The 57,485-nt window shown below is 33.1% G+C and overlaps 5 protein-coding genes and 1 long non-coding RNA gene across 10 annotated transcripts; 1 reads left to right on the forward strand and 5 right to left on the reverse strand.

Annotated features, from left to right (window-relative positions):
• Positions 1-1,126: 1,126 nt before the first annotated feature.
• Positions 1,127-4,999, reverse strand: LOC130645765 (uncharacterized). The gene is made up of 4 exons (XM_057451855.1): positions 4,121-4,999; positions 3,674-3,933; positions 1,741-1,828; positions 1,127-1,369 (listed from the first exon to the last, which is right to left on the reverse strand). The coding sequence occupies exons 1-4, from the start codon at positions 4,188-4,190 to the stop codon at positions 1,137-1,139; spliced, it is 651 nt and encodes a 216-aa protein (XP_057307838.1). The 5' UTR covers positions 4,191-4,999; the 3' UTR covers positions 1,127-1,136.
• Positions 5,000-5,733: 734 nt separating this feature from the next.
• Positions 5,734-8,884, reverse strand: LOC130645778 (uncharacterized). The gene is made up of 2 exons (XR_008982736.1): positions 7,862-8,884; positions 5,734-6,170 (listed from the first exon to the last, which is right to left on the reverse strand). It is a non-coding gene; the product is annotated as an uncharacterized LOC130645778 (long non-coding RNA).
• Positions 8,885-11,964: 3,080 nt separating this feature from the next.
• On the reverse strand, positions 11,965-31,754 carry LOC130645771 (uncharacterized). Its single transcript, XM_057451865.1, has 6 exons — positions 31,577-31,754; positions 30,993-31,400; positions 22,980-23,298; positions 22,873-22,911; positions 14,996-15,064; positions 11,965-14,811 (listed from the first exon to the last, which is right to left on the reverse strand). Exons 1-6 carry the CDS (start codon positions 31,634-31,636, stop codon positions 14,543-14,545), a joined length of 1,164 nt encoding a protein of 387 aa, XP_057307848.1. The 5' UTR covers positions 31,637-31,754; the 3' UTR covers positions 11,965-14,542.
• Positions 15,078-19,069, reverse strand: LOC130645772 (uncharacterized). Of its 2 annotated transcripts, XM_057451867.1 has the most exons (3): positions 17,830-19,069; positions 17,220-17,595; positions 15,078-17,051 (listed from the first exon to the last, which is right to left on the reverse strand). In XM_057451867.1, exons 1-3 carry the CDS (start codon positions 17,872-17,874, stop codon positions 16,651-16,653), a joined length of 822 nt encoding a protein of 273 aa, XP_057307850.1. In that variant the 5' UTR covers positions 17,875-19,069; the 3' UTR covers positions 15,078-16,650. The 2 variants fall into 2 exon arrangements, with proteins under 2 accessions (XP_057307850.1, XP_057307849.1); XM_057451866.1 differs by having other exon boundaries at positions 15,081-17,595.
• Positions 31,755-31,966: 212 nt separating the features above from the next.
• LOC130645768 (uncharacterized) lies at positions 31,967-38,592 on the forward strand. Of its 4 annotated transcripts, none has more exons than XM_057451859.1 (3): positions 31,967-35,746; positions 36,123-36,468; positions 37,908-38,592. In XM_057451859.1, exon 1 carries the CDS (start codon positions 32,158-32,160, stop codon positions 35,227-35,229), a length of 3,072 nt encoding a protein of 1,023 aa, XP_057307842.1. In that variant the 5' UTR covers positions 31,967-32,157; the 3' UTR covers positions 35,230-35,746; positions 36,123-36,468; positions 37,908-38,592. The 4 variants fall into 4 exon arrangements, with proteins under 4 accessions (XP_057307842.1, XP_057307844.1, XP_057307843.1 ...); XM_057451861.1 differs by having other exon boundaries at positions 36,271-36,468; XM_057451860.1 differs by having other exon boundaries at positions 31,967-35,454.
• A 708-nt stretch (positions 38,593-39,300) lies between these two features.
• Positions 39,301-41,969, reverse strand: LOC130645775 (uncharacterized). The gene is made up of 2 exons (XM_057451869.1): positions 41,709-41,969; positions 39,301-41,556 (listed from the first exon to the last, which is right to left on the reverse strand). Exon 2 carries the CDS (start codon positions 41,085-41,087, stop codon positions 40,509-40,511), a length of 579 nt encoding a protein of 192 aa, XP_057307852.1. The 5' UTR covers positions 41,088-41,556; positions 41,709-41,969; the 3' UTR covers positions 39,301-40,508.
• Between the last annotated feature and the right edge of the window lie 15,516 nt (positions 41,970-57,485).

The following is a 57,485-nucleotide window of genomic DNA, read 5'->3' on the forward strand; positions in this document are numbered from 1 at the left end:
TATTTAAAATTGAGTATTTTTACGCATTTGTCAAACGGGTGGCTAAATTAAAAAACAATGGGACATATTTCTCTCTTTATTATGATGGTCACGGGGTCAATGTACACAAAGTGATTTAATAAGAAAAAGTTGAAGATCAAAATGGCAAAAATGTTGAACAACATGTATATTATTTTGTACTATTAACTTGCCAATAAAATAGCGATTAAAGATAAAGAAAGTAAAAAAACAAGGAAGAAAGAGCCATCATATTCCACGTTCGATTTGTTATTGAAGGTTTCCGGTCTGTATATTTATTCAAATTTGGCGCCATCCCATGATAACTAACTTTATCGTTCGAAGTTGGTAGTATGTTGTTGAAAAGGGACTCAAAACATGAAAAATTATTGTTGTTGGTTATGACAGATATTTCTTTAGTTCAAAGAAGTTTAAACAAAGGTTATAAAATGCTGTTACTACTATAGTACGTAAAATATTCTTGGTTATCTCAAGTGAAAGATGAAATAATACCACAAATAAAACGTAATTTCTCTGAAACCTAAATGACGCCTTAGGTATTTCTGACATCATATTACGTACCCAGGGGACAAACAAAGAATCTTTCTTTATGACACTGTTGGAGGTGTATTATTGCGCTGAAGTATTCCGACAAAACTGTTCTAGAAGAATTGATCGTCGAATTGCGCACGGGCATATCATCCTCTTACATGATGTTATGAGAACTCGCAGTTTCCAAACATTACACAAAAATGTACAGTAGAAAATAACCGTAATAACATGTGTAGCAACAGAAAAGGTAAAACTTCAGAAAATAATTTGCGGATACAATAGTAGCTAGCTGATAAAAAAAATCTAGGTGTATATAAAAATCTAATTTCTAGAAAAACTCTTTGCAAGTCTAAGAAATTATCTGTTTGGTGCATGATAACTGCAAAAACATTAAGTAATTCTTTTACATTAGCGCAATAATACGAAAAAACACTCTACCAATATTTCTTATAACTTCTTAAATCTAACGGCAAACGTCAATCTTCACTTATAACTGTGTAATATACTAACTTTGGATTGTCGTGCATTTTTCTGGAAGGAAGGAAATAAAAAAGACATTGAAATTTCCCGCCATTGCTGTTATCGAATTAACTTTGCTGTGTGATAATTTGAGACTGCGGTGGCATCTGCACCTCTCCAGAAACATAAAAAACAGTGCTAGTATCCTCAGTTATGGGTGCTGGCTGTTGAACATTGTTCGAAGAACGCGACCGATGGCAGCAACAACAAAAGACAATCGAAGCAACCCAAACAACGAAACTTCCAACGAGAACAAATATTTTCTCCAACAAACTCATTGAATTCCACCATGCTTCAAGATCTAAAAAAAAGAAGATAAAATATATAAAAAGTAGTATCTTTCTTATCACGAGTGATCACGATATTTTTTGCGTGATAAAATTTGGTTTAGAAGGTAACACGGATTTCCCTTATACTAAATAGGTGTCAAATGTGTAGCATAATCTGTTCCTATTGTTCACAAATTATTGAAGAAATTAGTTTGGTTGATGATAAGCATCACATAGGTAAGTATGGGACGAATGTAATAAATATTTAAAAATGCTATTTAAATTATCTTTTCTCTATATTTTATAATAGTAGTCAAACATTAGACACACCTCTGCTATGCGAGATACATGTGTTTTTTATAACAGAATATATTTTTAATAGAGTTTGAAATTAACTATTTACCGTTGCAGTCAACAGGTACGCTCCTCTGTAGAATCTTAACAGAAGTCGGAACAAAAAAAAGTCCAAGTCCTTTTAGCTTCAATGTTATCTAAAACACAAAAATAAGTATTTCACGCAAATCATAGGCTGTTTTAGACTCTTTATATTTGGTATAGATAATGCTTTGTTAAAAAGGTGTGACATTTCGAAAACTTGCTTGACTGCATCTTATCTGAAAATGTAAACAAAACATTTAAAGTCATTTTTTTTAAATTGTTATTTAGAAGACACCAAAGTAGAGAAATACATGAACGATTTTGGTACGTTTGAGTTCTTTACGGATTTTAACAGTGTAACTCAGCAGTTAGCACAAAAGGCGTAATAAAAAGCTCAACAGTTGTGGCCATTTTGTTTAAGCCTTTCATGCCATATTTATATCTGCCAAGTTAGTTACCTGACCTTCAGTGGTCAGACACGTAATAATTTGGACTACGTGGATAGTACTTTCACCCTTAAAATATATCAACAAGTGTGTTGACAAGATGTGCAACATTATGAGTAATATATTTAATTTCTAGCAACACGATTCTCTACTTGTAGCTAACTATAAGTTTTTTAAGCCGGATAAATGAATTCACAAAGCTAATTATTTTGGATTTTAAGCCTAATCGCCCAAATAACATGATGGCATATTTATATATTTTACAAAGATACTAACAGCATACTTGAGCTTTCAATCGCAGTATCACATGGTATGTAAAATGTGTAAAACTTCTATCTTAGAGGAAACCATCTATTATCATTGACGTCGTCATTTTACTGACTGGCAATCTTGGTAAAAATTATCCAATAAATTTCTAGTAACACCAAATTGTATTGATTGTGACGGTAATTATTGAAAATAGACCACAAAAGGTATTCTGTCTTGTTGTCCTTTTTTCCTATATTTCATGTCTTTAAATTCTGGGTGTTTCTATTGTATTAAAATTTTTATAATGGCACGATTTTGTTCTTAGTTTAAAATGGGTCTGAGTGATTGTTGTTTATTAAAAAAAATTTGAATATTTTAAAGTTTATAAGCATTACTGGCGATTCGATTTATTAGGTTTGTGGTTAACAAGGAAATAAGTATAAATTTCAATGTATTGGTTTGAGGCCGATACTGGCTTAAACTGTTATCTTAAGATACTATTTCCAGATATAACACAGTCCTAAAGAAATCAAGAAAGTGCAATCTGTAATTTTAAGAACGACTGTTAAAACATTGTTGGTGTCAACGAAACCGGTTTTCAAAGATTTACATCATTTTTAAAACTTGGTTTACACTTGTGGCATGAGCAACATACGCATACGTCGTACGTAAGTACGTGAAATGAGAAGCATAGACATAATGCATTCCTACTTATGGTATAAACATAAAATTTAGCAAAAGATAGTGAGAGAGCTTTTGCTGCCTATGTTATCATGGCCACAAATTAAATTAATTAATAACCATTTTTAAGTCTTCAAACTTGTCTTTTCTTGATCAGCCACATATTGCAAATCTAAGATAAGCTGTAAGACCTCTGCATTGCAAAAAAAATATCTTTGTCTTCTTTTTGCGTGTTACATCTGTATTAAGGCGCTATTCGCATAAATTGTCATAATAAACTTGTCATCATCCAGTGAAAAAATTGCACCTACACATTTTGGTTTACACACAGAAAGTGGGTTTTATAATATAGATATAAAAACATAAATTATACTATTTGCGCGTTGAATGTAAAAATGTGAAACTCATAGATAGAGGTCGGTTTTTATGGAAGTTTTATACTTAATCCTATTAATTTCTATTTTTTTAATTCGCACTTATTGCACCAATAATTGTTCGTTAATTTGTTCCATTTTAAGAAAGTTAAAACAACACTGTATATATCAATTTCTATTAAAGCAAAAATTATGTAAGAATTCATACCGAAAGTTTTAGGTAATCGTTATCCTTAGTCATGTCTATCACAATGTACCATCCTGCATTAAATATGGTTAAGTTAGGCACTGGGATGGATACAGAAGCATCAAAATCTCCTTTAAATGTCACCCCAGCCACTTTCATCTCCAAAGCAATGGTGGGCTTATCTTTACATGGTTCTACTTCTACTTTCAAACTTACATCCTTTCCAGAAATTTCATCAGAGCATTGAATAGTCAAACCACCTTCACTTGTGGTGCAAGATGCTGAAACATGTAGCATAAAAACAGTCATATTTGTTAGAATATCCTGGAAAATGTTATGTTCAATAGAACACGAACATAATTCCCTTTATTCAAGAACTATGAAAAAAACATATCTTTAAAAAGCAAATTAACAAGAAGGTAATTTTGTGCAGGCTAAAAAAAATCACAGGCTAAAAAAATCATCTACCTGCAATTTCACGTACAATAACAGCAAGAAGAAAAAAGGAGAAAAAACGTTCCCTTAAATTACCAGACATTTTTTAAAGCTTAAATCCATTTCAGAGGCGTCGGAATATAATCATCATAATATTTTTCTAAGGTTTCTTAAATTATTAAAAAGAAGTTATTCATTATAAAAAAAAAAATATTAAATAAAACATGACAACAATAATATTAACAATGTAAAATTTATGTTCATAAAACATAGATTAGTTCTAAGAAATCAATTATCAAATACCTTATTCCAGCTATCATTGTCATGTAGCTATTTTCGTCGAACCTCATTCCAAGGACATGGAAAATAGAACATGATATGTGAAATAGCATTAGTGTTAATTTGTTAAAATGAATTAAAGGAAACCAACCGTGACACACTCATCATGCACTCAACATTAACTTTTGAGCTAACTAAATATCTAAAAAACACAGCCATTATATTCTCATTTATATTACTCTTTGAGTAAATAACGCGTGTGAATTTGAATATTTCGTATATTATCTCCAGGTCACAATTTTGGTCAAAGGAGATAGTAAAAACAAGAACCCAGTCAAATGAATTACATATATTGGCAAAAAAGGTCAAGGCTAGAATACATGTCCTTTGAAATGCTGCTTCCTCATTCAATACTTACATGACAGGAACATTCAAATTTACGCGATTTAAAACAGTTTAACCCCCTTAGGCTAGACTTTTGGTGGCTTCTGGTAAAGTGGGCTAAGGAAGGGGGAAGGGGGTTGCTCACAGATTGAAACAGACGGACATTCAGTCTACACACGGGCGAACTTTATTTACGTTTTAGCAAGGTTTTAAAAAAAATTAAATAAATATAGCATATTATATTGACATGTTACTGCATCTTTTTTCAAAATAGACACCCTAGGCTAACCTTGTTATTAGGGTAGGTAAAAAATGTACTTTTTCAGAGAAAGAAGGCTCCAACTTCCTGCACTTAGTATCAACCATACATTATTCGGTAATAAACAGATTCCTCTTTGAAATGGAAAACTTATTATTAATGCTAAACCTTGAATGAATGAAAAATAAGTTTAAAATGGTCAATCAATGCATCTATAACAAATTAAAATGACATTCGTGTATCTACCATTTTCAGTTAAGCAGGATTGTGATCGTTTGGTTTTGAGAGACAATTTCGACCTTGACTCAACTTTTAACATAAAGTAGTAACTTTTAACATCTTTCATGTCAAACAACTACACGAAAAATGATGGGAATATGACGAGATCCAGCGATGCTTAAATATTAAAGATCAAAATACACCAAAAAGCATTCTGAGCAAAAAATTTGGAAGGATTTGTATATTACGAAAAATTTGGTCACATTTTGTCTTTACAAAAAGAAACAAGGAGCCTCAAGGCTTGAAGTTTTCCGCCTTGTCAAGAGAAACTTTCCACAGAGCAAAACGTATAATGGTCGACCCAAGGCTGAGATTTCCAATTTAAAAACAGGATAAATGATTGAATAATTGCGCAAAACTATGTGACTTAACCGCTTTTTGAGGCTTTTTGACTATTCCATTTCTTGAGTAGTTTTAGTTGTAAGAACAATGATTTGAGTCTGGGATTCATGTCAAGGTTCATGTTCTTATAACATTGTTCTTATATAAAAAAGGGGTTAAAGTAACCTGGTCTGAAAAGTATTAAATATGGGCGACAAATAACGCAATTTAGATATACTTCAATTTAATTACACCTGAATAAATAACAAAAATATGCAGATTTACACACAGTTATAAAAAGTATAAAAACTTGGGATCTACCTAGAAAGTTCTAAAAATTTTCATGATACAAATTCTGTAAAATCATAGAAGAACCATAGACGTCTAGTTTCCCTTAAAAATAATGTGAAGTAAATACTATTAACCAAAATAAGACTATAATAAATTATATAAATATATATTAGTTTTAGTGATTCATTTTTCACAAATTAATGTTTGCAGTATACTCTGTCAACATTTTTTTGGAAATGCTGATAATGGCTGTGTTAGATTATGGCTGACCTAAAAAAGAAAGAAAAATACTAAAAAAACATATATGAAGAACTCAAAATAATCTTAGCACATTATTGTGATATTGTTCTGTGCCCTATATATTTAAAGATGACAGGTATAAATGCAAGATAAAATAAAATATTTCACTATTTTATGAAGTTTTGATAAAAAAATCAGGTGATACTGTGAAACGCCAAGTATTTGTGATGTCTGTCTTTCCAAAAAGAATACCTGCGTGTTCAAAGACAAATTTTGGAAGTTTTATAAATATTTAATTTTTTTGAAAGTTCAGAAACGTGCCTAAAAGCATCCCTAAAATGTTATATTCAACAGTGACCAAGAATACCATATTTACTCTAGTCTATTATTACTTCACCACTGGATTAGTGTTTTAACCTACAAATAAGGTGGGTTTAGCAGGAATCCTATATTGCAGGATATATAGGCCGGATATGTTGAATTATTTTTGGGTAAAAAACCTGAGTGTAGTATTATTTTTGTGCAATGTGCAATATTAATTTTTGGGTGCCTAAAGTTCAATTATTTCAGCAGAGGCAAAATCAGTATTTTGTCTAACATAGTATTCAGAAGTTAGGGCATTTACAAATGAGCAACATAGAACCCAATAACTTTGATCCTAAAGAAATCAAAGTATGAAGAAATAAAAAAAATTTTAATTGTTGCGGCTAGCTGAAATGGAAAATTTTGCGGAATAATTTTTCAGAACCGATGTTTGACTGGTTTCTAAAATTTCTGTGGAACATTTTTACAGATTTGGCCCAAAGTTCTGCAAAAAAAAGTTCCACAAAAATTTCTTCCACAGATAGTGTATGCTAATTTTGAAAATATTTTTTACAATCCATGGCAAAAAAAGGCAGGATTACTTGAAAAACAGGGAAACTGGATAATAGAGTAAATATGTACAGTATACTTGATGCTTTTTTAAAGCTACATTCACATGTTTTTGTGCACGTCAGGGAGAATTTTTATTCATAACCTCATTTATGTAAGTTACGACACAATTACATACAACTTAAGCTCGTATGTCAGGTTTTTTATGGAGCAAATTGTTTTGCTTGTTACACAATGTAACACAATGTAGTCCATAGGCCAAAATATATAAGAAAAAATGTTCGATTTAGGATTCAAATTTATAAAAATGTTTTTTGAATATTTGTGTACAAAACAAAATAGCAATTAATAAAGGACTTGTTATCTTAGTACAAAAGTATACAGCCCTTTTCATAAAGTTCATAAAGAATATTATCAGAAAAATTCACTGTAGATTTGCCTGTCAAAGTTTGTAATTCTGATCTGCTACTGATGCTGCATTTTAACGATAGTCGTGTTAAATATAAGACAACACTTATTTTGCGTTTTTTATGTGAAACTTTATATGCAATACAGTCTGTAGCTAGCTAGCTACATGACATGCAAATGTAGCTTAAATCGGTCAAACTTTCCTGAAAACTACTGCACCTTTTAGGCTATTAATCATCAGTTTTGGTTCCCAAACTGTTAAGTCAGGTAATGGGTTTGATCCCTAACTACGTATAAGGAAGGTCATTTTATAGTTGGACAGAAATGCTAGGGAAATGCGTAGCTTAAATAAGAGCTTTATGCACTCTGAAGAATCGCAAATGTAAATCACTTTAACATAGCTAAGTAACAAACTAGCTAGAACATACAGCATTTTTTACCTGAGAAGTCTCATCGACCAAACATCCTGTTTTGCAAAACATTGATTTGGAGTTTCAAACATATCAAGAGGAACGGTAACCGATTGTTTTGGGCAAGAAACTTTGGCCTGTGGGACCTGAAACTCGAAGAACTTCGAGACAAAGCATCACAGGAAGCCACGATATCAGGTTCTGACAATCTGAGACCCTATTGGCTAAAAAATCAAATAACGCATTTCTATTGGCTTTTAAGAAATTAAACAACTTTCAGGCCCAGGGTAAAATACTTTAATCTGGACACCGCGCGTTCAGGCTATAGGTGGTCCCTATCTCTCTATCTTCCAAGGCGATTTTAAAGATTCCGCCTTACGCGGCGGAAATCAATTATATTTATCAAATAGTTAACAGTGAACTCAGAACAACATTCTAATATCAAACTGTAACAGGAAGGAAAATATACGAAAATATACGGAAATAGTGCTTTGTTTCGTGTTCTTGGATTGATCACAAAGTTGACTTACATTCTAAACAACCATGTTACTGGAGAAACATTGAATAGCTGGCTTAAAGGTAATTCATTTACATATCCTCCTTCTCATAATGTAAATGTATGTTCAACTAGGAATCTTGATAAAGCAAAGGAGGACTATTTTGCTGCATTCAATTTAAATGATACTACAGAAGAAATATTCACTAGCACAAAATTAACCCCATCTCATCAAAAAAGTGTTTTTCAAGTTATATCCACAGCACAGTTGAATCTACACAAACCAGAAACTCAATTGGTTAGTTTATTTTTTTATGGTGACCCTAACCCTAACGAAATTTTGAGTCATTTTTTCAACTGTCTTAAAAGCGCTGTACATCGCTCTACATCTTTGTCAAGTGGAGACTGTCACTGTGTACGCAGACCTTACAAGGTTTTTGAACCCAACGCTGTTTGAACCTGTCAGACCACACATTTGTGAAGGACAATGCATTTCAACTTATTAAGTTACTTAAAGGAATGGTTCACTAGAAAATTCAACTCATTAAAAATGTGATATTTTGAAAGAGCATATCAGATTTAGTCATGCGTGTATATTTTTTTATGAAATTCTTATTATTCATCAAGTTACTTCCCTTTAAAAATGTTTCGTAGTGAAAGTAGATTCGTAGTAGTTTTGTTTGTGTATGTGTGGAACTATCAAAGTTCTTTCTAAAATATCTACATTCTTTTCAAAATTGTGCTACTGTGAACTGTGGAAATTCATCTTTTAAAAAAGAAAAAAGTACAGTGAGCTTCTTTCGATTACACAAGAATAAGGAGGTTAGAAAGAATAGCTGATATACTTGAAAAGGGAAAACCTCCCCAAAGATGTACAAGTGTGTCATACACATTTTAAGGAACACTGTTCAAACGTGATCTGGAAGTAATTTTAAATTATTATTTTTCTTCCTGTTCTGCACTGAGGCTAATTATTCAAATCATTCATATTTATCTGTTTGTACAAATTATTTCTTTTTTTTTTACATCGAACTTCTAAACAAACAACTTCGTAGAATAACATTGTTTCCACACAACAAAGAGAAGCAACCATTAAAACGCCGGCCAAGTGTTACCCGCGATGCATATTCAACCAAAAAAAGGTAAAACCAGAATCTGACACATTCAAAGCACTACAAGATATCATTCTTAACGCAAGGACTTTAAATTGTCTCAAACATTTGACAAAGTTTTCCCATACTGGGAGTTTGGAAATATATCATGCATTGCATAATAAATGGATCCGAAGAGCCAGCATTTTTCTTATTTGGGAATGATTACAAGAAGTCAGTTAGCAGCTCGTGATTTTAATTCCGGTAATGATTTGAAACAGGCAAAAACAAACAAAGGCCTATCAAAGAAAAAAAGTCTGATGACTATTTACATCTGATGATCAATAGAACTATTGATTTAGTCCGAGACAAGGAATCTTTGGAATTACCGAGCTTGCCGAAAAAAATTCCAAAGAATATAGCCCCAATCCCAAAACTAGACAAGATAAAAGTTATTGCGAATCAAAGAACAAGATTTTGTTAGCTTATTCGATCTTTTTTTTTTTTGCTTTTACTCTGTACATAGATTATTATGTTATATATTGTTAGTCTCATTCTCCTTCGCTAAACAAAGTATATTGTCCATCAAACTCTGAATATTGCTTTCTTATTGTCCATATAAAACAGGATGGTATAACCCGTCCATTTCCATTTTGCAATGGGTCACCTCTAGTTTCATGAAGCGCGACTAAAACATTTTTTAACACTGACTTTTCAAGACAAAGAACTTTAAACTCACTAGAACGAGTAATACAAAGATTGTCTTCAAATTTGTTCTCGCTAAACAATCAATTTCCCTTATTTCGTGCTTACACTGACCACCATTCCTTGTGTCCAGCTCTCAATTGTGGCTCCCCTCCATCATCGTTTTCGTCACTCATGTCACTTTCATCGACTTCTTCTTAGCTGCTGGATGGTTCGCCCTCTTTTTCCGGTTCGTACAAATAAGGGTGAAGGTTTCCCATAAGTTCTGCAACATCAACTTCTTCTGGACGGTTTTCTTGTTCTTCACAGTATGTTCCGTTTTCTTCATCATATGATTCTGTTTTATCATCAATGTACGATTCGATATCGTAAACAATTAAAATTAAAATTAAAAAAAAGATATATATTTTTTTAGTGAACCGTCCCTTTAAGACCAATTTAGTGAAGGCACACGAATTTAGGACTGCGAAATTCGTTCCTCCTTTTACATTGAAACTTACTAACTTGATGAGACTAAATAAAAAAGAATAATTTTCAAATGCAGTTGCTTAAAGGTGTACCTATTACGCATGCGTACAATAGACAAAGTAATAACTGGTTAGATAGCCCAATAATAATAATAATTTTTTATTTGCTGTCAAATTTTAAACAGAAAGTCGAAAATTCGCTCTACAACTTAAGTAACTGAATTTTAATCAGGTAGTGGTATATTACAGAAATTTCAAAATTCTGATCATAAAAAGTGCTGAGATAAGCAAATATTTGTTGCTACTATTTTGTTTCTTTCATGACGTACTATAAGTGTGCCAACTTTGATTTAATTTGTAGCAGCCTGTCCTAAGTTGTGGAGAGAGGGCAGAATTCACCCTCCCTCCCCCTCAAAACTGTGAATTCATTTGTGATTGGATAAGAGTCAAGTTTGGATTATTCAAATAACGTTGCAGTTTCTGAAGGTTGGTTCATTTTAAACCGTGGTATGTGTAAAAAAATATGTTGTGAAAAGACCTATGTATACCCATCTTGTTTTATTAGTAATTTTAATTGCGGAGGAAGAATTAATAAATCGGGGAAATAATGATAAAATTATCAAACGGAAACCAATTAGTTAATATTTCCTGTCTATTTAAACAGTATTAGCTTATCTTTGTTGTGTACACATAAAGCATAGCTACAAGAGATTGTGTATATTGTAACATCTCACGTAATAGGGACAAATCACAGACAGCATAAAACAAAACTACATAAAAACTCAAGTAATAGATATCTGCAACGTCCACAAAATATATTAAGAAAAATTATGGTTAACTTTGAAGTTTGAAAACAATTTTTCCATAAATCAAAGAAACTTTTTCGTTCTCTCTCTTTCCTGGTCATCCTCGCTGCAAACAACATCGATGGTATAATATAACTGGGCGAAATCATAATTGTTAACATCGATGAAGTTTGTCGCCGTTTATTTTGTAGAAATCTGCAGATTTTAACCAGTGATATTGTACTCAGCCAAATGTAATAACCCATCTTATCGAATCATCAATCAGGGGACGATGCTATATATCTCGGAGAAAAGTGGTGACAAAAATTAGAATTAAAGATAATTATGTGTTCTTGATTTCATGCACAAAAACTAGTTTATAAACATCAATCACTAAGTTTTATCTGTTTCGTCAATTTATGAATTTTACTTTCTCTGGAAACAAAAGCAGTTGATTACGAAAACAGCCTCCAAATGAAACTATGCTCGAAAATTATCGAATTTTAACAGACTAGAATTTTTTTACTTCATGATTCGTTTCAACTTGCCTTACTTACAAAGTTGAGGTTTGGAGGTAAAAATAACCACATTATTTTTTTAAATTGTCTTTCATACAATGCTGGACAGATAATGTATCACAAGTGACAATATTTCTGAACAAACACGTATATAGTTGTTTTAACAAATTTATTTATAAACATAATGCTTGACACAAGAGCCTCATTATTTTTGCAAGGGTTTTCTTTTCACCTACAATATTGGACATTTTTTCCTAATTATTTAAATATCGACAAAAGTGTTAAACAAATGCAAATGGCAGACTGCAGAGTCACTACTTTTGCACACACGTAAGCCTGGCACACAGCGTTGAAAAGTTGCTAGTTACATTCTCTAGCACGACCGCTCACTTTGATGTGGTGGGATGAATTTCGGCTCAATGTATTAGCAAAATATGAAACTTTAACGATAAAAAATTTTAAACCGTTTCAAAAAATGTTCACATAACTAGCTCATTAATATGAAACATGGTTTTAAGGAAAATGCATCAGCGAAGATCTATCACTTGTAAAAATGAAATATCACACGTTCCTCCACTCACAAGAAGGTTTTAAAAGAAGAATGTAGCCAGCTTGTCTTTGATAATTTGATTTTTTTCTCTTTTTCTAATTTCTTGTGAGTGCAAAAACGATACTAAAGATGGATTTCCATTTAAGAACAAAATTGATCGGATATGAAAATTATTGATTTGTGGAATCTAAATGGTTTTTCCTTTCGTTTTGTTCTTTATTGGAATTCCATATTATAACCTCTTTTTATCCATTAATTAGCATCTCATTAGACAATACAATGCATAATTAACTTCATTATGTTAATTATAACTGTAATAATTAACAGAGGTAATATTCCTTACGTAAATTGCAACCATAAGCATTGCTGACGTAGAAGAAGGAAAAGGAAAATCTACCAACAGATGAATCCATAGTTGTCAACAATGCTTTAAAAAGTTGCAACAACGACTACAATATATAAAAAAAGTAAATAACAAAAGAAAAAAAAATAAACATTACTTGGTAACAAATTTCTGCGGATCTCACCAAATCCGCAAATGTTTATTTCGCAGAAATTTCTTCTGCAAATAATGTGTAATTCTAAGGTATCTAACGAAGACATAAATAATCGTTAGTAATTACTTAATATTTAGAATATATAAGAATTGGTTGACTTTACCAAAGATAAACACTTTTATTTTATTTTACGAAAAGTGATTTTTTAAAAGAAATTGAAAAAAAAGAGACTCGGGCTTATTAATCCCAAATAGCCCTGGAAATTAGTCACTAATTTGTCTATTATCACTAGATTAAGTTTAATCCCAATAAAATATGATTTGTAACATTGTGTCCTTATATAAAACTCTTTTCACATGGATTGACAATTCACATCAAAAATACACAACACAAAACTCGTCTCCAATTTAAACAAACACTTTAAATGTTTTTTTTTAAACAATCCACTAAAATGTAGCTGCACAAGTCCAATTTATATAGACAAAAAGTCCCGTTTACATAGATTCAGCTACTTCAAAATATTTTATCTACATACTTATATAGAATATACGTCGGCGATGTAGAACTTACTTCCACTAAAGCCGTGACGTCACAGAAACAAATTAGAAATTTGGACACTTCTTTCTTACGAAGGTATTTTAAGGTAAACTTCTTGACGTCACAGAAACAAATTAGAAATTTGGACACTTCTTTCTTACGAAGGCATTTTAAGGTAAACTTCTTGACGTCACAGAAACAAATTAGAAATTTGGACACTTCTTTCTTACGAAGGTATTTTAAGGTAAAAATTGACAGAGAAGACAAGTTCTAATGTACAAAACGGTTATTCTGGCATATAAAATAGAAAACTAAAAAGGTATTAAAAGAAACCTTGTGTTTAAAACTACGCTGTTCTACCGTGAAATAACTGACTGAATTTGATTCATGATTGTAAATATAAGTGTCTTACACTTTATATTTACATATTACCCCACACACATATATATAAACATATTTACAACAATACAAAACACGAATAAATATAAAAAATATATCTACATAACTACCAGTATTTTTTAAAAAAAGAAAAGCATACAATAATTCCCGAATTCTTATAGCCCTTTATTTCATACCATAAATGTTTGTGTGCTCATCTTAACTTGGTATTTAGAGATATGTTTTTTTAGAAGCATGACATTTATAAGCATCAGTAGGCTTAAATTTGGCTCAATTTTTAAGCATTGTGAAGCCTAAGAGGATGTTGCAAAGTTTTTATGTTTTGTTTCGTGAGCAGTTTTTCTTTTTATTCTTTTTGACTAAATTAACCAGTATGTAGTGAGATTTAAGTAATTACTGATGCTTAAAATTCAAATGCAATATCTTTTATAAGCATATTTTGTGCCTGTTTATGTGTTTTCTATAAGCGTATTCCGATAAATTTCTTTGCCATTAAGCATAACTTAAACATATTTTGAGCCCGAAAAAGTACTTTTTATACGCATCCTGTAGCCTCATTTTGAAATTTCAATTGCTTATAAAAAAACATGTATTTAGCAAAAAATCCCTCTGCACAAAAATAAATGGGCTATAAAAAAATAAGAGAATTCAATTATTCAAAATGTTTTATGGAAACCTAGCTTTAATATACTGTCCAACATCTGAACATCCAATATTTGAAAAGTACTTGGTTAATTGACGGAATGTTGTTTCTGGGACTCGAGTCATTACATGATCTAAGGCTTCTTCAAACTTTGAGATTCGGTGCACAAAATGTTGCGCATCTTTACAAGCCAAGGTAACAAATGCTTTTGCTTTCTTCACTGAATGAGGTCGGTTTTCAAACTTGTTGATAATTTCCGTTTTAAACGCAAATGGAAAATTGTCAGGATCCCCTAAAATTAACAAAAGTGTCTACCATATTTTTACTTTCCTCTTTAATGAGTACTTCTGAGTACAGTGAGGACAAGTAAATGTTAACTGAAAAGAAAATCATTATTTTTTATTTCAAATTTTAGAACATCACCTAAAAAACTGTACTTATAAATTAAAGGAAGTGAACCTGGAATTTGAACTTACCAATTGCGCTGTCTAAAGTGATACCTTGAGAAATTAAAGCAATAGAATCACCAGTACTGATACTGTTTACTAAAAATTGAAAAAAATCAAACACATCGTGTAGATAAAATGAGAAATTGCGACACCATGTCTTCCGCTTTACTACAATAAAATCAATGATAGCATTTTGCAGTGAACTCTGATTATCAGTTGAAGTTACTTTGTCTATCTGCTAAATTTAAAAAGGAAGTAACCTCAAAAATGTAAAAAATTTTTTTTGACTACGTATTTGTATTTGAACTTATAAAATCAGAAAAATAACACATAAACACAAGAATTTATCTCTAAATACCTATATTCCCTGTTCATATCTCCGTAAAAACTTTTTGAGAAAAGCGTGTCAAAATAAAAAAGACTGGGTTCTAATTTGAATATGAAGTTTTATAGTTCAAAACATTGAGATAGCTAGACGAGGCCCTATGTTGGTGCTTTTAATGCAACAGACTTTCGAATAAGAAACAAAAAAAATGCATCATATAGTTTCTTGTGCAGTGACGAAGAAAACACTGTTCCAGACATTTCGACTCTAAAGTCATTCAGTTTTAAGGCTGAAATGTCGTTGGAAGAGTACGATGGCACTGAAGGGTCACACTTCCATACGAAAAATTGAAACTTCCATACAAAAAATTGAAACTTTTATAAAATCTCTCAAGGTTTTAGAAACGTTTTTAGAACTTCTACAAAAATTTTTGAAACTTCTACAAATTGTTTTTGAAACTTTTATAACACATTTTATTTTTTTCATAAATATATTCATTATTAAACAGACGACTTCACAGACGCAAATATGTTTCGCGAGGGCCTAATTACGCATGGCACATTGACGGTCATGACAAATTGAAACCCTTTGGGTTTTCGATCCACGGTTGGATTGATGGCTTCTCGAGAAAATTAATCTGATCAGATGACAGTACCAAACATTATTTGATTGAGCCAATTCATGTTTATTTACATAGTTCAACTGACAGTCAAAACAGCTTGGGCTTTTTTAGTATTATCTCTTCCTCAGAAAATCAAAGAAATTGAGTCCTACTGGTCTACCTTACAGCGTGATTGCATTGGTTGGTGGAAATCATTTTTCAGAGATATGACCAACCTAAATGTTTTTAAAGTTCGGATCCTGTTTTAGTCGATTGCATACGCCGTTAATCTGCAAGGAGTTGCAGACTGTTTGAGATGAGTGGAATTCACACCCTAATGTTTCCCCGAGTTCAAGGAGTTCGCACAAACTTTGATGCAGCAAAATGGATGGGACTTTCCTAATGTTATTTCAGATGCGTTACGTCTGTACATGTACTTGCTATCAAAGATCGAACAGTATTCATAGAACATAGTTAACTGTTTAAACTCTTTTTTTAATCCAAATTTAGTATTACGTGTTTAATATTAAAGTATGAAACAGACCCCTTCATAATTTTCAGACATTCTTCAATTTTCCCAGATATTCATGCATTTGATAAAAAAACACAATAAAAATTAATCGACACAAAATTTTTTATTGCACCTAAAATCCCTCTCCAAAATTGTATAAAGAAAGTGTTAACAAAACAGAATACTGGAAACTCTATTGTCTGTCAGTTCAAACATAGCAAAACAAGAAAGAATCCAAAATCGGTTTAAATGATGTCCAACTCCCATTCAGATGACTGCAATATATTGCTGAATTCTTCACGGAGTTCGCAATAATTATTATAAGTTGAAGGAAGTTCTAAGCTTGGTGTACATGTGTGAGCTACTGGTCTACGACTAAAATTCGATTCCGGTCGCGTGAAAATTATTTCTACTGTATCAACAACCATGTTATCTGAGCCTGTTATGAACTTTATAAATTTTTTCAACATAATGGTTTCCAAACCTCTCACATACCGCTTTAAATAATTGAATGAGTCTTGTTCAGCACTGCTACTCGTATGGACATTTTTGAACAAGGCTTCAACGTTTTTTGTGGTTGATTCCAATCTTTCGTAAAACTTCACAATATTCTCCATGGATGAAAATTTTGGCTTCTTTTTAAGCTCTGAAAAGGCAACTTTCCAACATGAGGCTATAATGTGACTTTTCTGTACAAGTTCCTGGTGACCTAATTCAATGATAACTGATTTCACATTTGATTCTGTTACTACAGTTTTACATTTTAATTGTTCCAAAATTTCAGCAAATTCATCACTGTGAATAACATTCTCACCTTCGCTTTTAGCAATGGCTTTTGTCACCAACTGACTTTCATCTGATGACAAGTATTTCAGGAATGAAGATATGAGCAGCTCTTCTGGCACTTCTCCGAACAAACAAAAACATAAAAATGCTCGACTCAAACTGATTGGAAAGTAACCAGTGTCAACAGACCCCTTTAAAATGATCATGCCAATTGCACGCCACTCTTGTTTGTACAAATCATGCCGAACTTGTGGCACTCTTTCTTGCTCACCATACAAGTATGCATTGTATACTTCATTCCAGAATGAAGAATAAATATCGCGAGAAACACCTGACCCTGCACCATTTTCTTCTTGGCCACGAGGATCAATCCATATATATCGGATGTCATCTGTCACATTGATCTAAGATGAAAACCAAAATACATTATGTCATTGTGTTATATTCTATATATGCAACAAGGTAACTGTTATTATAGAAGAGCAACATAAAATAATAAACTGAATACTTTGGACTTTATGACTTAGGATACCTGGACTTTGAAGAAGATAACTAATTCAATAAGACATGTGTTTTTATTATTGTTTTATTGTATTCAGAGAGGGTCTTAATTACTGTAAAATACAAAATGGTCTCACCTGCTTAGTAATAAATAAATCCATCAAATCTTTCTTTATCGTCATGCAGTGTATTTTAGCAATGTGCTGTACTACGTCTGTAACATCAGAACTTGTGCTTGCATTATCCAAATTTGAAGGCTAGATCGCACCGGTTGCTATAGTTATTGAAGCTCCAGCTAAAGTTTGAATCCTTCTTTCTCTCAATTGATTTAAAGATGGCCTTTCTTCTTCGTTTTCATTTGAAAGTTCAGAGTCATCATCAAGAAGGTTCAAACAAATTGCCAAACAAGTTCAAGTTGCTATCTGCAATACAAGAAGCACTATACTCATTATTTTGGAAGCAAATAATACATTGGTTTCCGATATAGCTGCAATGACAAACAGAACATATATGTCGCCTGCTAATTTCCTTTGGTTCTGTTATTTCTCAGTGAAAGTTTCAACGTAATCATTATTCAAAGTTTCTTGACCAGCTTCTACATACTCGTTATCATGGTCATATGCTACAGATTTAGTTGATAAAACAAACCAACACTTCGATAAAAATAGACCTTTCCTTTCAATGTATGCCCAAAGGTCTTCATCTTCATCTAATGTTTCCCCATTTGGACCACATAACGACTTCATGCACTCTGATTCTGCCTCTATGTAACTATTACAGTCATTTTGGTCAAAATACAACTTCAAAGCTTTGTATTTAAGCTCTTCAAAATGGTGTTCAATGGTGTTCCACTTTCCACCTTGATGAATAGATATCCACCCGCATCTTTCTGTTTTACTATTTCGTATCTTTCTCTCAATGGATTATATCGCTCCCATTTCACTTGTACTTTTTTGATCTTTCGAGGTGTGTAACTTTTCGAAGAGGATGACGAAGCCTTTTGACGAACTCTTGACAATAAATTGTCAAGACGAGTTTCTGTTTCCGTTTTTTGTTGGCACTACTAGTGCTCGAAGAACTTGAAGAACCGTCATCGGGGTTGTTTGTATTACAGCAACTACTTGCTGTTGACTTTGAAGTATTCATCATGTACGATTCTACCTGGCTGCGTACAATTTGCTCCAGCACGGCGTCCATGTTTGTTTATAATTTAGTATCATTAATTTTACGGTAGCAGATAGAACCTTTCAAAAAAAGTTATAAAAGTTCCAAAGTTTTTTATAGAAGTTCGCAATTTTTTTTACAGAAGTTTTTTGAATTGAATGAAAGTTTTTATTATTATGAATAGATTTGGGAGCAGAAATAAGGAAGGGGAGAGATTGCTTGAGTTTGGAATGGCAACGGTCATGGTGGTTTGCAACACATCATTCAGTAAGAGACAGAGTAGGCTGATAACATATGAGTCAGGTGGTTGTAAGACACAGATAGATTACTTCCTGGTTAGTAAGTCAGACAAGAAAGTGGTGAAGGACGTGAAAGTTATATCGGGGGAAGAGTGTGTTTCCCAGCATAGGTTGCTGGTTTGTGATATTATCTTGAAGAGTGTTAAAGAAGCCAAGGGAAAGTACAGGCCCTGTCGAAAAGTCTGGAAGCTGAAGGAAGAGATTGTAGCAAGACAATTTAGTGCAAAAGTTCAGCAGTTAGCCCACAATGGTCAATGTGATAGTGACAATGTTGAAAGTACTTGGACTACTTTGAAGAATTGTCTTCTTCTGATGATACCTGTGGGTGGACGAAAGGACCAGCTAGATATAGACAGACCTGGTGGTGGAATAATGAGGTTGACCAGTGTATAAAGGAAAAGAGGAAACTTTGGAAAGAGTGGAAGTCAGGTGGTAGTAAAAATATTTACTTAGAAGCTAAGCGTCGCGCTCGTACAGCAGTGTATAAAAAATCAGAAGCAGAGAGAAACAGATTTGCAGATGTGTTAAGAAGGGAAGACCAGCGCAATGAGGTTTCAAGATAGCAAAGCAAATGAAGAAGACTAATCAAGATGTAGGTAAGAAGTGTATACGTAATGATGAAGGTGTTTTGGCTAGCACAGAGGAGGAGAAAAGGGTAGCTTGGAAGAATCATTATCAGAGGTTGCTTAACACTGAGTTTGATTGGGACGAGGATAATTTGTCTGATGATGATGTTGTAGAAGGGCCAGCTATGCAGATCAAGACAGAATGGGTAGTGGAGGCTATTAGGAAATTCAAGATTGGCAAGGCTGCAGGAGTATCAGGTATTGTTGCAGAGATGGTAAAAGCATCTGGATATATTGGAGTTGAGCTTAGTGTAAATGTTGGTGTACATCAGGGTTCTGTACTTAGTCCTTTGTTGTTTATTCTAGTCTTAGAAGCGCTGTCGATGGAGTTCAGAACAGGTTGTCCATGGGAGTTGTTGTATGCAGATGATTTGGTTCTCATAGCAGAGTCGATGGAAGAATTAGTTGAAAAGTTTGAGGAGTGGAAGAAAGGACTAGAAGAGAAAGGGCAAAAGGTAAACACAGCAAAGTATAAAGTCATGATTAGTAGCATTGCAGCCAAGTGTGACCTTGTAGTTGGAAAGTGGCCTTGTGGAGTTTGCAGGAAAGGGGTTGGTAGTAACTCAATTTTTTGTCAGACTTGCAAGCATTGGGTACATAAGAAGTGCAGTAGTATTAGTGGAAGGTTAAGAGCTGACATACAGTTTGTATGCAAGCGTTGCAAAGGTGAGATTATAGAGAATGAAGTATTTCCAGCTTTAATGATGTACAACAGTGGCTCGTTAGAGATAGTTGAGAACTTCTGTTACTTAGGTGATATGTTAGGCAGTGAAGGGGGTGTTGGAAGAAGTGTTACTTGCAGGATAGGTTTTGCTTGGAAAAAGTTCAGAGAGTTACTTCCTTTGTTGACTAGCAGAGTCCTGTCAATTAAGGTAAAAGGTAGGTTGTATGAGGCCTGTGTAAGAAGTGTTATGTTGTACGGTAGTGAGACATGGGCAGTGAAGCAGGAAGATCTTGATCGTTTAGAAAGGAATGATATGAGAATGGTTAGGTGGATGTGTAGTCTCCGTAGAATTAAAGATGTTATCCACATATGAAGATTGAATTGGCTGGGGCACTTGGAAAGAATGGAGGAGGATAATTGGGTAAGAAAGTGTAGAGACTTGATACTTCATTGGGCAAAGCCCAGAGGCAGACCGAGAAAGACTTGGCAGGAGGTTATAAGGACAGACTTGATACAGAGGAAGTTGAGTTTAGATCTAACACAGTCTAGATCAGATTGGAAGAGGGTCATTAATATACCCCGTTTAACCCATGCTAGCATGGAAAACGGACGTTAAGCAGAGAATGATGAATAGAAGTTTGCATTTTTTTCAAAGATAGTTATTTCAATTATTTGTATAGAAGTTTTTGTTTTTTTAAACGGAAGTCTAAATTTTTTGAATAGAAGTCTCAATTTTTGTTGTATGGAAGTGTGACCCTTCAGTGCCATCGTAGAAGAGCAATATAAATTTTTAAGTTCAAACCATGAAGACGAAGTTGTACAAAAAGAAGGCAATCGAATTGGATCGAAAATACAAATAATTTCGCCAAATATAAAGTCTTTCATATTTATAATCATGACTGGAGTGATATCCATTTTATATCTTTAACATCCTTCTGTCTTCAATTAATCGAAATTGTTAAATTGAATCGTGTTAAAAATAAAAAGTCCGATAAAAAAGGAAATACATTTTCCATTCGCACATGATTAAGTTTCTCACCAAGCTCTTCACAATAAACTTTTCAACACAATCTTTTGTGAAAAAAAGCATCTTGCTCTCCATCCGAAATATTTTATGCAACTACATAAATTCAATGAAGAAGGCCCGGAAAGCAACAATGATGAAGGGATTGAAAAAAATAGAATACCGAAGATGCGTTCTAATGAAGAAATGATGTGATTTCAATGAGTTTACATGAACAGGGGGTAAATTTTAAATTTCCTATTTTAGGACAAACATATATTATAGATTTGATGGGTACATAATCGATTACAAAAAGATGTTCTGAAAGACATACCATCGTGTTCTTTATGGGTAATCCACAATAAATACTCTAAAGCCGATAGATATTTTCGAATTGTTGTCATTACCCCCTGTCTGTCAAGACAACAAAAGCGACGAAGAAAACATTTACTTGTTGTGAGGTGCATAATTTTTAAATTTGAAAGTCAAAGTAAGTTTGAAAAAAAAATAATGAATCAACGAAACGAAGTTGTTAGGAAATCATTAATATTAAAAGAAAGAATTATCATTGTGTAAAATATAATTTTTATTGGCTGGGTATGTAATTGTTGGTTACGAACATGAAGTTTATACCGAGCTTGTATCTTTTTATTTTGATAAACAAATACGAAAGAAGCATGTGTTTGGCTTATACATACAAAATAAAATGATTTATGTAAATCAGGTAATTGCCTGAAGATCTCTTTCAAAGCAGTCTGGCTCAAAGTGCGTGGAACATATATAAAATCCTGAATCCTTAGGCAAGGGACCAGTTCTTCTCAAATGTTTTGTGACCATCTTTTTCGAAGCTCTTATTTTTCTCTATGCTTGGAATTTTGAAAAAAACTACAACATCGTCAACATTTTATTACCAGTTCTGTTAATGCAGTTGATGGTGGCGCAATTTGGGATGTTTTCAAGCAGTTAAACTCGAATGTTCAAGTAAATTAACAACTAATACTACTACCACCGCCAGCACACCACACTTTTTGAACTAAAAAACGTCATAATTTCAACTCGACCCAATCCTTTTAAAATCGCAAAGGGGTCAGAATAACGAAGCGATTTCACGCGTAGTAAACACAACTTTTTACCAAGTTAGTGAAACTTTTATATGAAAAGAAATAGGTATTTCAAGTTTTTTTTGTTGCAGCTACTGTTTTTTTAAATAAAAAATTAGAGCTTACTTCCCCTTTAAGAGAACTAATAAATACATGTTTTTAAAAGTTTTCAAAACTGGTTTGATAAAAATGAATATATTGTCTGCTTATTACAGTAACTCGTATAATGGTTTCGAGTTGCTAGTGTTGGCCACTGCAGAAGTAAATACAAATTACATATAGATTCTATGCTTTTGTAAAGAATCAAATAAAACCATTACTTACTGTCAGATTGGCTGTGTCTATTTCTTCCTCTTTGATATACTAAAGTTAAATAGCACATTCTTTAGAAGAAGATAAAAGTTGAGCAAAACTATTAAAAAGATACACACCTTTCCAAATTATTAAAATTAGTAGTACCACAACAACAGCGGAAACAGCAGCAGCGGGAACCCATAAAGGGATTCCATTTTCATTTTCTCTGTAGGTGGTTGTTGATGTCGATACTATCTGTTGTTTTGTGGCATCAGTTTCACTAAACGCTTTCTCTTTTGGTGTTGTAAAACTTGAATTTGGCAGTTCTGTTGTTGTTTTACTCTGCGAAATTAGTAGTTCTGTTGTCGCTATGCTTGAAGAATTTGGCTGTCGTGATGTTGCTGCACTGGGTGAATTTGTCGTTGAATCTTTTATTATTTTCTCCTCTTTGCACCGCTAAAAATAAGTTGTTTAATTATGGTTAATTATTTGCACGAAAATTCAGGAAGCATTGGTCACTAGCAATACTGGTTGCCATGGTTGTCAATTTATGCTTATGACACTACAAGTATTATTGGACATTTAACATTCTGTTGTATACAAAAGTAAAGAATCTTTGAAGAACCCTAATTGAATTTTAAAATAAACTGATTTCTAAGAAATCCTTGCACAATTTGTGTGTCACAAAGGGCAGGGCTTAAATAACCATATGACATCTCACAAAAAATTTAATTTTTTTTCTACTGCATAGTTTAGTTGCCTCTCGTGGTGATGCAAACAAGCATTTTAGCATTAAAAGCTCTGTGTGAAAATTTTATTTGTGTGAGCGATCCCAAAATAAAGAAATTACAAATAAAAATTAAAAAAGTTAGGTAACAAATATTCTTTGCCCTTGTACATGGCACAGAGGATTCGTTTTTGCATGGGCAACAAAGGTACAGTACTGTGAAAAGGTTTGTTAACATCGTGTTCGTGTAACGAGCGTGGTGCACACGAACCACGATAAAATCGTAGTCTTCGTGTATAACAAATATTCAAACATTCTATCGTGGCCACCACGCTAATATAATTATCTCCACGAAGGATCGTGTGTCCCACGATCTTTTTCGCGAGCTCCACGATTTATATAGATTTAATTTTTTTTCTTTTCAAAAGCGTCGGTAATTTGTTTTATTGAGTTTAACGAACGGACGCAATTAAATGTTTTGTACGAAATGTTATTTTGTAAAGAAAAGTTAAATTTGTCTGACCATAATTTAATTTCAGTTTTTAAAACTTTAATAACGCCCGTCTCAAACACATCTCATTGTTTTGCCGATATTTTTTTGCCAAAAGAACTCTGTTCAAGAAAACGTTGAACCGAAAATATATGCAAAATATTTAACAGTCATTAAATTAAAGTAGATTTTAAAAGCGTATTTGGTCATCGAGTTTTTCTTTCTTTTATGTCTTATCTATTTTGCCGATGTATCTTTCTCTAATTTTGTCGGCGTCTTTAAAAGTCAGATGAGCAATTAGTTTCTCTTTGAAAAAAAAAGTTAAATATGGATGCTCTGTTTGGCGAAACCATTTATACAATTTACAAATCAAGACATGGTGCTTCCAAAATATTTCAGACAGCGAATAATAAATCTTAAACAAAAAAAGAATGACCTATATGCAGATTAGCAAAATTATTGAAGAGGAAGATGGCAAAAAGATTTCAAGGCAAACAATATCAAAAATTGTTCGAAGATTTAATGAAACGAAATCGCTACCGCCAAAACGAAAGAGTGGTCGAAAAAGAAAACTGACATTAGATCATCATAATTTTATTGACAAATGCTATGAAAACAACGATGAACTAACTTCAGTTGGTGAGCTTTAAATATTTTTTAGCGTTTTATTACCCTTAGTACGAAATATTTGCATATGGAGAAGTTTAACGTTTTCTCATTTTTTACATAAATAATATAATTATATTTTTTTATATATTTGTAGATGTTCAAAAACTTGTTAAAAGTGAATTTCAGCTTGACGTCTCGTCATCATGCATTCGACAAGCAAGACAAAAAATAGGCTGGACCCTAACTGGTCCCCGCTATTGCCAGTTGGTGCGTGTACCGAATCAAGTGTTAAGACTGGAGTTTTGTCAGAAACTTCTTCGGACCAATGAGCAGTTCGAAGACGTAATCTTCACCGATGAATCAACCATCATGATGGATAATCACGGAAAAATATGTTTCCGTAAAAAAGGCCGTCTTCCAAACTTAAAACCCACTGCAAAACATCCTTACAAAATACATGTATGGGCGGGTATATCAAAAAGGGGGCCTACGGATATCTTATTATTCACTGGAATAATAAGAAAAGAATTCTATGCTGATGAAATTTTACAAAAAGGACTGCTGCCATTTATTCAAAGAGTTTACCCTGATGGACATCGTTTTCAACAAGATAACGACCCTAAACACAAAAGTAAGATCTTTTTAATTATTCACTCTGATGAGAACTTCCTTATAAATCAAATATACATGTATTTTACAAATAATTTTTGTGATTGTCAGTCAATAAAACGAGAGTGATGAAAATGCATATTATTATTATTATTATTATAAATTACTTTTTTGTTATAGGTAAATACGTCCTTGAATTTATTGAACAGAATAACATCAACTATTGGCCTACTCCTGCGGAAAGCCCTGATTTAAATCCAATCGAGATGTTGTGGCACGAACTAAAACATCACATACGAAGACGGGTAAAACATAAAATAAAAGAAGAATTGGTTGCTGGATTATTAGATTTTTGGTCAGGTGTAACTTGGGAGAAATGTGAAAGATATATCAACCATTTACACATTGTAATTCCAGTCGTTATTGAGCGCCAAGGAAAAGCATCAGGCCATTGAGAAGATATTTGTAAAAAAAAAAAAAATATTTAATTTTTGTATTTCTGAATCTATTATTTTACTTTTTACGAACAGATTTTTAATAGTATAATTTTAACAATCTATTTAAAAATTTTAATATTTTGGAAGAAAACAAATAAGGAAATTTAAGGCTGAGAAAGGGTTACGAAAAAACTCTTATAAAAAACTTTAAAAAAATCAACTCGCCCCCAGGGTTGAAGCCCTGGCGTGGAAAAAGAAAGTGTAAAAAAAATACTAACCTCGCTCTTTTAAAAAAAATGTATAATAACCAGAAATCGCCAGATAATATTAGACCTGTTTCACCAAGTAATAAAGCGTTAGCGACAGTAAGGTATATATGTTTAAAAACCGTAAGAACAAGTATCTTGACTTTCATATTTTTTGAAGCGCAACCATGGGAATAGAAGTGGATATTCTGCGTAAAACTTCCGTATTGTTATAAGAACGTATAGTCGTATAAATTTTTTTTCATTTGACCTTAAAATTTAAATTCATGAAATAAAGTCGCTTGATTGTATATACCATGCTTGTGACGATGAGTAACACTAAAATGAAACAACCTTTATAACATTTATTTAGAACAGAGATGCGTTTTTAAAAAAAAAATAGAAATAAATTTGTGAAAGAATTATTTAAAATGTTACAGTTTTATTTAATACCCTATGGACGGCGCTTGATTCACGAAGGATTAAAATCTTTTATATAGCTAGCCTTATAACAACGAATTAAAACAAAAAAATGTTAATTTATTTTTTTGTCGCGGTTTTTAATTTAATTGATAAACTAATACGGTCTTTGTTGTTTTACAATAGAAGTTATCTATCGTGGAAGCCACGATGTAATATTTAATTTTCGTTCGTGTAGTCCACGAAACATGATCGTGAGGTCCACGATTTTTAAAAAAATACGTATCGTGGGCTATCGTGGTTCGTGCGTAACATGAAATAAACACAAACCACGATGTTAACAAACCTTTTCACAGTACTGTAGCACCACTTCCAGCAATGTTCACAACCAGGAATTTCAATCCACGCAGAAAAGATTTGTAAGTGGTGTAATTAATTAAACTTTTGTTTGTGGAACAAAAATAATATATGTAAATTAAATTAAGAGAATTTGAACAGTGGCTAATAAGGAAAATGATAAACAATGGATCATGAAAATCATTTACTTAAAAATGATTGATATTAGCGTTGTACACAGTGTTACTATGATAAAAATATTAGTATTTGACATTCTGTGGTTTCATTTACATTTAATTTTTTGTTTAGACCAGATCTACTAATTTTTGTCAAAAATATGAAATAAGTCAAAATACTTTTAATATATACCCTTTTTAATGCAATTAATTGTTTACTTGGAACTTTTTTTCTATTCAGAATTAGAGTGAGAGATATGTTGCCCAAAAGATTCATCATAAATTAGACACTTTTCTGCCATCAAGCCTCAACAAGTGCTTCGATACTCTAGCTTGAACTAGTTTATCATATAAACCGACTATAAATCATTGTAGCAGTTTGATATACTCAGCAGAGGATTGTTCAATTTCCATCACAGTTTATAAGATCAGCAGCAAAGAATGTATTGCAAGATAATGTGATCATGTCTTTTAATTTATAATCTTTCTTTAAGTTATGATAAATTATGCGCAAGATAGTAATTATTTCAAAAAGAAAACAATGTTTATGTCATGCCTCAATGTAATTAAATGAAAATAAATTTTAGAGCAATATATTCATGTTAATTCAATACAAATTAGATGAAGCAAAAGCAGTGATTTATCTCGCAAAAATATTTAAACAGGCCTAATAAGTACTGCTGATGTATAATAAGTTAAGATAAACAACACTCAAATTAAAGACAAAACTCCTTCAATGCACTATGCCTCACTAAAGTAAATTCACAGTTAAACTCTCAAAAAAAAAGAAGAATTGAACTGTAGTGAATATTTATGATTAATTGTTAGTTACATAAAAAACAATTCTTTTTATGAAGAGAAAATTATGGAAAAATTTACCAACAAGTTCTCACTTTTTAAGAAAATAATAATTTTACTTGGTGAGTTCTTAACTAATCAGGAAAAAAAAGAACAGCTCTTTACACGCTATTTCAGCCAATCAGGTGATTCCAATTTAATTAGTTGTTCTACGGGTGAAGTCGATAGTAACTTATGGTTAGTCGGTCAGCAAAATAAAAATAATTTTATCAAGAATGTATGGTCAGAACAACAACAAAAAAAATAAAAAATAACAACGGAGGAGGGTGTTACGACAACAATTTTTTTCTATGTATTTTCAAATAATAATAATTTGTCTCACTAAAAAATATGTAACTAGTTCTCAACTTGCATGATCAAAAACTTGCTTTTAAAAGTTATGCAGCAAGAATTTTTCTTGTGTTGTTTTGAAAGTTATACAGCAAGAATTATTCATACTTGTATTGTTTTGAAATATATACAGCAAGTTATACTTGCACTGTTTGGAAACTTATACAGCAAGTTATTCTTCTCCTACTTAAAATAATAAACAATTTTAGTGTTCTTTTAATGTATTTTGCGCAGTTTTATAGGAAATTCTAAATTTAAGTGCAAATTCTTTTTCGGACTATGGTTGTTTAGTTGAGAATATTTAAAGTCTTTCTTAGCGTTAAAATCATTTTTTTAAATTCATAACGGAGAAGTGTGTTACGACAAGGGTATTCTATCTTGTTTTAATTATTTTTCCTAAATGGTATCGACCAAACTCTTGCTGTATCACAGTTTAGCTAGCATAATTTTAAACATATATATCAATCATAACGATAAAGGGTGTCACAACAATAACCTGTCTTGTTTTTCAGTTGTATTATAACTATTTTAGCGAAAGTAGCTAAATTTTATTATAAATCATTTAAATTTAAACTTCTGTTTAACCACGTAACTATTTTTGTGATTACAAGATTAGTGCACCACACATTTTAGTTTTATCGCAACAAATTACCATGAACAAAGAATCAACTTCCAGTGACCTTACCAATGGTGGTCCTAAAGTAACGTAATTGATTCACCTTGTTTAGTATAATTGTAGATGGACATTCAACCAACAAAAAATAACATCATTGATATATTTTCTATGCTCATTATACTTTCACGAGATGGAATGAGAAAATGTTGGTTTATTTTTCATGTTTCTTCCTGTAAAATATTTTTGCTTGATATTATTATTTTATTGTTTTCGTGAAAATTAGGGTCGGTTGGGCCAATAGAACAACTAATTAAATTGGAATTGCCTCAGAGAAAAAATTTCAGCTTTTTGCACTGTAGAATTAAAAAATAAGTAAAAATTGAAGTCGTTTCCTCGCCATAAAGTAAGAATATAGCATATATATTTCATGTAGATTAGCCAGTCACAGTGTGAGAAAAACTCTAACCATATGATAAATATGGTTATCTTCTTAAAACACTACACAAAAAAGATTTTTAATTAAAAAATTATAAAAATAAATCTTAATTTAGTTCTCTTTGTCATATTTTCACATTTGCGGCATTCTGATCTTCTTAATGTGAGTAAGGGAAAAAATCTCATTTTTTTTCAAAAAAATTTTTACGCATTCGTATATAATTGAATACGAACTTTTTGATAGAAAAGAAAAAAATATGAAACAATCTGAAAGAATGTCTTTATTCCAAAAAACCTACTTTACCCTCATAGCACACATAACTTATTGTACATGACACATTTCTGAATGTTCATAAATATGTCATCTTGAGAATAATTTTTACTTACTTTCAGACGAGCAAACTTTTACGATAATTCAATTACCGTCATAAAAAGATTTAAAAAAAAGCAATAGTTATATTTATGCAGAACTTTTTATATTTTTTCATTTTTTTTACTTTATGTGTCCTTTCTTCTTATTATTTGTTATCTTACCCATGTTGTTTCGTTATGATCAAAGTGTGGAAGAAAGTAGACATGTGCGCATCATACAGAAAGTGTTAGAAATACATTCGTTACTATGGCAACGAATGAATTATACAGAAAATGATCAACTTTTAAATAATATTTAAAACTCTTTTTCACAGAGTTAATTTTTTCAGAGAGTGTGTCATAGTTTTAATCTCCATTTACAAAACAATAAAAGCTTTGAGGAGGAGGGTGACTTTGTTTTGTAAAGGAATGATACATCTGGGGTGCTTTTTTGAATTAAGGTGTGAATGTAAACCTAACTCAGTTATGATGCTTTTTGTGATGAAACGAAGGGAATAATTTAGTACTTAACTTTGATGGGAAATATCTTTAAAAGTAAAAACATTCAAAGCATAATTCAAAAAAGCTTCCGAGATATATGTGTAGTTAATACAAAATTGCAAACAGAATGTATGAAAATCTTTTAGTTTTGTAAATGGAACAAATTTTCTAAACAAGGGGGTCATTTTTAAGGCGTTTTTTTATGATTTAAAATTATTTTTTTAAAAAAATATTTAGATCATTGTCTAGATAATTTTATATGCTTCTGGAATATAACTAAGTCAATGCATTGAACACCATTCAATTTTAGTTACATGATTTTCAATACATAGCAATTCTTTCCCTTACTCACACCTTAAAATTTTTCCCTGGTCCCTGCTCTCAGGTCAGTATGACATTTTCTTTTCAGGTTCCGCTCATGTCACACAAATTGATTGATTGACGGGGGGCAGCCGAAAAAAATGTTATGACTATTTTATTTATTTTTTTACAAAAAAATGAACAATAAAGTAAAGTAAATTGCTTCTGTTTTTTTATTATTTTTTTAAATTAAGAAAAATAACTTTAAAAGAAAAAAATAATTTCTTTAAAAATCATATTTTTTTAAATTTGTTCTCTCCGGCCACATTACTGTTAATTAAAATTTTTATGGTCATTTTCCCCATTAATCATTTTGAATGATGGTTATCAATTAACACTAAAATTTAACAGTGAGGAATAACATCAACAGTTGATAAAAAAGATGTACAGTAAATGTCTGTAATGCAATAAGAACTCACCGAAATAACCCCAGCATTCTTGTATTGTGTTTTAGTGTCAGCTCTAATGTTTTGCTTCCAATGTCATAAATTTTTATTTTAATCTTGGGAGACCATTACTCCTTTTCTGTAGGTAATTGTTTCTCATTTTAAGAGATCTTCTGAAAAACTTATGTTAAGCCCTCAGGCAAAGTTTTTTTTAGAACCAAGCTGTATTATTAAAGTAAACAAGATACAAAAGCAATAACTTACAAGATTCTTTCCCATGCTCAAACAATAACCTTCTGGAACATAATCAGTAATTCTGTTTCGTTTACAGAGACTGCATCTTTGATCACATTTATTAGTACCAGGGTCTCTGTAATACCCATGCTTACACATGCACTTTCTGTCACTCTCATAAGTACAGGGGGTGCTTTCCACTTCTTCTTCCAAATCACAGGGATGTCTACACTGTATCCATTGGTTGTTTCTAATGTAGTAATGTCCTTTGCTTGGCGACGAGACACATTTTAATGTAATATTTTTATAATGATTAGTGTTGCAAGGAGGAAACTGTGCTTCACTGACAGGGCAGATATTGATGCATGGGATGCAAGAAATTAGTTTGTTTTTGGAATATATTCCCACTGAGTTTATTCTACATGGCAACATGTCAACCTGAAAAATGTAAGCCATTAGATGTAATATAACTATAGCAATATATATGCTCAACTGTAGAAAACATCAAAGAGGGTTGCTTGACCTGGTCACTAGCTAGCTAGTTGACAAAAGCGTATACACACAGCTATAGCTAGCTATCCAGAACTTATGGCCATTTACCTAAGCTCACTTACCATTTCAATTGCGACACAAAGTAATATAAAAATATTTTTAGACATTTTAACAAGTTTCATAATGTTTTAGTAGATAGATTTTAGTAGATCCTCGTCACGCACACCAATCATAGATTTTTAAACGCTATAATACACCAATTCGACAAGGCTACTATTTTTATCTGGAGAACTGAGCGGAGCTTGCCGGGAATTTGTCGAATCATACACTTAACATTCACTTTTCAGACCATGTATAAATGACGTAATGTATCGGTATGAGCGCGTGTGATTGGCATACACTTAACATTCACTTTTCAGACCATGTATAAATGACGTAATGTATCGGTATGAGCGCGTGTGATTGGTTGCCTTTATTACAAGCTCGTGAGCTTATTACAAGCTCGTGAGCTTGTATTAAAACGCAAATGTGTCCTACAGAAAAAAAACTGCAATAGCTTCCCAAGATGGCGGACGCTTTTCAGTAACGGAATTTTAGTGCTGTTGGTGAATTTAAAATTATGATAACGCAACGAGTTGCTGAGATAATATCAAGATAGTTATTTTCAATAATAGTACTAGCTGAAAGAAGAGAAGGGCGAATAATGAATGGGGGGAATGGCGATTCCATCGGAAATTCAAGACCTGCAACTGCAGCAGACGAAGTGATGGGCCAAGGCCTACCATCGACATCAGCGGAAGTTCCGTGTGTAAAGTGCAGAAAATTATTCCGTACGGCGAGAGGTGCTTTACAACATCAGAGACAATGTAAAGTAATTGTGTCAAGAGTCGATCTTCTGCCTGCAGAAGAAGAGGTTCCTATGCATGAAAATTCTAACAACTATGCAACAGAAGTAACAAATCCTGAACAGTTTTACTGGGGTGAAGTGAAGGGAAGTGATTTTACAAAACTGATTGATTCATGCTATGAAAAAATCGTTTTCTGGAGAAAAAATCTTTTCATGCTCCCAAGTGGAGGCGCTGGCAAAGACTTTACCCGGGAAATAACTAGATTGCTTAATGCTTGGGTAGAAGATAGCCCGCTGGGATCGATATCTATGAAGGCGATTCACATCATGCCAGCCCTTTTACTCCAAAAACCAAGCAAAACCTCCAAAACCAGAGACCATGTAAAAGCTCTGGAAAGAAGACTGCGTTTATGGCATGGAGGGGAGATTAATGCGTTGGTGAATGAGGCAGAAACACTACAATCAAGACTGCCAAAAATGATGGAGAAGAAAACAATTGAAACAATCTCAAAACAGTTTAAGGAGAAAATGGAAAGAGGTGATGTGCATGGCGCAATCAAATTGCTTACAAACAATATGAGTGGAGGAGTGCTTCCATTAGACGATGCGACAATTGCAACACTGAAGGAAAAGCATCCCAAAGGACAAAATACTAATGATTACAATCTACTGCATGGCCCTGTTCAACGCATCAATCCGATAATATTTGATGCTATTGATGAGCAAATGGTACTAAAATCTGCATTGGCAACACAAGGTGGTTCGGGTCCTTCTGGTTTTGATGCTGATGGATGGAGAAGGCCGCTGACATCAAAAATGTACGGAGAGTGTGGCAAGGATTTACGATCATCCATTGCAAATGTCACAAAGAAAATTTGCACCCAACAAATAAATGATCAATCGTTGCAGGGTTTTCTAGCTGCAAGGTTAGTACCACTTGACAAGCAACCAGGAGTCCGACCCATTGGGGTCGGGGAAGTGCTAAGGCGGATCTGTGGAAAGTTGGTTATGTCAATTGTTAAAGGAGATGTTATCATATCGGGGAGCAGGGTGCAGATGTGTTCTGGTCAAAAAGGAGGAAGTGAGGCTGCAATCCACTCGATGAGGAAAGCATTTGAAAGTGAAGGAGCTGAGGCGGTGATACTAGTAGATGCCGCTAATGCTTTCAATAACATTAATCGGAAAGCTCTACTTCACAATGTGCAAATATTGTGTCCAGAGTTCTCAAATTATGTCGTCAATTGTTATCGTGTGCCTGCCAGATTGTTTGTCATTGGTGGAATTGAACTTCGCTCTAATGAAGGGACCACTCAAGGAGACCCAATTGGCATGGCAGTTTATGCTATGGGAATTACACCACTCCTTAACATCATGTTGTCAACAATTGCTGATGTTCCAGATCAAATGGCAGCATTTGCGGACGATATTACATCAACAGGAAAATTGCAATCATTGAAGCAATGGTGGACCAATATTACAACAATCGGTCCACACTTTGGATACTTTCCCCAGCCAATGAAATCATGGCTAATTGTAAAAGAGGAACACTTTGATCTTGCCAAAACAGTGTTTGAAGGCACAAATATACAAATATCCAAAGATGGTGAGAGACATCTTGGCGCCGTTATTGGAAGTAAAACAGCCAAAGATCAATACTGCAAAAAGAGGGTCAAACACTGGTCTGATGAATTGACCTTGCTGACACAAATTGCAGTCACCCAGCCACAGGCGGCATATGCATGTTATGTGAGTGGCTTTCAGCATCGCTACTCATACTTCATTCGAACGATACCTCAAATGGAAGATTACCTCCAACCAATTGAAGATATTTTGAGACATCAATTTATACCAGCCATCACTGGTGGGAAAGTCATAAACGACACAGAAAGAGATCTTCTGTCCCTCCCTCCTCGGATGGGCGGACTTGGTCTTAAAAATGTCTGTGAAATTGCACCGATCGAGCACGAGAATTCAAAGCAATTTACATTTAAACTTCAGAATCAGATACTTGGCACCACTGAAAATGGGGAAATAAAATCAATTGCAATGATTAAAAGTGAGAAGAACCAACGAAATAAAGAAAAACTGGTGCGACTCAGAGCCGAGTTGAATGAAGATCAAAAGAAAAAGAACGACTCCAATTGCCTAGTCGGTTCTTCAATCTGGTTAACAAATCTTCCAATCAAAGAGCTTGTGTACGATCTCAACAAAGAGCAGTTCCAGGATGCACTGCGTATTCGATATAACTGGACCCTACCTCGATTACCCACTGAATGTATCTGTGGAAGCAGTTTTGATGTTTCACATGCGCTGTCCTGTAAGAAAGGAGGGTTTGTGGCATTAAGACATAATGAGATTCGCGACATAACAGCAAAGCTAATTGATGAGGTATGTGTCAATGTTCGAAGCGAACCAAGCTTGATGGCTCTAGATGGCGAGCAGTTTCAATATCGTACTGCCAATCGCAGCAGAGAAGCACGTTTGGACATCAGTGCTACTGGGTTCTGGACTCCTGGGCAAAGAGCATTTTTCGATATAAGGGTCTTTGACCTAAGTGCTCGAAGATACAGGGGTCTGGAGCTCAGCAAGTGCTTCAAAAGGAATGAAGATGAAAAGAAACGCCATTATAACGAGCGAATAAACACCGTAGAATATGGGACCTTCAGTCCCCTTCTCTTCTCAACAAATGGAGGAATGGGTCGTGAGTGTGGAGCGTTTTACAAACGACTATCAGAGATGATTGCTGAAAAGCGGGATGTCACAGTTCAACAATCGACCAAATTCATAAGGTCGAAGATCTCATTCAGTTTGTTAAGATCAACTTTACTATGCATCAGAGGCGCACGCTCATTGTGGGGTAGGGAACCTGCAACAATCAATGACATTGAACTCTCCAATTCTCTTTCAAGGATTGTAGGCAGCGATTAATCAATAATCTATTCTGTGAAGAGATTTTAAAATTCAAAAACAATCAAAACATTCGAACAATCAGATTAAATAGACAGTAGTACAGTATTAAAAATAAATAAATTGTTGCTATAATTGTAAAAAAAAAAATATAATCCTATATATATAATGTGTCCTACAAGAATGGAAATTTTTGCCTCTCTGAGCACCGACACGGGAGTAGTCGTGTGTTCGAATCTCATCTTGGTAACTATTTTTACTTTTTTTTTCTTTTTACTATCTCGCCCGCGAGGACGTGTTTACAGACTGACCTAACGAAAATTGAAATTTCGAGAAATTTTCTATCAATATTATTGCCTATCCGAATAGCAAAATACATCGTGTCTAACTTCAGCTTTTTATAAACTTTTTGGCGAGGTTGTTTGCGTATATCATACGTCTTGTTTGTCTCATAATGGCCGCTCTGTTTGCACACAGTTGCTTCCCGTCTAGCATTTTTGACGAAAATTTTGGTAATATAGCAAGGGAAATGTGCCAGGTATTATTCTTAAGGTTTCTTCTCCATCATTGTTAAGTTTAGCTACCCTGCAGTATTTACTATAAGCTGTATGCAAATTATTTTTTATCATGCACAGAAGCCAGCCAGGGTATTTCCTTCAAACATCAACACTCCTAAATTTCTTCATCGCATTTAATGTTTTGACTTTCTGTTGATTTGATAACAATAGACAGATAAACTTTAGAATATATAGCTATGAAAAATATATACATATTTTTTAAATGGCATTGCGGGATGTGTGGTAGCTAGCTATAATAGCTAGCTTACCGTATCTGTACGTAAAAATTAACATTTTTAAAAAGTATGTATTTGCCTATCTGTGTTGCAGTATTTGATGTTATTCGTTTACTTTTAGTGTTTAGCTTTTTTGACTCTGACATCTGCCTGGCAGGGAAAAAATGCTTAAGCTTGGACCAGACAGAGATCTTTTGTATGGATTTCTTCTCACAGAAACATTGTTGGAGCTGATTGATGCCTTGTGATTTATTTGAATCCATTTATAGTATTACCAATGCCTTTGTATGGATAAATGGACTGAAGATGGCCTCGTTTCACGTATCGTTTCCATTTTCTCAAAACACCCTGATGTTGGAAATGTACACAAAGGAAACCGTCTATAAGATGCTCAAAAATTCTTGTTCTCTAAACAAGTGTATTTGCCAGTTGGACCAAGCCTACAAATCAGGGATTCCGTGATAAAGGTATTCCTTTTTTCTGCCAATTTTAAGTAGCACCATAAAGGGATGCTGTGTTCTATTGTAGTATACCAGTTCAAATAAGACTGGGCTGTCATAAATATGTTCTAGTTTCCATATTTTGAATGCATGACCAGTTTTGCTAAAAAATAAATTTGAAAAAAAACTCCCAGAAAAAGTTTTTTTGCACCTTACAGTCAAAGTCAATGTCAATTCCGGGCAATCTCACCATAAAAAAAACTGTCATGCATATGATGACTTCAGATATTACTATACAAACTCTAGAACTGCTTTCAATATACATGTACAGACACTGTGTTTAAAAAATGTATAAATTTCTTTAGTAGGCATTTTATATACCTTATTTGGTTCTGTTTTTTTTACGTATTAGAAAGCATGCTCATGTATACAAAAAGCTTTTTGTAAACATTGGCAAATCATTTAAAGGTATAGCTGGCCAAAAATTAAAAAATTAATTTTATTTCTACCTATCTGTAACAATACTACTTTAGTTGATGTTTTGCGAAATTAATAACTTTAAATGTTAGCTTTTTAGCATGGCAGCTACCCTCAATTAATGCCAGTTTACTTTTAGTGTGTTGATATGTTTGATAGGCACTTAAATTTGATATTCCAGTTAAGTATGCATTTCAATAAAAAAAATAGAAAAGGAAACAAAGAATGTTTTGGACTTGGGTGGAATGACCTAAAGAAAGGAGAAAGAGGTTATAGCTTTTAAAAATGAGTGATAAATATAGGAAAGAAAATATGGCTTAAGCCCCATTGTGTGTAGTCAAGAAAAGTCAATAAGCTAGCATGTTGTTGCTGCTAACAAAGGGAAAGTCCTTTGGTGAAATAAGTAAGTTTATAGTGACAAAAATATTATGATTTTGTGTTAAAATATTATTTACTCATGTGCACACATAAACATTGGACAGAAAAGTTAAATAGCAGGCTCTAACAAATAAGTTATACTCAAATTGCTGGGACTTGTATATACTTAAAATGTTATAAAATTAACTAAGAAAATTCAGGTTTTAATTCAGATTTTTAATTTTAAATTCAATATTTTATTATGACAGAACATTTGTTTTGTTATAATAAATATTAGTTATTTTAAATATATTTAAATATATTTTAGGGTGTGAGTTTTTGTGTCTTTTTGTACACATTAAATGTTAAATGCAAGAACATTTAGGCTCAAGTTTTACCTGAGAAAGTTTGCTCAATTAAGAAGACATGAATTTCCATTTTTTTATCATGTATTTTATGCTTCGTTATAGATTGTGAATGTTAAAAAATAATTTTTTGAGGAAACTTTGTATATTTGTTGAAGTTTCACATAACTTATTTAAAAGAAGTATACAAGAGTCATAAATATTTTTTAACAGATTGTTCCAATTCCTGCTTTTGTTTTTTCATGTTGTGTACTTATTTTTTTATAGTATATACAGCCAAAGCTACGTTGCCGAGGACAGTAGAGATATATCCCTAAAACAAGTGAAGTTTATAATTTTATCCTAAATTTTTAATCTCTTTTTTAATAGATGAATGTTGGTGCTGTTTTTTCATTTTTTTCATTTTTAAGTTCTATTTTATATATAAAATGATTTCGTCTATTTTTTTTCCTCAATGCAAATTCAACTACAAAGTGTCTGTTCTTATTTCAATTTAAAAAGTCTTAATAACACAATAGTCGGACCCTTTTATATTACCAAATCTGTACATTCTTATCAATTCTTGTGTGCAAAATTTGAGAGAATTGTTCTATTAGTTTGTCATTTTTATTTCTAGTGAAATTTCATATTAGAAAGTGCAATAGAATGAATATGCATTATGCACAATAATTTAGTTAGTGATTCTGATCTAAAATAAAAGTTTATCAAAAGTTTATTTGGAAACTGTTTTGAGCGACATACCTAATGTGATTATAAATTACATCAGCTTTATTGACATTAAATCACAAAACTGCAAAAGATGCATGAACCTAACTGTACTACCACAGACGTGGTTGTGCAAAATATTTCCTTGTCTAATATTGTTCTGATTGATATTTACTTAGTCGTTGTATTTATAAAATAGAGTATAAATTATATAATTATACTTTTGATAAATTATTAAAACTAATTACATATGGTTTATTTATTTGCTTACAGCCTACCAATGCCTATCCAAACCATTAAAGAATTCTTATTTCAAGAAGCAATCCATGCACATAATTGAAGTTTACATTTTTTGCAAGTGTTTTGCAAAATATTTATAAGAGGAATTCTGTTTTTTTCTGAGTAAGATTCTGTTGCTTCAGCAATATATGCCAATACAAAGCACTTAGGGAGAATTCTTAGGCCAACAATCAATCCATACACATGAAATAATATAACATTTTTAAATAAGGCCTTTACAACAAATTTTAAAGAAAATTTCTGTTTTTAAAAGCAATTCATACATATGCGATTCGATTGTTTTAGCAACTTATGTCTACAAAAAGCATTTTAGAAAAAATTCCCAGAACAACAATCAATCCATACACATGAAATAATTTAACATTTTTTAATAAGGCCTTTACAAAACAAATTTATGAGAATTTTTGTTTCTAAAAGCTATCCATACATACGAGATTCGGTTGTTTTAGCAACTTATGTCTACAAAAAGCATTTTAGAAAAAATTCCCAGAAGAACAATCAATCCATACACATGAAATAATATAACATTTTTTAACAAGGGCTTTACAACAAATTCTAAAGAGAACTTCTGTTTTTAAAAGCAATCCATACATATGAGATTCGGTTGTTTTAGCAACTTATGTCTACAAAAAGCATATGAAGAGAAATACCGTTCTGAAAGTAATCAATTAATTCGCGAAAAGTTCTTCTATTGAGCTAATGGAAGAACTTTTCGCGAATTCCGCTATTTGTAAATGTTTCTTCTGCAAAACTTTTCACAATAGGTCAATTCGCGAAAAACATTTTCGCGAAATTATCACAAATAGCTCTCTTCCCTACGCGCGCGGTACCTATGTCTTCTTTAATACAAACGTGAGTATGCTACTGATAACAAGTATTTGTGAATGTCAACTATAATTTTTTTCTTATTGCACGAGGCATAAAGACTTTAACCCTGCAAGGTATTTCAAGACCTCCCTGTACAATAAAAGATATAATATATGATGTGGATATTAACGTTGAAGTGAAAAAGGGCGTTCATCACTAGTCTCAAAACAGTAAAAAAGAACGAAATATTCTAATATGTTCTATGATGAATTTTAATGGATTGAGGGGAAAAAATAGATCGATAATTAATTATTTTTTCTTTGGTTCGATTCGCAAAAATTTCTTCCGCCAAGGAGAAAAACTTTCGAATTGAAGACTAGGCTATGATCTTATTGCTTATACGCACTCCATTTGTGTTGTTTCGTTGAATTTTGGTCGAAAAACTGTCTTTCAGGAGAAAAAGTTTCAAATTGAAGACTAGGCTATGATTTTATTGCCTATACGCACTCCGTTTGTGTTGTTTCGTTGAATTTTGGTCGAAAAACTGTTTTTCAGGAGAAAAACTTTCGAATTGAAGACTGGGCTATGATTTTATTCCTTTTACGCACTCCGTTTGTGTTGTTTCGTTAAATTTTGGTCGAAAAACTGTTTTTCAGGAGAAAAACTTTCGAATTGAAGACTAGACTGAGATTTTATTCCTTATACGCACTCCGTTTGTGTTGTTTCGTTGAATTTTGGTCGAAAAACTGTTTTTCAAGAAAAAAAGTTTTGAATTGAAGACTAGGCTATGATTTTATTGCCTATACGCACTCCGTTTGTGTTGTTTCGTTGAATTTTGGTCGAAAAACTGTTTTTCAGGAGAAAAAGTTTTGAATTGAAGACTAGGCTATGATTTTATTGCCTATACGCACTCCGTTTGTGTGTTTCGTTGAATTTTGGTCGAAAAGAATATTTTTCAGGAATGAATAGAAATTAATTTAAAGAAAACAATTTTCAATATTATGAACTTATTATCTTCGATACATAAAAAACTCAGTTCAAACAAACAATGAGATTTCAATCATCAGCACGTCCAGACAGCGCAATGTTCAATTTTCTATTATGTGATTCATCTTTGTGTTGATTCCACAAGTAAATAAAAAATTGCAGATACAACGCAAAATGCGTTTGGGACATCAATTTACAAGAGGACTTTATGTTTTGAATATAACTATTAAATTGCTCACAAATGGAAGAATTTATCGCACTTGAAGCAAGAAGACGGTTGTGCTTGAAAGCGTTGGTGCATTTGTGCGTATAACCATGAAATACGTCGTGGAAAAACCTTGTTTTTGCAAAAAATCCAGATTCTCGATTTTTGCAATATTCCGAAAGACTGCATGCAAAATCGTAAAAAATGTCGTCAGGAGCGCTGTTGATATGGGGTAATAGCGACGCGGCAGGGTCCTTTCGTCCTTCGCTTCCAGGAATTGTATGGAAGCCGTAGCAATGTCCATGTAAAGGACAAAACCAAAGAAATACGTAGGTTGTTCCTTTTTTCGAAACTGTTGGAAAGCGTTTCTCACATGCGTTGTCTGGTGGGTCATCAAAATTGGCATGGATACGTTCTTTTGTGTCAATAGTGAACTGTCGCATTTTACGAACTTGACAACCATGTGTATTAAAGTAATATGCGCGTCAATATTTAGCAGGGTTGTAAGTTTTCGGTATAGGTACTGGATCTTCCGGTGGTTCATCATGAGAATGTACATTTTTTATAAATGCCACCAGGTATCTAAGTAACAATATAACATCGTTGCTTGGAAGTTCAGTCGATGACGATATAGAGGATGCGAATAACAAGGAAGATAACTCAGGAGCATAAAACCTCAGTTCGTACAAAAATAATCGTAGGTCGGCGGTTGTTAATTCTTCATCAGTAATCTTTTGAACAAAATCTAACACGTCTTGACAAATTTCATCCATCCCATTTACGTTCACAACAATTCTGCAAGCACAAACGCATGAAAACGTTGCACTTCACCACTTTCCTGTCCAAATACAATTTAGACTCCGTTGACTTTCCAATAATTCCTTGTGGGAATTCATCTGAAAACCAACCAGCCTAAAGTGACAATTTTAATTATATTTATAAAGAAAGTCTTAGCGATAAGTTCTACATTTTGTTATAAGGATTATTCCCTACACATAATGCATGCACAAAAAAACAAAAAACATTCTATTTACTAAAGACAGTATACTTTGCCTTATACTAACCTCACATGGGCATGTTCCATTCATATCAGGTACAAAATCGATGTCTTCGTTTTCCTCACTCCAATTATCTCTTAATTTTAGATTATCTTGCAATCTTGTAGAAAAAGGATCGCCATCTACAACACACTTGCTGGGACATTTAAGATTAAATTGCCAGAAACCAGTTTCCTCATTGAATACATCTTTCCACTATAATTCAGAGTTATGATTATAAGACATTATATGATATTAAATAATCATATTTAATAGTCAAGCTTCACCTTATCTTACAAATGGTAAGCGACGCTCTAACCACTGAGCTATCTTCATTTCAGAAGAGCTGGATTTGAACCAGCGACCTTCGCTTTGGAAATACAATGTGTAACTTACGTAACAGTCGTGTAGTCTAACTTTATTGTCAGGTTCTGTATGGTGGTTAATAATAACTGTAGCGTGGTTTTATGCCGTTAACAAATAAAAGAAAATAAGTCCACTGATAATACACTTAAATAGATTGGGAATATATAGTTTAAAAGTAAAAAAAAAAAAAAAAATAGATAATAGATAATAGAAAGTACACACCTTATTATTAGGAAGAAAATTAGCATTATTACTATCTTCATCACTGATATCATCAATGTCATCAGATTCATTATTGGTCAAATAGAAGTCTCGAAATGACACCAAATGAGGACATAAGTCAAAAGCAGTGGTTATGTTTTTGATTGACCTTTTTGATCCTTTGTCAATAACACATAACGAATTTTTGCATTGAACAACTTTTCTATTTGTTCCAGACACTTTGAAAAGAGATACAATTGCAGCAGAATCTTCATGGGTGATCGAGAATTTGCGAACATTTAATTTAGCAGGAAGTTCCTCAACAACTGTTTCTGAGCACTTTAAGCCATCATTAATAACTGACATATTCACAAGGCTGACATCAGCCCTCACAGGCTCTGGAATATGATCAGAAGATGGGAGAAGTGAAACAACACTGGCAAGCAATCGCACATGTAAACAAGAAACACCCAGCCACCTAACATCAAATCTTTCTGGAGCTTCAACACAGGTTTGAGATACAGAAAATATTTTGCAATTGCAATAATAGGTTGGACCAGTACTTGTGGTAGTTGAAAATACATGAACATATTCAAAATGCTACAAAATATAAATAGTATAAAGTTACAAAACATGACTAAAGGTTGTTGAACAGCTGTAGAACCAATAACCTAAAAATAATTAAAAAGTCAAAAAATATATACAAGCCATAAATTCACCAGTGTTACAATCGTAATCATTCATGACAACAACATTCTTTGTAGCTGATTTAACATTTTGAAGTTTTCTACTCTCCATAATATCAACCTGTATTCTAGAGTCAGAGGCATCTGCTTCATCACCATCACTCTCTTCTGCATTCTTCCTGTTGTTTCTCTTTGAAATCAGGTGGAATTTCCTTTTTCTTGTTGTGCTTGGCAATTTTTTATTTTTATAATAAGATATTTCTACTATGTTACCAAGAATGCAATTTAAAACAGCAATCACTACTTCGCTAGCTTCTTCAGAACCTCTGAAATTACATGCCTATAAATATGAAAATAAAAATAAAATTGTTTAAAAAATCCCAGTTATTCAAACTTGGAGCACCATGTATATGCTGCTAACCTGAAGAATTCTGTTTCTTGGAGATGCTGGATATCTTCTACAGCTTGTTGAGAACTTTTGAACATTTGACTTTATATTAATTGAAATAAATTAGAAGACATCAATCTCACTGGATAATGGTTTTAAGAAGAAATTCAGTGTAAAAAGACCTCTGTGGCGCCATAGATTAGTGGTTATAGCTCTTGTACTCTGTGCGGGAGACCGGGGTTCGATTCCTCTTGACGGCGATTCAACATGGGCGAGTGAATGTTACCATAGCCCCGGGTTAACCCAAGCCATGTGAGGGAAATTGGGAAGATGGCACACTGTGTGGGCCGTTGGATGTTGCCGGGAGTTGTCTAGTAGAGCGCGGGCTCTAATTGGGTCTGCGTAGCTCAAAATGAGCATTAAATACTCTAGGACTCTCCATCTACGCCATGGCCCCTCCTGGAAATAATAGACAGGGTATATCCCTCGATATTTGTGAGGCTAGCCATGTAAAATATGCACATCTATCTATCTATCTCTTCACCTAATCCCAGCATCTTCTTTTTCTGCCACGCAAATGCCAAAGCCAAAAAGCTTACTACTGAAAAGTAAACAAATTATGTCACAATAGAATCCATCTATGCGGTCCTTCTTTTTTGCCTGCTATTTTTTTGCCTGGATACATGCACGTAGCTACAATAATCTGTAAATTTGCTCCTTAACTTTTAGATTACAACAGTAGCTTTAACCTTTCCCACAGTGATGATTGGCTAATAAAAAACCTATAGTTAGTTTGTAGGAGGATTAAGGCTCTGCAAGCCTAGCATGTAGCATGGTCTAGCATCACACGCTCTCTAGCTATCATCATCATCATCATTCTCGGTTAACATCCGTTTTCCATGCTAGCTCTAGATATAGTTTGCTAGCTACATAGCAACCTTAAAAAGTGCAGAAAAGAGGAAAAACAATGCAGCTACTTATATCTGTACAAATTATTAAAAAACAATTTAGCAGAAAGAAAAAGCAAACCAAAGCAAACAGAAAACAGGCCGATGAAGAACCGTTGCTTGGCTCGTTGCTTTCGCTTTCCGTACCCGAACCTGCTGGAAGCATCAAAAAATGCTAACGCAGCATTGGCCTGCAACTGACCAATAGTATTACAATATTTTATGTGGTCTGAAAAGTGAATGTTAACGTCCTCGAATATTCTAAATACGCTTTTCCCCGAAACTTATGATGCCTCTCGTTTATAAACAGGTCAGAAAATCCATAATCGGGGCAACATAATAAGTACAGGCCAGCGTACGACAGTTGTACGTTATTCCTCACTTATAGAACAAACATAATCCGGACCGACGGGCCTTTTATATCATTTGTGACAAGCAAATAGCCCTGGTGGCAAAGTTGTTGTTGTTCTTACATGAAATGAAATTCCTTGGAAACTAAATTTTGGGAATCGCAATTAACGTTGAGATTTTTTTTTTCGCTATGCCTATTTTTTAGTGTTCTATCTTGCAGAGAATTTCATCATTCTGTGACAATAATTCGTCAATGTTTCATTCACAAAAGTTCGAAAAAAAATGCCGATCTCAGCCTGCCTGGCCAGCCATTATATCAGCATTCATAATCCGGTCACCACGACATAATTAGGGCAAAAAAAAACATAATCGAACCATGCGTACATAATCCGGCCGTCCTGTTATAAACAGGCTGTTTTTACAATCTGGGCATCCTCGTCCCTAGGGTTTGTTGCCTAAGAGCCGCTAGCGCTTACTTGACGGGTAATTTCGCCGTCCGCCCCGATGTTAAAAAAGCAAAAAATCCCTAGGGATGAGGTTGCAATCTGGGCAGAAAATATTCACAAAATTAAAATGGCTCTTCAAGAAGAAACAGCGTGCTCTCAACAACTAAATTTACTTGACAATTTACTTAGCGATATCGATCGGCAGTTACCAAAAACTATTACAGAAGATGAAGATCATGTATTCTTAGACGTTTCAAGAATGCAAGTTTTCTGTAAAAGAGCTGCTTTCGTATATAATAAATACATGGAGCAAGTCTTTAAAATATTTGCCTATATTTTTTACTTTGAGAGAGATGGAGTTACACCGCTTAATTCTATTCATACCGCCAGTGTGCCAATGTGCACAGACTAAATCTATTTAGCCCCAACCTCGTCCCCAGGGTCTTGTGGCCCCTGAGCCGTTATTACGGGGTACTTAGGGTCTGGTGGCCCGTTATTACGGAGTGGCAAACAATGACCCTGGAACAGGCTGGTCATGTGATACAAAAATGCCCAGATATACTAGTAAGTCGTCCACGTATTACTGCCTGAATATAAAGGAGATAACACATTCAACATGCGTTAGACCTATGTACTTTCCCAAACGTTGTGAAGATAATGATTTCCCATTTTCCATATGCCCCGCTTTTAGCACACAATAGCCTAGACTCTAAACAACAGTGTAGCATGGAGCGTGTTTTCCTGTAGCACACTGTAGTGAGGCGCATCAATGCCTGTTGTCGAGTGTAGCAGGCCCTTTCTTTCCTGGTAGTGGAATGTAGTAAAGCGTAATTTTTCGTAGCGATGTGTAACAGTACGTTATTTTCTGTAGCAGGCCGTAGTAGAACGTATTTCTCCGTAGTATTGTGTAGTACACTGTAGTAGAGTGAAGTAGCCTGTAGTAGACCGTAGTAGAGCGTACTTCTTTGTAGTAGCCTGTAGTAGAGTGTAGTACAGCGTAGTAGAGCGTATTTCTCTGTAGTAGAACGTATCTCTCCGTATTAGAGTGTAGTAGCCTGTATTAGAGTGTAGTAGCCTGTAGTAGAGTGTAGTAGAGCGTATTAGAGCGTATTTCTCAGTAGTAAAGCGTATTTCTTTATAGTAGAATGTAGTAGCCTGTAGTAGAGTGTAGTAGTCTGCAGTAGAGTGTAATAGCCTGTAGTAGAGCTTAGTAGAGTGTAATAGCCTGTAGTAGAGCGTATTTCTCTGTAGTAGCCAGTGGTAGAGTGTAGTATCCTGTAGTAGAGCGTAGTACAGCGCATTTCTCTGTAGTAGAGCGTATTTTTCTGTAGTAGAGTGTAGTAGCCCGTACCGAAATTTTCTTTGAAGTAACCGAAAAATGCATCTCTTATAATAATACGGAGTGTATGTGACGATCATAGTGGATATCGTCATTTTCCTTTAAAGTCGCCGAAATTTCCTTTGAAATTTCCGAAAAAAGTATGTCTCAAATGTTAAATTTTATGACGTTACGGCGCGACGTCAATAACACTACTTTAATAGTATTAAACTAGTCGATAAATCCCGTGGAGTAATCCACTTAGGCAAAAGGACAATGGAAAAACAGGTTGTTTTAGTTTTTTTGTATACCTGTTGCCTTCATCGTATAGATCTTGAAATGCTGATCAAGAAAATGTATATGATCATGTACTTTTGACAAACGGTTGCAGAGATATCAAGGTTTAAAGGTTTTTTAATGACGTCATCAAACCGTCCATTCCGAAACGGATTTGGGGACCCACGTTTGAAAAACTTACCCAAATTGGTCCCAGGTTGTCCCTAGTTACCCACGCGGTGAAAAAACATTGACGTTACCACCTCGTTTCCAAGTTATTTGGCCTCAAAATTTTAAGTGCATTGTAATGGCTTCACTAATCTTAATTAACTTTCCTTTGACGTCAATACTATTTTATCGGTAAAGTTTGGTAAATTACAGAACAATTTTATAGGCGATGCTTTATAGAATTTGTTAAAGAAAATTTTGAAGAATGTAATCCACTTTGCTAAAGTGACAGACAGACACACGGAACTGGCTTATTATTATAAGAGATAGTCGATAAAGCCCGTGGAATAATTCACTGAGGCAGGATAAATATGAAAAAGAAGCGTCATTCGAATTTTAATGAAGTCAGCAACCGATCCACAAAAAAAAGAACCTTGTTTTCACGTTGCCTCCATCGTGTAGAGCTTAAACTGCTGATCAAGAAAATGTATAGTATCATGTGTTATTGACGAACGGTTAAGAAGATATAAAGGTTTAAATATTTTGCTGACGTCAGCAATGGTCCGTCAAAACCTTAAAAAATTTATTTTAGAAATTTGTATACCTGTTGCCTACATCGTATAAATCTTGAAACGCTGATCAAGAAAATGTATAGGATTATGTACTTTTGACAAACGGTTGCAGAGATATTAAGGTTTGAAGGTTTTTTGATGACGTCATCAACCCGTTCATTCCGAAACGGATTTGGGGACCGGGTTTGGAAAAATTACCCAAATTAGTCATAGGTGGTCCCTAGTTACCCACGCGGTGAAAAATCATTGACGTCACCACCTCGTTTCCAAGTTATTTGGCCTCTAAATTTTAGGTGCACTGTAATGGCTTCATTAATTTAATATAGGATATTGACGTTAAAGTAGTGCTATTGACGTCGCGTCGTAACGTCAGAAAATTTAACACATTAGACATGCATTTTTCGGCAACATCAAAGGAAAATGGCGATATCAACTTTGCCTGTCACAGAGACACGGAACTGGCGTATTATTATATAGACTAGTTATTTAAACCCGTGGAATAATTCACTTAAATTTATTTTATTCGTTCGTTTTAAACGAAATCTCGTGGAGATATCCACTCAAAAACATTTAAAATTTATTCTATGTTTCTTATCACAAAATCATTTGTTGTCAGTTTTATTTTAAAGACGCAAACAATTAAAACTTTTGAGCGAAATTGACAACTATAATAACAACGTTAATTGGCTGTGACTTTACTCGTATAACAATTTATAACAAAGCTCCCGTCACGGTAAATTTAAATTCGTATGCAATAAAATTCCTAACTAATGAAATCACTTTAATTTATCACATGATTTGTTTTAGCCAAACAGCGAAATTCATTGTTCTTTTCGTCAAAACGTTTTGTTGTTAATTCCATTCAACCGGGAATAAATAAAACCAATATGTTTTTCATATAACAGTAGACATAATAGACACGTGCTTAAGGGAATAATAAAAATTGACTTTTGTGTAATAAAGTTTACATAATTACACAAAGGTTTTTATGAGAACAATAAAATAAATTAACCGTGACTTTTTTAAAACAAAAATTTTGAATTAATTTCAAAAAGCACACAAAAGACAGAATAAAAATAAAAGTTTAGCAAAAGTGACATGCTACCGCGGCTGTTTCTTTAGAAAAAACAACACATCCACTTTGCCTGTTACAGACACACGGAACTGGCGTATTATTATAGAGACTAGTCGATTAGGCCCGTGGAAAAATCCACTTAGGCAGAAAAACAATTGAAAAGTTCTGTCATTTGAATTTTGATGACATCAGCAAATATTTCAGTATATTGAATATGCCTTTTACTAAAAAAAATAATCTGAAAATGCATAAAAAGAAAGTATATAAGTCATAATTTAACAAAAAAGTTCTTAAAATCTAACACAAAATATCAAATGTCAAATCGCATGAAATCCTCCCAACAAAACTTCAGACAAAATATGAAAAACAACGGCGTGCAAGGTGTAAAATCTAGTTAGTAGAAAGTTACAACATTGACAGTCACAACCCAGACAGTTACGACAACAATAATAATAATGTCAGAAATAACACATATCTCAAATATGTATACATCTTATTATGTGATTATGTTGAAAACCTTCAATATTTTAATCTAAAGTTTCCAAAACTTCGTAGCAACACAAGATTGCAAAGTATTTTCATAAAAATTACAACACGTTTTATTTTTGACATGTTTCGACTTTACCAAAGTCATCTTCAGAATATTATACAAAAGTTGATACATACACTCTTTATACAAAATTTTTTTCGAAAGTTATTTAAATATTTCCCAAAAGTACAATTTATATGAATTATACACAATTAATCTAAAGTGTCGAAAAGAAAGGCTTGCAACAGTAAGCACAGATCTATGAAATAAGTTCTTTACGCATTTTAAACAATATCAAAAAGCCAAACTTAAACAAACACAAAACACCTAAAAACAAAAAGTTAAACTTTGAAAAATCATTTATTCGGTTGCATACCATCCTCTCCCGCAAAAATATGCACAAAATGTAAAAATTAACCGGTTAACAAAACAATTTTTTGTCTAATGATCCGTACTGACTTTACCAAACATTTTAACCTGAAATGTCGAAAAAGCAATATGCAAGTAGTAAATTTCAAATCAACAAAAATCATTATTTTGAAAACATTGTATATATATATGGTCCTTCCTCACAAAAGTTTACAATAAATGTAGAACACAAAGGTTTATGAGGAGCAAATCAAAATATGAACAAAAATCAGTTCAATTGGCATGTTCTATATTGTCTTCAGCCATAAAATCTTCCACAAAATTGATATGAAACCCATCAAATTCAACTCAGAAAAAGCAGTCATTTAAGTGCATACAAAAATACAACTTGTAGAATATCAAATTATTATTTTTAGTATATATAATTGCATATGGTCCTCCCTCACAACAGTTAAATTTTTGCACTAAATTTGCAACACAAAATACAAATTCTAAATAATTCCTATGGTTTTCCTCAAAAGTTTAATCAAAATATAAAAGATGAGAGGTGAACGACAAAATCAAAGTTTGCAGAATTTAATTATTTTGGTATATATATGTCTATTGATATATGCCCTTTATAACAATATTTCAATCCAAAATTTGAAAAAGAAAAAAAGTTTAATCAAAATATAAAAGATGAGAGGTGAACGACAAAATCAAAGTTTGCAGAATTTAATTATTTTGGTATATATATGTCTATTGATATATGCCCTTTATAACAATATTTCAATCCAAAATTTGAAAAAGAAAAACAGTTTGCAACAAAATCAGTTATTCTGATGATATTGCATACACTTTTTCTCCACAAAAGTGTAAAAAAAGAATGGTTGTAGGAAATACTTCTGATTCAACAAAAATCAGTATTTGCATCTTGTACTCATTAAATATTACCCAAAATTTCAAAAAACTGTGATTTGGAACGCATCAAATTTAAAAATAGAGAGGGATCAGTCATTTCAGTATGTTGTACAGAGTCCTGCCTGGTAAGAATTTAAACAAAATATAAAAAAAACACAAGTTTTTTCGGTGTTGTACTCCCTCAAAAAAGTTGAAACTTTTCTTAATTGAGACAAAATGCCATAAACAAAAACATTTTAGTCAGAACATCTAGAACAACAAAAATCACTACACTTAAGGTACCAGAATTACTACACGTTAAATAAAAATCGTTTCGTCATATTGCATGTAACCGATGTATATAAGTTTAGCTACACAAAATGTGAAAAATACATTATTTGCATACACAAATTGTGAAAAATACATTATTTGCTTAAAAACAGTCCTTAAACTCTTCTTAAATATTATGTAATACTTTTTTAAAAGTTGTTGTGGCTTGTTAATTTAAGCTTAAAATGTCAATTAAAATAAGTTACAGTCACATTCTTAGCAAAGACCACTAAGATTAGCTTACATGTAAAAAGCAACATAAAACTGAAGCTAACATAAGGTAGCTACAGCAGCTAATAGCTGGTCACTTAAATATAAACTGGAGACTTAGCTAGGTATAAAGAACATGGCTACATATTTATAAATTCCTAGCTACCTAGCTAGTTGTTGTTGGTGTGGTTGATGCTAGCTAACAAACATGTCTCGCATCAATAATATCATCAAAACTTTAAAAAACATAAACAAACCTTACAGAAACCTTTCTATACTTCATTTATATACCATGTTCCTTTTTAAATGCTTTTGTAAAGATTTATTTTGAAGGCAAGAGAAGACAAATGCTTAAAAAGGACAGCCATCTTTTTTGCAAACACAATTTCCGTTACTTTGTGCTAGAACTTCATTTAACAAACCACACAAAACTCGCGGCTTTTCACGACAAAGAAGACATATTTTTTTCGGCAACATCAAAGATTTTTTTCGGCAACATCAAGGGAAAATGACGATATCAACTTTGCCTGTTACAGACACACGGAACTGGCGTATTATTATATAGACTAGCTGTTTCCCGTGGAAGAATCCACTGTATTCCATTTAATTTATGTAGCAGATATATGTCCATCAAAAAACAAACAATACAGCAGTGCGCATCTTACATCTGCATTATTATATAAATGACCAAAAAAATTAAAGGTGTGCAACAACTGCAGTGTATATGTGACATTTAAAATCTAAATCTACTAAAATTACTGCTCTGACCATCTGACAAATGCGAAAATTATTCGGAAAAAAGTTTTTAAAAGCATTTCAACATACATCTCACCCATAAAATTTAAATCACTCAAAACGCCACATATATACAAAAAAGCTGATCAATGTCAAACACAAATCTCTCTCATTGTATATGTTAAAATCAGTTAGTTTATTGCAAACCCTGCCACAGGTTGACACAAAATATGAAAAATAAACAATAAATTTTGCCTAAGTAGAAATTTTTATCTAAGGTGTTAAAAAGGGATTTGCAAGGATAAATTATAATGCAATAAAACATTATTTGATATATTGCATACGGTCCTTCCTCACCAAACTTTAGACAAAATACCAACAAAATAACGGTGTTTAAATCTAAAATTAATAAAGTCCTTTTAGCAATTTGCATGCTGTTTTACCATCAATAAAGTAAACAAAATTTCAAATCTCACATAGTATTCAGTCACAAATTTTCATAAAATATATATATAAGTCATAATGAGTCATGTTAAACAACAGCAATCAATCTGTATATAAGTTTATTTTATGTCAATTTTTGCACCAATTTTGCAACACAAAATATATACAAATTCTAAATAATACTAAAATCTCTTATTTTGGTCCTTCGCATACCGACGGTCTCCCACAAAAGTTTAATCAAAATGAAAAAAATGAGAGGTAACGACAAAATCAAAGTTTGCAAAATTTAATTATTTCGGTACATATATCTACTGCATATGCCCTCTAAAACAATATTTTAATCCAAAATGCCTAAGAAAGACAGTTTGCAACAAAAATCAGTTATTTCGATAATATTGCATACACTCTTTCCTCACAAAAGCTTCACAAACTGTAAAAAAAAAGAATGGTTGTGCTTCTGATTCAACAAAAAAAGTTTTTTTGACATATTGCATCTAGCCCTTACCCATTAAATCTTACACAAAATTTCCAAAACTATATACGATTTAGAACACATCAAATTTAAATCGAGAAGGATCAGTCATTTCGATATATTGCACAGAGTCCTCCCCAGTAAGAATTTATACAAAATATAGAAAAACAAAGCTTGCAAGGTGTAAAATTGAATTCTTCTTCTGTGTATATATATATGGTCCTTCCTCGCAAAATTAACATAAAATGTCAAAAAGGTTCAGATATAACATCTAACACAACAAAAATCAGTTCTATCAGTATATGTCATGCCATTGTCTTCCACCAAATGTTCCCCTTAAAGTTTCGCAGACACAGCCTGTAAATTAAAAACAACTAAGATCAGGTATTTTGGTCTATTTCATACCATTCTGTTCCAAATAACTTATAAAATGTAAAAATTGAGTGGTAAAACAGAAATGTCAAAAAGAAGAAAAAAATAGCTTACAAAGAGTATAAAATTGAAATCAACAAAGTAGCTCTTTTGGTGTATTAAAAATAAGCCATACGCACAAAAGTTTACACTAAATGTAAGAAAATGGTTGTGTTTAGTAATTCTAAATTAAGAAGTCAGTTCTTTTAGCATGCTGATTAAGGTTTTTGCCCACAATTTGAAACAAATTAAATTTACATTTTAAAAATAAGTAATTTCTGAACTTTATTTTCAGAATATTTGGAGGAAAAGAACTTCGCAAACCAAAAAAAACCCAGGAAAATGTTTAAAATTTTCAGGGTTAATAACGTTTGATGTGTTTTGTGGGAATATATATACTGGGAATCTTTAGTTTAAAGCTAGCATTAGCTAGCTACAGCAGCTAATAGCTAGTCACTTAAATATAAACTGGAGACTTAGCTAGGTATAAAGAACATGGCTACATATATATATATATATATTCCTAGCTAGCTAGCTAGTTGTTGGTGGTGGTTGGCTTTTTATGATGCTAGCTATAAAACATGTCTGGCAACAATAATATAATCAAAACTGAAAATAAAACATGAAAAAACCTTACAGAACCTTGCTATGATTAATTTATAAAACCATGCTCTTCTTCAAATGTTTTTTTAAAGATTTATTTTGAATGAAAGAGTAGAGAATACTCAAAAAGAACAGCCATCTTTTTCGTAAACACAATTTCCGTTTTATGCTGGGAACTTCATTTAACAGTCCGTATGCTTTGTGAATATCTAATACCGTTTCATATGTAGCGATACCTATATATATATGCTAACATAGAGTTTTTTGGCATAAGGGTATATATATTTATATCGTTATTAGCAGCGGGTTATATATTTACACCTTATGTGCGATTTCTATGAAGTACATCCCTAATCTTTTTAGTTAAATTTTAGCGTACAGCCACGTCATAGGAAAGTGACCCGTGATTTCCGTGTCGTGGACTCACAGTTTTACTCACGCAAGGGAATTAATATATAAGATTACTGAAGCCGTTACAGTGCACTTAAAACTTTGAGGCCAAATAACTTGGAAACGAGGTGGTGACGTCAATGATTTTGTACCGAGTGGATGGCTAGGGACCACCAGGACCAATTTGGTCCAAACCTGGGTCCCCGAATCCGTTTCGGAATGGACGGGTTTGTAACGTCATGAAAAAACCTTTAAACCCTAATATCTCTGCAACCATTTATCAAAAGTACATGATCCTATACATTTTCTTGATCAGCGTTTCAAGATCTATGCGATAAAGGCAACATGTGTACAAATTTTTAAAAAAAAATTTAGGTTTTGACGGGCCATTGCTGACGTCAGCAAAATTTTTAAACCGTTATATCTCATTAACCGCTCATAAAAAGCACATGATCATATACATTTTCTTGATCAGCGCTTTAACCTCTACACAATAGAGGCAACGTGAAAACAAGCTTCTGAATTATTTTTTTTGTGGATGGGTTGCTGACGTCATTAAAATTCAAATAACGCTTCTTTTTCATTTTTATCCTGCCCCAGTGGATCTACGGGCCTTATTGACTAGTAATCATATAATATTCAAAATTTCTTTTTTTGTATAATTTATGGTGTAAATCTAAATGTGAACTTATTTTTCCAAAGTTTTTGTTTTCTCCTTTATAATGATCACAACCCACACTCAAGAATTAAAACTCTATTCTTATAAGTTGTCCTTAATTATTAATTAATTAATTATATAAACTGCATCGTGTGATGTTTGGAGCATTGTCCACTTTGCTTCCACGAAGCCATGCTTTAAGCTGGAGCAAGTTGGACATGACCTCCATCTTGTTGACTTTGTTTTGTTACAGAAATATAGCATGCTGCTTAACTACAACTTAATTAAATGCAATTCCAAAACACTACAACCGGCGCTGCGAGATAAGTGAACCTACTGTTTATTCATTACTCCGCTGTTCTTCTGCTACTATGGCGCAAGTGTTGCAAAGATCTTGCCCTGCTTCTTTTAATGCAAAAAGCGACCCTACCAGTCTTGGTAAAAAAATAGACTAAATGGGTTTCTGGCTTTAATACTTACCTGCTAGCGGCTGACGAGCAAAAACGTGCTCTTCTACTTCATTGTGCAGGAGAGTCTGTTCAAGAAATTTTTGATGCTCTCCCTAATACTGGGGAGACTTACGAGGAGGCTTTAAAATGCCTTGGACACTTACTTTAAACCCAGGCAAAATAAACATTTTGAGCGTCATAAATTTCGATCCTGTGCACAACAGGATGGTGAAACTATAGACTTGTATGTTACACGTATTCGAACCTTAGCAAAAACATGGCAGTTTCATGATACACAAGAAAAAATTGTCGACAAAATCATAGAAAAGTGCTTTTCTAGTCGTTTAAGAAAGTGACTGGTCCGTGAACCTGATCTGAACCTTGAAAAAGTTTTGAGCATTGCGCAGTCGATGGATGTAGCCGACCGCCATGCAAGTCAATATGAGCGGGACGACAAGAAGGGAACTGCCAGCGGAGGGATATCTGATGAAGAAGAATGCTTAACAAACTTAGTTTTAGTCGACCCTACAAACCGAGAAAATCTTCAATTAACCGATCCCCATAGAAAATTGTTACAGATGTTGAAATGCTACCCATCTAGCTAACAAATGTGAAGTCACTCGCGGCAAGACATGCAACAAATGCGGACAAACTTGATATATTAGCAAAGTGTGCCAATCTAAGACTTCTGAACCATTAGTCCGTTACTTATTCGTCGAAGATGAGACAGATTCTGATGAGTATGCTTTTGCTCTCAGTCCCACTCACTTTCAGCTATATCCTGCTAAGATTGGAAACTTAGTCATTAAAGCCATGATTGATAGTGGAAGTTCAATCAACATCATAAGTCAATGAATGTTCATAAATTATTTTTCGGTTATAATTATCATAATTTATAAGCGATCATGTGGCCAGCCTGTTCCAGGGCCTTTTCGCCGCTAATAACTTCATCAACAAGGCAAAATGCCTTGGGAACGAGGTTGATTAAGTCCCTGTTTCCAAAATTTTCACCATAGCGTGTTGAAATTTTATGATTTTTATTATTTTTTACTAGCGGTTCCTGGTAAGAAAAAGTTTTGATATGTAAAATGTAATAATCTATCTTTATACCCAGTTTATGTACTTTTGGACAAAATTTTTAATTTGTTTATTGTGATATTATTTGAGAAAATTACTAATATAAGAGTGGTGTTTCAACATATAAGTGGTTGAGAAGCAAGACTAACCACTTATAATCTAGCAAAAGGAAAAAAATCAGTCCATTTTACCCAAAAAAGGCCGACAACGCAACTTGTACCCCAGCAGTCAAGAAAATTTTTTTTCAAAAAAAAATTATTTTTTAGTGATACATTAATGGTAAAATGTTATCCAGTCAAAATTTCAAAGCCATTGAACAACCGAACAATTTTAAAGCACCCCGTGCGCTATGTGCACACTGCCGGTTTTAAGCGGCATCAAAAAAGCCGTTATGAATAGGGTTAAACAGTGGAAAATCACCAGAAACTGCAATCATAAAAACACCTGACAGAGGAAAAAACTTAAAAACGAGAGATATTTAACTGCTGATAGCATATTTACTTAATGGGATTGTTCCACCCCGTGTTGTTTACCGTCCCATATTGTCCATGATTTGAAAGTACAGGGAATCAGACAGGACGGGACATGTTCCGATAATATTGGTCGTGAATTTTTTTCGCTCTAGAAGCAGTTGGAGAAGGCTCGTTGTTGTTGCATGCGTTTAGAAAAATTATTTTATCGTTTAGTTTATGGAAGATTTATTCGTATAGTTTAGCGTTGAGATAAGATATAGCTCTGGCTTGGTTAGTTTAAAATAAAGCTTTTTAGTATGATGCTAACTAGCTAGATACAGCTACCCACTTGTCGCTACTTAGGTAAAGCTAGCCTTACCTAACAGCCGTACTTAACAGTTGTACCTTAGCCGCACGTAATTACACTTTTTCTTTTAAGATGAGGTAATGTGTTTTAAGACAACTCAGCTAATCGTAGTGGTAAATTTTTTGTCACTGAATTTCTGTTTTTGAATCGTCAATGAACCCGCAAAATACAAAAAATGTTACAGAAATATCTTGCTCTTATAAACAGCAAACGGGGGAGAGCACGGGAGGGTGATTCTTCAATCGAAAAATTAAGTACGGCTGGCAATAACAAGGTGGTTAGTACGGACGGTGAACTTCAAAACGACTATAAATTAAAGTAAAATGAAGGGGATGGATAAGAAAAAGAGATGAAAAATATGAAAATTATAAAACAATATATTTCACTCAAAAAATATTTATCTACATAGAGTAAAACATTGTCAATAAAAATTAAGTTTAGGTCGGTTAGCTAAAATAAGGTACACGGCTGGATTCTATTATATAAGGTCCTATCATATAAAACACAACATGTGCTTAAAAATATTCAATATAAACGAAATTAATTAGGTACGGCTAGCATTGGCCAAAATAAATTTAACAATGGGAAATGTAGCTTTTGGATAGATTCCTGTTCTTTGTAAATAAAACACATTT

This window comes from Hydractinia symbiolongicarpus, chromosome 5, assembly GCF_029227915.1.
Source record: "Hydractinia symbiolongicarpus strain clone_291-10 chromosome 5, HSymV2.1, whole genome shotgun sequence".
Classification (NCBI taxonomy): Eukaryota; Metazoa; Cnidaria; class Hydrozoa; order Anthoathecata; family Hydractiniidae; genus Hydractinia; species Hydractinia symbiolongicarpus.

Bases quoted from the DNA above. Each gene is read 5' to 3' on its own strand.
- LOC130645765 (XM_057451855.1), bottom strand. From the start codon at position 4,190: ATGTCTGGTAATTTAAGGGAACGTTTTTTCTCCTTTTTTCTTCTTGCT. The intron at 1,829-3,673 runs GTATGAATTCTT...TTTGTGTTTTAG, and splicing joins ACGATTACCTAAAACTTTCG to ATAACATTGAAGCTAAAAGG. The intron at 1,370-1,740 runs GTAAATAGTTAA...TCTTTTTTTTAG, and splicing joins CGTACCTGTTGACTGCAACG to ATCTTGAAGCATGGTGGAAT.
- LOC130645772 (XM_057451866.1), bottom strand. From the start codon at position 17,874: ATGACGATAAAGAAAGATTTGATGGATTTATTTATTACTAAGCAG. The intron at 17,596-17,829 runs GTGAGACCATTT...TTTTCATCTTAG, and splicing joins ATTTATTTATTACTAAGCAG to ATCAATGTGACAGATGACAT.
- LOC130645771 (XM_057451865.1), bottom strand. From the start codon at position 31,636: ATGAAACTTGTTAAAATGTCTAAAAATATTTTTATATTACTTTGTGTC. The intron at 31,401-31,576 runs GTAAGTGAGCTT...TACATTTTTCAG, and splicing joins TTTGTGTCGCAATTGAAATG to GTTGACATGTTGCCATGTAG. The intron at 23,299-30,992 runs GTAAGTTATTGC...ACTTATTTTTAG, and splicing joins TGAGCATGGGAAAGAATCTT to CGGTGCAAAGAGGAGAAAAT.
- LOC130645768 (XM_057451859.1), top strand. From the start codon at position 32,158: ATGAATGGGGGGAATGGCGATTCCATCGGAAATTCAAGACCTGCAACT.
- LOC130645775 (XM_057451869.1), bottom strand. From the start codon at position 41,087: ATGCGACAGTTCACTATTGACACAAAAGAACGTATCCATGCCAATTTT.